Below are 66,277 nucleotides of genomic sequence, written 5' to 3' on the forward strand. Positions count from 1 at the left end.
GGGGAAACCTGCTCGTCTACCTGCAGGTTTCAAACAGGATGCAGGTCAGAGCCAATATTAAAGTCATCAAAACCAAATTCACCAAAGTGATTCAGGCAGCGGCAGCGCAAACTAAAGGTACTGTGTCATGTCAGAGATTCATGACGGCAATACAAATTCACCAGGAGGAGGGAGGGAGGGAGGGAGGGAGGGAGGGAAGCGTGACGGAGCCAGGAAAGATGAATAGTGATGAAGGGAAGGATTAAAGAAGGTAAGGACGAGGAAATAGAGATGAAAATGGAAGAAAGAGCAATGTGGATCAAAGAAAGGACGGAGGAAAGACAGGAAAAGGGGACAAAGAAAAGGTGGAAAGAAATGACAAACAAGGAAATAAGAAAAATGGATGGAGGGAAAGTGGAAAAAATTAAAAAAAAGGGGAGAAAAAGGGATGGAAGAGAAAAAGTGGCAGACAGAAAAAAGGAGGAAAAAAATTTGTCAAAGAAAGGAAAGAAAAAGAATGAGACCAACAAAGACAGGATGGAGAGACAGAGGATAAACAAGGAGAGAACAAGGATAAAGGACAGGAACAGAAAAGGAAAGAAGGTGAGGATGGGCAGAAAGAACAAAGGATGGAAAGGGAGGGGAGGTAAATGTAAGTAAAGAGACAGGAAAGGAGGGAGGAATGAGAGGGACGGATGGGACTGATCTCAGGTTTACGACAGATCCGATCATTAATGGACAGAACGCTGCTTTGAGACAGAGGACAGATGTCACCTCATCGTCCTAACTGATGTCTGCTTTTAGCTCTGACCAGTCACACGCTGCTCAGACGCTGATCAGACAGTCGCCGTCTGATTCTGGATGGTTCGATTGATGCTGAGGAACATGCTTTCTCTTAACTTTGGTGAGGACGTGTCAGTGTGTAGCTGGACACTGTTTACCGATTATCGGGGGGAGTCTGGTGCGACGAGCCTCTCTCTGAGCCGTCGGAGGTCTCTGAGAGTTGGACCGTGGGGTCGTGCGTTGCAGCGGCGGACGGTTATCGATGGCGAATGGAGAGGAAGTTGGACAGATGCAAATGAGCGCTCGGGTTTAAATGGGACTGTTTTTTTATTCATGAAGGATTGATCGAGTCGTGGTGCGGAGGAGATGAATGAAATATGCATGGAGCGGCCGTACTGTACCCGCCCGCCGGACCCATGATTCATTTCAGCTCAGTCCTGTGTGGGCTCCACGCCGCCCTGCTGCGCCGAGCGAGTCGTGACCGAGCGAAACGGATCTGACGCCGTTTGACTGACACTGAGACACACTGACAGATCCACGTCCTCCCTCCTCCACTGGACCCCACGCTGAGAAACCAGCTGTGTCACACGTGTCTGTTTTCAGCAGTTTGTGCCTGTTTTCAGCAGTTTGTGTCTGTTTTCAGCAGTTTGTGTCTCTTTATGGTCTTTCAGTGGCTCGTAACTGAGCTCTGTGAAGATTAAGTCACGTCATACAAAGCCTCTGGCCCAGGGGCCCCTGACAGCTCGGGCCCCTGGGGCCTGTGCCCACTTAGTTATCCATTTGTGCTTGTAGACAAACTTTTTTCAGCTTCAGAAAAAATGGCTTTTGAAATATTAACAACAAATGAATAACTAATATTCCACTGCACATTAGTCAGAGGAGTGTGTTCAGACATCAGGACAGTGTGCTCCACCTCACCTGTGCTGCAGCTCTACATCCGCATCACAGCAGCCGCTGTCCTCAGATCAGTCTCTGAACAGACACACCGACGTTACACCCCGATGCTGACCTGAGTCCCGTGATCACCTGAGCTAACTTACCTGTTATGGCCCCCTCTGTTTGTCTTAGCTGAGCTGTATTTGACAGAGAGCTAAAAACTAAAGAGTTCATTTCATAATTTTGGGGGGAAATTTGGTCTTTCCCATGATTCCACTGTTTCCTTCACTCCAGTAAATGACGTTAATACTTTATTCCACCTCTGCTCCTGTTTTCTCTGCGTTTCTTTAACAGAAGAAAACTCAAAGCTCTCTCATCTGTAGCTCCTTCATCTTATCGTTGTCGAACACGTTGTTGCCCGAGGCACAAGTTTCCCACTCCGCCTGTTTCTGTTGGAAGACAAGGCGAGGCAGGATCACAGTTTCTGATGTGACGACTCAGATCGGCCAGAAGCCGGCAGAGACTCGGCTTCACCTGCAGGAGGTTCTCATGTTTGCTTCATGGCCAGTGTCCCGTATCGACCAACCGGCTGCCGGGCAAACATCATCAGTGTTTCAGGCACGCGTTGATCGATTGATCACAACACGCGTCCTGACATCAGCAGAATACAATTTCAGCATGTTGATCATTCCGAGTGTAAAAGCCCTGAAGCCTGAGACAGGAGGACGAGTCTGTCTCGCTCTTCATTCTTTGCACCGTCTCACGGTGAGAGAATCAGATCAAGGCTGTGTCTGTGTCTGTGAGAAGAGTTGAACACGATCCTCGTCCCATCTGTTCTCTGGGAAACATACAAACTAATTAACTTATTACCCTGTGCTAAAAGAAACTTTTCAAAATAAATGACATAATACTGCTCCATCCGTGCAGGAAAATAACCGTCCCACAGTGGAACAGCTGACCCCTGCTGCTCCACCTGCAGGTGTAACACAGGTACGGAACAGATCTCAGTCCAGGCTGACCAATCACAGGGATTCCTCACAGCCAGGCTCAGAACTGATCTACAAACAGTTAATAATTCCATCAATACAGATTATATGTTCTTTATAGAGGAAATTAGAAACAGAGGTAAAGGAGTGAGGGGAGCTGTGTAGTCGTGTTTTCCGCCCCACCCTGCACTTACAGAGCCACTTCTGCTTGAGTAAAGTTTGATGGCTGGAGTCAAATATTTCAGCGGCGCGTCCTGTTATCCGCCCACTCATCCAGCTCTCAGGATGACATTTTCATCGCCTCGCAAATGTCAGATGGATCTGTGCCAGCTGGGACTTTAAGTGTGTTTCTTCCCTTTCTGTGCGCTTTCTCACACAGCAATCATCCTTCTGTCCGACGCCAACTCGGCTGCACTCTGCTCCTCCATCACCGCCTCTCTGCCTTCATTCCGGGCTTCTCTGTCCATCACCGAGCACCTGACCACCACCACAGAAGCTATTTGGCAAAGAGTCGCTGCATCTGTCCACCAGAGAGAGAAAAACATAGCAGATACAACGAGCGGCACCGTGAGGAGAGTCCGGGGTGAAGGGTTAGTGAAACGAGAAGGCGATTTGAAGTTTGAGCGTTTGTTCAGGAGTCAGTGGTGGCAGAATTAATTTTGAGAAACTTAACAGTTCTGTTTTACGGATGATATCAGCCAACGCTGCTTCATCTTTCCAACTTTAGTGTCAGTCATTTCAGTGGATCCATGTTTTCATAGAGCTAACAGAAACGTTAGCTTCGTTAACTATGATCACCTGCACTTCAACCAGGCTGTTTAGGTTTTGTGTTTTTTTCCCATTCACAGCAGAGGATGTGTTAACACAACAAGCAGAGAAACGTGGCTGTTTTCAGATTTAAAGAGAAAAGAAATCAGTACACAGATCTACGTGGATCCTAAACGTCTTTGGTCTTTATTTGCAGGAGCCTGTTTGCTTTTATACTTTTGTGGCAGAAAAGGAAATTACAGATACAGTAATTTGTCTCATCATGTTTCATGATGTTTATTTCTCAAAGAAAAATCCAGACTCAGAACACCCAGGAACCAAAGTGAACAAAGCTGCTGCACGTCTGTGGAAACCAGGTGAATCACAAACTGCAGTCCTTCCTGCTCCGACCTGTCGCTTGTATCTCAGTCAGAGGTTTATAAGGGAGAGAATTATGGGAAATGATCTGTGTTTCCTGGTCATTAAACGTACATCTGTCTCTGATAGGAGGTGATCCCGTCGCTCATGTCGGTCTGTAGGTAAAATAAACCACAGATAAGCAGAGAGTGATACGCTGCAGCTGTTTGATCCTATCACTGCAGGCCTGTATGCTAAACCACAGCTTTCATTTCCATGCAGGCCGTGCTGTGTTTTAGCAATAAATTCAGGGCGGCGAGCGGCCTCGCTTAGCCCGATCACATCAGGTTAGTGATCCCACAGGAGGGCGAGGGGAAAGCCAATGAGCTGCCCCAACCAAACCCAAATATAACCACGACAACAGCAGCAGCAGCACCGCAGTGAGACACACTCTGACTCCAGATCATCCATCACTGTTCAGCACAGGCAGACAGAGGGACAGACAGGCAGAGGGACAGACAGACAGAGGGACCAGGGTGTTTACTGAACACATGTAGAAATAGAAATATAGAAACGAAGATGTGGTTTGAGAGTGAGTTACCTGTGGAATTTAAAACAGTGATGGAAACACAGGCAGTGCAGCTGCACTACAGCCCATGTTCTGACATTACAACACCCCCACACTGTACGCTGCTCCTGATCATCCTGTACCGAGAGGAAGGACAGAGGAAGCAGAGGTGGTGCTGGAAGTCCTGACCTCCAGGCTGGTCTCTGTGACTCAGTACAATCTCTCATTTAGCATCAACTTTAATTACTTTCAGAGCAAAACTACAAGTCCCATAAAAACCTACCAGCTCTGCACCGTGGGTACTCACGTCATCGTACCTTCTTATCGTCCACATTCATAAACTTGACCAACAGTCTGGTCCTAAGTCATTTCTTCAACTTTCCCATGCTCTTAAAAAACTTACAGACATTCATCCTGCAAACCTCTAGGGCTTATGGGAAATGGTGTTTGTTAAAGCAAAGACTGAACAAGCAACAGCAGTCTTTCAGAAAACCACCTTCTGTATCTGAGCACACGAAGCGAGTGGACGCAGCGCGGAGGAGGCCTCTGCTGAGAGGCTGCGTTTCTGTGGTGCTTGTGCTGTGTGATTGTTGCTGGGATTTCTAATGAGGTTTTCTTCCATCTGGCACAGGTCCTGGTTTCAGTTTGGCTCTCTATAAGTAAAACCTTGCTATCTCTAGAACAGTGCTGCTAGCATGTCTAAAAACAGCCCAAAGCTGCCAACGGCACGAGGAGCTAGCATCTCATTGGCGCCGTGTGTGGTAGCTTACAGTGGCTAGATGTCGTTCCAAGTGCTGAGAGCTCTGAGAGGCCTCGTTGCTCCCTTTGTTTGGTCTGATATCTGCATCGTGGTAGCACCCAAAGATGGGTTTCTCACACCAAACGCAAGAGATCTGGCAACACACTGAGGTTGCCAGGTTTGAACTGTCAACCAAACCCAAAGATGCAACACGTAAAATCGACAGTTTTGCAGTTTGATGAAGAACTTTTGATGGAGGCTTCCAGTGCCCATGCTAAGCGAGGCTAATCCAGCCAGAAAGTCCATTTAAGCAGGTTTTAAACAGCCTTCGGGCCGGCTGGACCGCACTGGGGCTGGATCTGGCAGACCCGGCGTGTGCTCTGTCCCATCCGTGTGGCTTCATCACATCCCAGCAGCTCTGTTTGTGTCGTCGTCAAAAAATGGAGCAGATCGATAATCTGCCATCAGCACTTCTGCTGCTCCTTCCAGAGCCCGGTTTATGCCTCATAAATCCTCTTTCTCTCTTTTGCAGAACTGAGACTCAGAGTCTTATTATTCACAGCAGTATAATCACATTTACTGTCGGACTCTTCACACCACTCTGAGTGTTTGTGTGCAGGTAGGCCTCTAATCATGTTTTAAGCCTGTGTTGTGTTTATATTTTAGCTCCTTTGTCTGAATTAACACGTTTATTTTCATGGCGGCGGCGCTGTGCAGTGGAAGCCGTTTTTATCACAGCTTGAAAGCACGAATTTCACTTTTGCGTGTTTTCTGTTTCTGCTCCAGTTTTTTCTGTCAGGGTCTGATGCAACAGCTTTTCAGTTCATTTAAAATACAGGGAGGAAAAACGTGGAGAGGCCAGACTTGCATCTATCAGAGCTCCGTCTGAGACCAAGCTGATAAAACTGCACTGGAAATGACTGAGAGAGTTTTTAACACAGTTATTGTAACTGTTTGCAAAACAACTATTTAAGGCAAGAAAATGAAAATACAGGTGGTCTCACCTGGAAACTTCCCAGGATGAGTACATACGTTAAGTTCATTATTTTTTTGTATTACAAGATTTCAGAAAGTGTGTAAATATGCAAATGATGCATGATCGAATTAAAATGCACTAATTTGCATAAATGTGCAGAACAGAAATCTGAAAACGATAAATTCAGACTGAAAATTGTTCTTTAATTTTGTTGACACATTGGAACCAAAGATTTTTCAGAGAGGATTTAGGCTTTTTTTTTTTAACCATTCCATAAATCAGAAAATACTGTGAACAGCCATTTAAAAAAAATAGATCTTCGTCATGTTTTTAGGAATAAATTATTACAGAAATCAGGTTGTAAATGGTTTGGTATAAATTGCTGTATTTGAAGTTTTTAGAACAACCATTGTGTGTGTGTGTGTGTCTCCACCTGTCAAACTTTCTAGTTTGACATTTTCCTTCAGGACACAAGCGTCACAGCAGGAGGACAGAAACTTATCGCCTGCTCCTGTGAGGACGTCAGTGCACACACTGATTCCATGATGAGACGCTTCTGTGTTCACGTTTCTTTTTTACATAACGTACAGTAAGCTGCTGTTTGGGAAAGGACAGTGGAGCAGGACACAAAGGAAAACTCTGGCAGGGACTCATTGGACTCATAGTGATAAACTACGTGACGCCAGAATTTCAGAGCGGAACAGAAATAAGACTGAACATGTTTTTTTGTCCCTGATGCTTTGACATGTGTCAAAGACAAACTATTTAAACTATCAGTCTGTTGTCCATGTTTTGTCCTGAACTGACGCACGTCCTGTGGTCGTGGTCCTGCTGCGTTAGGACCTGAACTTACAGTGAGGTCGTGTAGGTTACTGATCACAAGCATCTACAGCAGTCAGGTCTCTTACGCACTGTAAATCATTCATTAGTATGAGTAACTGTGTAATTCATTAAGTTCTTTGGTATATCTGAGTTCCTTTGTGTTAATTAGCAGGAGAATGTGACACCGTGTGTGTGTAACATCAGAATTACAGTTGTTTAATTGCACAAGTGATGAATCAGTTATTGAGATGATGTTTTGCAGCATGAAAGATGAGCCAAGTTGTGAAGGCAGATGCGAATGTTTTGCACTGCACACAGTATTTACATGTGAGGCCATGAATAAGAGAAGCAGAGCAGGCTCTTCTTCAGCCGAACTCATGATGTAACGGCGTGAAAGCGTTAAGCCGAGCTGAGACGGCGTGTGATTTGCATGTGGGATAATCGGCGAGTTGCGTTTCCTCTCTCGCCGTTATGGCGAGATCAAAGAACGCGTCACTGTCATCTGCGCATCAGCTGATCAGAGTCGACCTCCAGGCTTCTCAGGAAAAAAAAAAAAAGTTTCATGTTCACAAGTTCATCAAAGCAGCAGGGAAATCAGCCAAGCTAATTACAGCCCTGCAACACACGTTACTCCAATTAACCTTATTGAATTTTTCCCGTGGTTTCATGTTTGACAAAGGCAGCGGATGCCGTCGAGCTTCCTGGATCAGACTCACACGCGGTGTTTGTCTTTGTTTTTGTTGCTTCGGGCTCCCTGACACAGATACTGCACAGAAACACGTCATCCACGAATCATCCATCTTAAAAACGAACCCATCTCTTCACATAATTCAACTCGTTCTCGCTGCAGTTTCTCTTGTTTTGGGAATTTTCTGCAAATGAGACACTGCATCAAAATCACAACAACACAACACGTTGATTTACACTGGCAGAAAGTTAAATAAGCTGATGGCCTTTTCTCTCTGGCTCAGACTCTCGTTTGCGTTGAACGCTGACAGAGCTGCCGAGCTTTTATCCAGATTATTCCTGAAGATGAGATGTGAACAGAGCGAACGTGGAGCAGCAGCCGTCCTTGATCCCGCCGGCCTCTCTCTGTGAACAGCAGCTGGTCTGATGGTCTGATGTGAAGGACTCCCAACTGCAAAAAAGGCAGATTTAAAGCTTTCCGCCGGGTGACAGAGGCAGCAGACCTTGACTGTGTTGTGATCAGTGTGCTTCTCCTGGTCGCTGCACACAGATGAATAGAGTAAAAAATGCTCAGCGGAGTGGCAGAAAGAAAAACCCTCGCCGGCAGAACAGCTCACTTCAATTCAATTCAAACCTTCAGCGATGGTTCCTGCTGCTGCTGAGAACGTATGAAAGTCTCTGCAGTACGTCTGTTTTTGGTATTGGGCGTCTAAAAAGATTTCAGTAGGAGGCATCAGATCTGATCCGTTGCTGCTTTTTGTTCTGTATTTAACTTTGTGTGAGTTTCATTCCAGGACTTTCATCTGTGTGTTGATTCTTTAAAGTTCAGTTTCATTACAGCTCGGTGTTAAAGTTCTATCAGTACTAACCACTCTGCTGTCATCGGGTTAGTTAGTGGGAACAGAGTCCTCCAACATAAACACACAGCTCAGGTTCGCTAACAGAGCAGGTTGAAATTTGCTTTTGATTGGTCAGTGAGCCCAGAGTCCTGGTACACGAGCAGCCAGTAAACAGGCAGGCAGGGCCAGTCCTCCGTTTGTCCCGGTTTGCCTGATGACCAGTCCGACTCACAGCAGACGAACTGGGGTCAATCTGTCTGACCTCTGAACTCCAGAAACCCTGTGTCCAAACGCTGAGAAACTTCATCATAAAATTAACGTTAAATCGTTACAGCAGCAGTAAAAAAGAGAATCTGCTTCCTGTAAGTTTCCCACACAGAAGAGATCAACGTGTCAGTGTCAAACAAACACAGGTATTCTGTCACCTGGAACTGAAAGGGTTTTTAGCTTTATAAGTAAAAGTCATGTATTCCAGATTTTACAGTACAAGTACGAAAGTATTAGAGTATTCAATACACAACTCCTCCCTGAAGTTTAAGTAGTAGTATTATGTATTATAATATATGTATATAATACAGTTGAAGTATAAAGTAGCATCGTGTGGAAGGTACGTGTTCTTTAAAACCATACTTAGGTACAGCACTTGTGTAAATGTACTTGGGTGTTTATCGTCTTTATGTGCAGCAGACAGAAGGTGAGAAGTGGCAGCTGTATTAAAATGATGTCCCCTGACGTCTCTGCAGGAGTTTCATACCAAATCACCTTTTTTCCGTGCACCTGGGTTTGCCGTCCTGTATTTAGCGCCGGGTGTAGAGCACAGATAGTATGTTCGGTCTCACCCGTGAAGGCGTCGCAGGCCAAACTGACAGCGCCGCCGTTTAATTCTCTGCTCCGTCTCCCTCTCCCCTCTCCTCCCAGCTGCTGCTCCGGGCGCACTGAGAGAAAACAGCGAGCCGAGACCCGAATTTAATTAGTTCCTCTTCCTCTGCAAACCCGCCGCCGCCACTGTCAGGTTTCCCCGAGCAGGAAGGTTGTTGTTGTCAGGCAGCCCGTTCAGCCGCTGAGGCCACTGATTCACCACACCGTGATCACACACTCTCCCCATTAATTAAAGTTTCATATGAAGTGTCTGCAGGGAATCGCTGTTTCGCAGCCAAACTCCCGTCCAGATGGTTGCTGATATGAAGCCTCAGAGGACGGCTCTTTTGTCTCTCTCCGCCACGGAGACAAATTTTAAATTTCTGTAGAGTTAAATGAACTTCCTCTTAATTGTTGGATATTAAACAGAGCAACTTCTGATCACGCCTGAAACTTTGGCGATGTTGTCGGCGGCTGTGCTGAAGCTGGGACGACGTCAGCAGGCTGATGTGCAGATGAAGGGAATCCCAGCAGTCTGCTCGCCTGATGTTGAAGCTGAAACCAGCTGAATTTCATTGCATATTTTCCATTATAGTTTAGTTGTGATGCATTTAAACTCCACTGCTTACAGAACATTGAGAAATGAAAACAGAATAGAGGCAATGGAGTAAAATCTAATGTTCTGAATGACTGAAATTCAATAATGAAATAACATTTCCTCAGAGCAGTGACTTCTCTGGGATCAGATAATCAACCTGAAGCGAGAGTAACGTAACCTTTCCTCCGGCTAAGGTTTCGTTAGCTGTTAGCGACGCTGACGTGCTGCCTGCAGGTTTTCAGTGGGACAGTAAGTGAGCGAGGCCCATCGACCGGCTGCAGTGCTGATGCTGTTTTTAGTCTTGGTGATTTTGCAGCAGTGATGGAACTGAACATTGCAATGAGAGTTCATTAGTGACATGCTGTAATATTTACCCAGAGGAAGTGATGGACGTGCAGCCTGTGGACGCTGCCTTCACTTGTAGTTTGACCACAGTTTTTAGCTGACAGTGCTGCTAACCTCTGGCTGTTATCAGAGGGAATATCACACTGAACCTCATCATCTCTTTACTGCTTCCATTTATCACAGGCAGCTTGTTAACCTTTTACTGCCGAGGAGAAAAGACTTTACAAACCAGTGGACTCCTTTCAGTCCACGTCGTAAAGAAACCCAGGCCGTACTGGTGTGTGTGTGTGTGTGTGTGAGCACAAAGATCAGGGCAGCTTATTTTCTAACACTCATAACTCACTATACTTTTCATCGTGCTGTTATCAAAAATAAATTAAAGGCCTATTTGTTCAGGAGCCGTTTTATGCTGCGACCTCATGTAGCCACTGAGTCACTGCCGAGCATCTGAAATTCACGAGAGACGCTGTCGCATGAGGAGGAAATTCACCAAAATGAAGTAAGGGAGAACATGCAGGAGAGCACAGGAGAGCCCAGACCGCTGCACCACCTACCACACCGAACATACTGAGCTCAGCTCCACCTCCAAGTCTCAGCTTTAATCTGAGTAGGTTTCTGGTTTTCTCTCCAACAGCACGAGGCTCAATGCTATAAAGCCACAGACCGTTTAAAGACCAAAGCAGCTCACCAGGATTTAACAGACCACAGCTCTCTCCCCGTCTCTCCCAGAACATGCTCCAGTCCTGATCCAAGTCCGGAGCATTTTCTAATGTAACCTGTCAACACACAAAATGTTGTACTTCATATATGATGTGCTGAAGTTACATTCAAGTCACATCATAGTAACTTTAAGTTCCCCGTTTGTAAATAGTATCTACAACAGTTGAATTTTTTTTAAACCATCAGACTTGGCTCTAAAAAAGTCTGTTGTTAAAGGTAATCAAACACTGATATTCAACAAATAGTGTTTCACTGAGGCAACTGGACTCGTCGGAGGTTTTTCTTTTTCTTGAGGATTTAATAACTTTTTCCTGCTTATACCCGACCGAGCCTGAACCTTGGTAACAACAGAAAATGCTTTTCCTTTCATTTGGAAGATTTCTAAGCTTCTTCTCGAGTCACGACCTCGTGTTCCTCTTGTTGTTACGTTCATCGTGGATGAAAGAGTTGGTTGACGAGCATTAATCCTTCTGTCAGAGCCGTTTGTGGTGAAGACGGTCCACCTGTTCTGCTGCTGCTGGTTTTCACGTTTAACAACCACAGACTTTGTCCTGAAGCTTCTTCCCTTTCTGCTGAGCCAAACACCTTGTTTTTTTTCTGTTTTTATAAACCACATCTCTGCGGAAATTTTCCATATGAGGACGTGAGAGCTCATCAGGCGGTGCTGAGGATATGAAGACGCAGCAACAGTCGCCATCTGACTCCTGACGGCCGCATGGAAAAAAAATATCTATCAGCCTCCACCAGCAGCTCGCTGTAAATCAGCATGTGGCAGAAACATATTTCCTGCCTTCTCCGCCGCCTATGGCAGCCTGCGAGGGGAAAAGCACAAAGCTATAATGTATGAGTGTTTGTGTGGCGGAGATTTGAAAACAACTCCAAACTGTCAAATGACCCGCATCAGTAAAAAAAATGAAAACAAACGACGAGGTAAATAAGCTGAAAATATGAAATCCAGGGCTCATAGATCTTCAGCAGAGAGAGACACACTGCTCAGGTGTGACATCCTGCCGATGACACACATGAAAAATGACCCGACATGGGGGAGGAGGGGGGAGGAAGAGGGGAGGAAGAGGAGTGAAAGAGGTAAGCGTAAGGAGAGGGGGAGCATAGGTAAATAGAGGACGAGAAAGAGGAGATACAGATGGATCATGGGAAGGGGGAAAAGGAAGAGAAGGAAATATGAGTGAGGAAGGAAGAAATAAGTAGAAGAGAAGGTAAAGAAAGGATGGAAGAAAAAGATGGAGTGAAGAGAACGAGAGGAGGAGGACGGAGGAGGTGTGGTCACAAATACTGATGTCGATTATGGCACAGATGTTAGTAAGAGTTATTTTAACATTTGCTAATTAGCACCAAACACAAAGTGCAGCTGAGGCTGATGGGAGCGTCATTAACTCTGCAGGTATTTGGTCATGAAACCAAAACACTGACCTGATGGTGGCGCTAAAGGAGACGTGTGGTTAGTGTAAAACGGGTGAGGCGAGCAGTTAAGGCCGCGGCGTTTGAACCGTTTATGGTTAAAGCTCGTGTTGACAGATGCAGGTTTTAAATCTCCTGAGCTCAGTGTTGATTTTCAGGTCAGAGCAGGACTCAGAGCTCACTGAGCGACTGACTGAAGAAACTGACCTGTGCTGACAGTTAAACTCTGCCGCTTCATCTGTCATTAACTTTAATAATCACACCATATCTGTGAATCTGTTTTCCTGCAGCGTGTGAAGCGTTTCTCTGCTGCCTGTTAAAAGGCGATTAGTGAGCGAGTCCACGCTTTACCGCCCAGAACGTTCAGCAAAATGTTCAGCAAACACTTTTTAAAAAAACCTGTGAAAGCCACTGAGTGATGAAGATGCTCAGGCTGAATCGCTGAGGGGGAAATTAAAATGCAGAGTGAGTGAAAAGGTCCACGTGGTCGTTTCTGTCCTCGTCCTGTAGCTTCTCTCTTCCTCCTCCTCCTGTTAAACACTCAGCTCAGTCGGCTTGATTTCGGTGGCTGCAGATTAAATTGCTCTCATCTCGGTGACGTGATGGCGGCGCCTTGGTACAGTCAGCAAGGACACTGCAATGCTACTGTGTGTGTGTGTGTCTGTGTGAGATGTAAACCTGTTGGCCAGGCGTGTTAAGATTACCTGCTTACCTCAGAGCCGGGGTTCCATCAGGTGCACTGCTAATAACGGACGTTATGATCCTGTGATTCCAGCTCGTGGATGAGATATAAGCGTCTGGATAACTGCACTGTTTCCTGTGGACGGTGTAACTAACAGAGCACGTTGACTTGCTGTGGGATTAATGGCGTCTGGTCCTCAGAGAGCAGCAAACAGTGGCTCAACATTTAGAGAAGATGAGCTGTGCTCTGAGCTGCCTGTTCTCTAATTAAAATCCCATAACTGTGTTGTTCAGTTTCCAATAAACATGATAAACTCTGACAGTCACTGACTCTGTTGATTACACTGTTTGCTGGTTTATTTTTAATTGCACATTAAGCTATTTAACTTGACTCTTTGCATATGTGAGTGTATTTAAGCGAATGCACAGTGTGTGACTGTCTGCTGCCGGGGATGCTGGGATGCTGGGTGGGGATGCTGGGCGGGGATGCTGGGTGGGGATGCTGGGTGGGGATGCTGGGTTGGGGTGGTGGGGGGATACAAATAAGGAAACCTCTTTCAAAATCACACTGACAGTTTTAATAAGTCAGACAACTGAAAATCTAAGCTGGGAACATGATGCATGTTCCGGTTCTCTGTTCGGCGACATTTTAAAATAAGGAAAACATCAGTGTTTATTATCCTTTATTATTTGTTTTTACCAGCTTTCACCAAACACCATTTCCCACAAGCCCACAGTGTTAAAGTTAAATAAACACAAACCAAATACCATAATGGCTCCAACATTAGCTCCTGTTAAAACCACAGCGGGCCTTATGATAGTCCGTACCTGTCTGAACTTCTTTTTTCTGAGGTGTGGCTACATCAGTGTCACAGGTGTGTCAGTAAAAACCTGTCCTCACCGGGGACGATGATGGTGGATGTTGGACGTTGACTCATCTGGGGACCTGGTGTCCTTTTCACACGACTGAGGTGATGAGAACAGTAGTTTTTATGCTGCTGCTGCTGGCTGAAGTGAAATCTGTGTTTTTGTTTACAGGTCGATCTGTTGACTTCCTGAGCTGTTGTGTTTTTCTTCTACCTGTAATGCTGCATTGTCTTCTCCACCTGCCTCCTCCTGGACCCTCTGTACGTACGACCCCCCGCAGTGTTTAACCCCCCGCCGCTCCGATTCAACCTCAATAAAAAGTTCAGTTTAACAAGCTGAGTGTGGGATTTCGAGCAGCATTGTCTGGGCTTTTGTTCTCATTAAGCATGTGGGAGAAGATGATTTCTTTTCTTTTTTTCTCTGCGGCACGCTGAAGTGGAATTACACCCCTCTGCTGCTTTTCTTCTGGGTGCTCTCATGGATCTCAGCTTCTCCTGCAGCGGGGCGGCAGATTATTAATCAGATTCATAAATAATAAAAGATGGCAGCGCGGCCCCTGGGCGCCGGGGCCACTGCTTCTTCCACAGCGAGGAGAAATGATGGAGGATAAGTCAGAGAGAACAATATTAACACAAAGCCAGCTGGATTTATCAGAAGTCTGCTTACAGTCCACCTGAGGAGGAGGCTGCTCGGCGTCTTTCTAAAAGCTGAGCTGGTTAATATTCTGCCTGCGGCTCAGCACTGCAGAGGAAATTAGCATGAGGCTAATCACCCTAATTCTGTGTGTGTTTAAGCTAACGGCTAACCTGCTACCTCTCTGGATGTTTCTGTGGCTGGTGACCTGTGCAGAGCAGAGTTACTCAGGAATCTGAGTTCATGGCTGAAATAAATTTAAATGAAACTTTGTCCTTTGTTAAAGCACGTTAGCTTGGACAAAATTAAACTTTGTCCAAGCTAACGTGTTAAAGCACGTTAGCTTGATTCAGCCTGTTCACATGAAGCTTGTACGGAAACACGGAAAGGCCAAAAAACTTTAAATCTTATAAGCAAGTGTGTACTTACGGTCAGAGCTCGACATATCTGAAGAAACTCATTTGTGCCCATCTGATCTCACTTCACTGATTTAAGGTGGAATATAATTTAAAGTGGAAGAATATGTTCATTCAACTTTTTGGCAATAACATAAAATCAAAAGGTGGAGCAGGAGGACCGTGGCCCTCATCATCAGCGGGGACGAGGCGGTGTCTGTCACAGTCTTCAGCGTCAGAGACGTTCTGTCCTGTGTTTGCTTCATGTTGGTGATCTGAAAGTTAGAAAGTCATCTTCAAACTTCAAAAACGGTCTCATTGTGTGAATCGTAATTCAGACGCCGTCTTCCACCGAATTTCAAAACGCAGCACTGGATCATCGGTCATCAGTTTCTTTCCTCCCCCCACTGAAACACCTCCTCCCTCCTCCCCTTCTGAAGCTGCTCCTCTCTCTCCTTTACACTCTGGCTCTGCTTCACTTCCCTTCAGTCGACTGGAGCTGATGAAACAAACAGCGGACGCCGTCTAACCCGGCGTCTGACCTCGGTTCATCACAGGCCGGCTCAGGTGCAGCATACAGCACATTCTTCACGCATGTTTGCATTTCTGTACATGATGATGTTACATGGATAATAATATCACAAACATGGCGGGGCCGGCGAGCGGCGAGGGGGGACCAGATGGACAGATGACAGGCAGAGACAGGGAGGGGGGATTAATGAGTGGACATAATTGTTGAAGACGCCTGGATGAATAAAAATCACGAGAGCTGAACTAATGTCTGATGTTAAGATGCAGCGAGGGGAGTCAGGTGTGAAACGTGACAACACACACACACAGACACACACACAGACACACACAGACACACACACACACACACAGACACACACAGACACACACAGAGGTCGCGGGGGAGACGGACTGGCAGAGGAAATGAACAGGTTTACGTGTGCACTTCTCTCTCGGCCAGAGTTTGGGAATCGTTGGGTTCAGTTGATCCTTGAAATCATCACTATAGTTTTCATTTGCTCCGTGTGAAACACTTCGTGACCCTGGTTTTGAAAATGGCTTCAGTTTGGTCGAGAGCGAAACTCCATGTTTCCAGATCTCAGTCAGTCGGTGACGCTCATTTCAGTGCTTTAAGCTCCGTGATTAGATGCTTCTTGTCGAAATGCACCCTGGGAGTTGTAGTAAACTTCTGCTTTGACGTTTTCGTGTCTTACTTTTAGAACCAGGACGTGAAGAGAGAAGCAATTTCTGCTTCAGTTTTATCTCTCACTTGTTTTCTGATCTTATAATATTATTTATATATATATATATATATATATATATATTTTTTTTTTTTTTTTTTTTTACAGGCCTGAGTTCAGTTCAACTTTTCTAAACAATAGTGTGCCTCATGTCGTAAAAACTGTAGCAATAAAATACAAAATAAAGCACTGATGAATGAAGACAGGCTCAGCACTGGTTAGAGTTCTTCAGTAATAATCTTCTCAGTGGATTTTAGCCTCTTTGTCTTTTTTATGTTTTAAAGCTGTTCAGGACTAAATCTTCTGTCCTTCACTGTGCTGACAATAAAGTTGAGTCTTGAATGTTAAAAGACCCCAGATGTTTTAAAGTGGGTTCTTTGGTCTCCAGTCTCCGGTCTGACCTTCTGCCGTGAATCATTTCAAAATGAATCTGAACTTTATTTAAACAGAACGTGAGTGAAGTTCCACCATCAGACCAATTAAAAGCACATTATGTATTTTTCTGGTCCTTCCAGTAATTTGGGTTCAGTGGATGATGAACACAGAACAAATGCCACGTCTGAGGTCAGGGCGACTTATCGGTCTGTGACCTCTGACCTCTGGCGGCTGAACGTGGAGGAATAAATGAGCAGGTATTAGAGGGCCAAACACAGCGCGCCCTGCAGTAAGTGGCAGTTTATGGAAATGAGAGTTGATCTCTGCACCTGGGCGCGATAACCCCGGCGTTAATCCTCGCTCCCCGACCTCCCGCTGCCCTCCTGTTCAACACTTTCATTAGAGTTTAATCGCTGCCCGAAAAAGACAGAAAGCAGAGTGAAGTAAAGAAGTGAAGACCTGCAGCAGCAGCTCGGCTGAACAGACGTCTGAGACCTAACTCTGTCTTTAACTCCACAAACTGTCTCTAACCACAGTTTACTGTGTCCCACGCTGCTGAGCTCTGCCACAGTTCATGTTGTTTTATCCTGAGGACAGTTTGTCCCAGCTTCCTTTTTTTTTACCTCCACCTCCTCCTTTCCTACTCTACCTTCTTATTTCCTCTTTCCTTTCCTATTATCCTCTGTATCGCCTCGTTTCCGTCCCTACTTCCTCTTATTTCCCTTTGTGTCTTTCATTCACTTGCCTCCTTACTTCCTTTCCTCCATCTTATCTCATTTCCATTTTTATCTCCACCTGTTTACCACCCTAGCTCTCTTCCTTTTGTTTTCCTACCTCCTTCTCTCCATTCCTTTCCTGCCTCCTCCCTCCTCTCTCTCGTTTACATACTGACTCTGACCCGCGCTTCACTTCCCTTCAGTCGCTGATGAAATACAAACGCAGACGCCTTCTAACCCGGCGTCTGCCCCCGGTTCATCAGAGGCCGGCTCAGGTGCGGCGAACAGCTGATCCCTCACGCATGTTTGCATTTCTGTACATGATGATGTTACATGGATGTAACATGACAAACGTGGAGGGCAGCAGGAGCAGGCCAGAGGACGAACGGAGGGATTAATGAGTGGAGATAAGTGTTGACGATGGAAGGATGGAGAAAAAGCACGAGAGCTGAACTAATGTCTGAGGTTAAGATGCAGCGAAGAGAGTCAGGTGTGAAATGTGACACACACACACACACACAGATCCTTGCTCACCTACTTTTGTACATTCTCCCTTTGTTTCTTCTCTTCACTTTTTCACTACCTTACCTACTGTCCTTCCTGAATTCCTTGTTTCATCTCCTTCTTTCTTCTCCTACTTCCTAATTAATTTCCTTTCCTTCACTTTTCTTTTTTAACTCCTTTCCTTCTCTCTCCTTCTTTCTTTCTAGTACTACTTGCTTGTTCCATTCCTACCTCATCCTTTCCTTTCCTACCTTATTCTTCCTTTCCACAAAGAAAAAGGTTCCTGAAGTTGACGTACTTTTCCTTTAGGACTCGCTTCTTTGCTCTCAGCTTCACCTCCTTTGCTGAAAGTGAAAATGAAATCATTAAAGCAGATCACAGTCTCTTTGTTCACCTCGCCACGCTCTTCCAGCTCCGTGGGTTTCGCTGCTTTTTCCTCAAACTGCCATTTTCTCCGTCGTCCTTTTTCCCGCCTTTGTTTAATTTCTTCTGTAAACACATGGAGATTAATTGGGCCTTTCTTTCAACTTTTCCTGGCACCTTTCCTCTCGCCCGCTTTCTCCCTCTCCCAGGAATGCCTCTCATCATCTTTTCATTAGTGCTACCTCTGCCCTTATACATTATTCAGCCCGAGTCTCTGTGCAGAGCTTGTCCTTTATTAGACTGTTGCCAGAGTGCATTCCACAAACTCATTAAAAAACTATTAAAGGCTGATGATTTCCTCTGATAAAACCGAGCGGGCTTCAGGTTCGGTTTTCTGACTGATCTTCTGACAGGATCAGACGATGTTACAGCTCGTGTCAAGAGGAACATCTGCACATCGGCTGAGGCTCACGCTTCTGTTTAACCTTTAGAGCAGACACTTTAATCTGGGATGAATCAGTGAAAGCAGCCACGTACATACCACCGCCTCCCAGCTTATATTTACTGTTGCCCTCAGAACCGTTATTACTGCAGGAACCTGCGAGAACGTGGAGCCATCGTCACAGGTTCTGCTCGTGTTTCCACTGTTCTCCACCTGCTTTAGGAACAATGCTGAAAGTAAATTTGGGCCGTGAGAAATTAGGACGTGGACATTTTTCTTGTATGTTTGACAGATGCTCGTTCTCTTTAGAATTAAAGACGTGAGGTGGATTAGTAGGATGCAGGATGAGGTGCGGGCAGCTACGCAGATGCTAGCGTGTGGACAAGCAGCTGGTTCAGATGACATACCTGTGGAGGTGTGGAGAAGTTTCCTGAGGGATGGAGAACAAAGTGCACTGGTACCAGTCTTCAGGGAAGAGGCTGATGTGCAGAGCTGTTGTAAATACAGAGGTGTGAAGCTGATCAGCTGCAGCAGGGAGTTATGGGAAAACAGTGGAAGAGAAGAAACGATTCTAACAGTTTGGCTTCGTGTCAGGATAGAGAGCTACAGATGAGATGAAGCAGGAGAAGGTCAGAGGGAGATGCACTGTGGACTCAGGGATGTACAGGAAACATATGACTGGGAGAAGAGGAGTGGGACTGTGTGAGGAAGGCCAGTGTCAGAGGGGTTTGTAAGAGTGGTGCAGGATGTGAATGAGAGAAGTGTGACGGGGGTGAGGTGAGGAGGTGGGAGTGATGGATGGGTTCAAGGTGGAGGTGGGATTACATCAAGGATCAGCTCTGAGCCCTCTGTTGTTTGGAATTCTTGATGGACAGGTGGACTGACGCGGTAAGACAGGAGTCTCCGTGGACTATGATGTTCACAGATGACAGTGTGATCTGTGGTGAGAGCGAGGGGGAGACTGCAGAGAGTCAGGAGGGGTGGAGGGGGAGGTGGAGAGGAGTGAAAGGAGAAAGACGGAGCACAGATGGATGGTGAGGATGCCAACGAAGGAAGAAGTTCAAATATGTGGGGTCAACTGTTCAGTGATGGGGAGCATGGAGGAGAGGTGGAGGGTAGGCGGGGTGGAGGAGGTGGAGAGGGGAGGGTGGGCAGGGTGGAGAGGTGGAGAGGGGAGGGTAGGCAGGGTGGAGAGGTGGAGAGGGGAGGGTAGGCAGGGTGGAGAGGTGGAGAGGGGAGGGTAGGCAGGGTGGACAGGGTGCAGCAGAGAGTCAGGACGGATTTGTGACAGAAGCAGAGGTTTACGAGATGGAAGTGAGACACTGATGAAAGGACTGGAAGTGGAGCTAAAGATCGTCCTGAATGTCCACGTTGTGATTTGACAGCAGGTCTGTCCAGTCCGTCCTGGACCAGAACCAGAACAGACTCTGTGTGTCTGTAGTCTCTCTCTCAGCTGAATGAAGCCTTTCAGTAAGGTGCAGGGCGTAGATACTCGGTGATGAACTTCCTTCTCTCCAGTGGAAACAGGAAGTGCGGTAACTTTTCGTAACCACGGTTTTTAACGTGTCGTCATACACAGAACTGTGAGGTGGCTCAGACCGTGAATGTAATGGAGGCCAGGATCAGAACTGTGATGAAACAACAGTAACTGTGGAAAAGCACTGAAACTTTTTCATGTTTGTCTTTTAAAGGTTGTTTTCCAGCATCAGACTCTAATATCTTCAGACTGCGTGATGAATGATACCTGTTCACACCGAACCTTCTGCATTTTACAGAAAATCCAATGAGAGACTTCACTGGGTTTTTTTTTTTTTTGCTTCCACTGGGGATATTGGAGTATTTTGGAGAACAGTTCCTCTGCCTCCTCTGACATGTTAATTGATGCTTTTCATTTTTTTGTGCTTCTGTTCTCCGCTCTCTCTGGGGAGTTGCTTCCTCTCTGTGGTTTGCCGTGGGAGTTTAACAGCGGCTGTGATCAGACGAGCACAGATAAGACGAGAACACATAACAACAGTCAGACTCGCGCGAGTCTTTTTTTTTCTCCAGGTAAAGACTCGCTGTGTCAGGTGCAGGTTCTCAGCAGAGAGGTAATCTGCAGCAGAGGATAAAGAAGAAGCTCTCGTTTAAAGATCGCCCAGGTGGAGAGACGATCATCTTCGTCTTCCTCACTACAAACTAAAACATCTTTCATCCCTTAAACGTTCTTAATTCATCCACAGAAACAATTTCTGGCTGTGCCAAACAGCAGAGTTGGGCTCGAGCTGTGGAAGGGATTTTTTTTTCATGAAAATTCAAATATAGAGCGAAAACAAAGTCATTCATGAAGCCAAAATGTCAAACGCTCTCCAGTTTCAGCTTCTGCAGCGTCTCAGCTTTTCTCTTTTATCTCACTCATCTGAACATCTTTGGCTTCTGGACTGAAGAATGATTTATTGTGAAAAATTAAATCTTGAATCTTAAAAAAAAAAAAAAGCATATTTTCTTAATCCGCTTTTTTCCCATGTGCGATGAAGCATTTGCTGCATTTGCATTTGTTTTCACAGGTTTTTACAGTTTATCACACAGGAGAGATTTAATGTATTGTACTGCTTTAACAGTGTCTTAGAAAATAACTGGTGCTTAATGACAAGCTCTTTATAAGCTAAATATTTGAAATGTTGGTTTTTCCTTGATTTAAATCTGTTCTGATAAATCTGTAAAGTAATATTTAAGTCTTCTCCTCCTCTGTTAATGACTCCTTTCACTTATTTAATGGATGTTTGGTGCAGATTAGGGACAGATTCCTGGAAGTGTGGACCGATTTTAAAGGTTGTGTGTTAGTAAAGGTGTCTGGTGGCTGTTTTGTGTTGCTGCTGGAAACGTTTTTCTCCACTCAGCCTCATATTCTGCAGAAAAGCAACAGAAGGAAACTGGTCCTGACATGAAATTTGGAACGGTTGGCTGCAGAAAGAGCTGCGAGTAATGAGCGTCTGTTTGAGGTGTCAAATAAGAGGATTACCTTGTTTTTGGGCTTTCAAAAGATAAGTGGATATCTGAGCGCTCATCCGGCCGCGCCGTCTGAACCCCGACCCCTCACAGATGGAGGGGGGCCGGCCCTCGGACTGAATCTTCGCCCCCTCCTCATCCTCGGAGATGATCTGTCCGTCAGGGGAGCTGACATTTCCACCGGTCACTGTCTGAGGAAAACAAACCTCAGTCTCATTCATATGGAAAATCTGATTCTAACCTTTCCCCTCAGCACTAATCAGGACGAGTCCAGATTATCTTTTTGTAATCACCTCACCGGGTCCGGTCTCTTCAATAGAGGCAGAAGTGTGGATCCATCTAATCTGTCAGAATTAAATGAGATCCATCACAGATCTGGATAATGGCCCCTGCAGATTGTGTGCAAAAATCTTCATTAATAATTCAGCTCGGCTTTTTATTATTCATGGGTTGGAGAGTGAGAGGAGAGCAGGGCAAGCGAGCTCTGAGGCCTGGATGTGGAGTCAACTGCTGCTTTAAAGGAGCAGGCCGCCATTTTTTTTTCTGTTTCAGAGCAGCTGAACCTGAACTCATGGGACAGATGTGGAAAAGGACGGGATCAGAACCAGGATGTGCAACAGCAAATTATTTCATTCCAGATTAATAACGTATCCATGTTTATAAAGAAAGTGAATCAGTCTCAGTGTCTATCAAACAGGGAGAAATTTAAAATGGTGGCAGTTTGGATTCAGAAATTTAAACCTGTTAAATCAGAAGCAGATCTGAAGCTGTACAAGTTAAATTCAGTGGATTAAAGTATTTTCTCTTATTTTTATTTTTCTGAATTTTAATTTTAGCTAATGAAGTAACATTTTGCTCAGTTGTTGCTCAACATCTGAAACTGATCCAACAGTCCAACTGAAAAACAAGGCTGACAGAGTATAATGAATTCATTTTGAACTGAAAATGGAGCATGAGTCTGTTTACCTGTTCACTTATTGACCTGTTTACTTGTTCCCCTATTCCCCTGTTCACCTGTTTACCTGTTCACCTGTTTACCTGTTCACCTGTTGGTGGGTTGAAGGAACAGTTGGACATTTTTGGGAAATACACTCGTTCAGAGAGTTTCAGCCAAGTTCCCGAGTCTGTTTTATTCAGAGCAGTTTGCGTCTCTGAAGCATGAATGAATAAAAATGTCTTTTCTGTCTGTTGACATAAACATAATTTTTAATGATGCATTTCATTTGCTTCTGATTCCAGTTTTTAGCTTTAGCTCTTTTCTGCTCCTGTGCTCTCTGATGGTTGTTCTCATTTACACATTTTTGTGTCTCCGTTGCCGTGACAACTGAACAAGTGTGAAATTTGATTACAGCCCATAGACACCATGTTAACCAGCAGTCATTACCAAGCAGTTTGAAAGGCTGGTTGTGATAAAAGGTTGTCGCACCGAGCAACGAAATAAGCAGCAAAACACCTGGAAAACACAAACCAGACGCTGAAACTGTCACAGAGCTGGAGGTTTTCTATTCTCTGTTAGATGTTCAGACTGATACCACTCTCACACCTGTTCAATAAAAATCTGGCTGCAGCCAACGGTCGATTAGCTTAGCTTAGCATAAAGACTGGAAACAAGGGGAAACAGCTAGCCTCTAAATACCTCTAAAGCTGATTGATTAGCATGTAGCATCTGTTTTGTTTAATCCGGAGAGTGTGTTTATGAGCCAGGTGATCCCCTGAATGATCAGTGATTTATAAGTCACATGACTCATTGACAAATCTTCTCCAAAGCTCACACTGGGCTGCACCTCGCCGTGTGCTCAGCAGTTAGTATCCCTGAAGAAGACTCTTCTTCTTCTTCTTTTAGGTTTCCATACCGGGGAGCTGCACAGATCAACGTGTTGATGAGTTTTTGGAACGCGGGAGTCAGTGTTTAGCATCCTCCATCTTCTTCTCTCCTTCATGTCTTTGTCTCTTTGCCTCTTCACTTCATTGTCTCCTCGTCTCTTCTTTTCTAGTCGGCGTCGGGGCTTGTGGTCTGAGTTGTTGCTTTTCTGGAATTTGCACTCGTTTTACTTAACGAGAGGCCGAAGATGAACACACACTCATTAGGGCGCTGACGACGGTCGTTCTGCTGTTGTTTGAAAAATCCCCTGCAGACGGTTTCTTTGCCACCGCTTCCGCTTTGTGGGTCAGCACAGACATGAGAGGAATTACACCCGGTCTAATGAGCTGCCCGATTTCACCACAAACACTCGGCACAGAGCAGAGATGGAGGTGAGAGCTGACTTGATGTGCAAATAGACTGTTGGTCTGATGATGTTTGTGGAAGCTGCACGTCTTCCTCTCTCCTGTCCAGCGGTGGTGGTGGTAATAATCATTGTGTGGTCAGACCACATCAGACCGGTTCTGCTCTGAGACTCATTTGGTGATTTATGAAGGCAGGGCCTCTTTGAAGGCTGCAGCCTTTGAGTAACGCCGCTTTTTATCTTATTGTCTCTGGGCAAAGTTTGATCTCTTCCTGTTTCCTTTGTGAGGAACATTAGAAGTTTTGGCCTGATTAAAACTTTCTCTCTGCTGTACTTTCTGACTACAGGTGCATGGATGTTTAAAGACTGCCGAGTGGAACTAACAAAGGCAGAGCTATCTGGTAATCCGGCCCTCGGATTAAAACCATCACACCTGAGCACAGAGACAGAGTCGGTGTTAACTCGGTTTTAATGCTTTCTGTTTAATCTGGGTGGCAGCAGCCTCTCACCTTCATCTGTCTCCTGTGAAGTTTCTCTTTAAAATATTCAGAAAGTGAAGCGAGGCAGGCACACGTCTGTGTTTAAACTTTAAAACCGGAGACTCTCAGCGAGATGTCAGCAAAACTCAAGTGAAAGGAGCCGCTGCTTTGAGGCTCAGGCTCATTGAGCTGCATTTGAATTTTCTGATTTAATGTTAAAAGAGAAGTGCTGTGATGGAAAATGTCATTTATTGACAGAGACTCGTGTGAGTGTGTGTGTGTGTTCTCTGGGAAACATGCTTCTGAGAGGAGGCCCGGAGACGCCGTCTTTCACGGATGAACCTCACCTGTGCTGAATTAAAGGACCGTGCTGCTGTTTTCTCATGTTGTGCCCCATTAACTGTGATTTCCTTCCTTCCAAGCAGCTGCTGGGACCACTGTCAGATCACAGTCCACATATCGTGACCTTTATTTCTTTTGTCAAAGTCTCCGTGATGGTGCATTGAAGGACGTTTCATGCCTTGAAAGAGAACATGAGATCGGTTGTTTCTTTCCTTGCCTTTTCCTGTTTAAGACTTTAACGATACAAGGTTCAGTCCTGATCACCAAACTAGAGCTTTAAGATAAGATAAGATAAGATACACCTTTATTTGTCCCACAATGGGGAAATTGCATCCGTCACAGCAGCAAAGAGGCAGATACTTTAACTATTAGACGTACTTCATTTCTTTTCACCATAAAAAACTAAAGTATAAAATAAGTCACAGATCGATTAAACTGTCTCTCTTGTCAAGTCTCCTACGTGTTGTGTTCAAGGACACTACTAAAACTGACACATAATTTTGTCAGAAAATCAAATTCAGAAGAGAAGCAATGAGCAAAATCTGACAGTGAAAAAAAGTGGTATTGGTGTGTTCTCGCTGAAATGAGACGCCACGGTGTCCTTGAATGCAACAACACAGACGAATCTCTCTGGAAACACTGATTTTTTTTTGGTTGTTTACTTTGTTGAAAACACATCAAATGAATTCCTTAAAGTTTTTAAAATGTCAAACATTTAAACTTGAAGCTCTGCCCACCAAACTGCAGCATCAATTTTACCTGATTTTAGATTGAATTCATTTTAGTTTACGATAAAATTTTAATTTTCAGAGACACAAAATGTGGCACAGATCAATAATCCATCACAGATGGATTTGATTTAAGTTTGAATTTGAGTTTGATATCAGTTGTTTCTCCGTTGTCTCTTGCATTGAACGGGTTGCTCTTCTGCAGGTGTTTTCAAACCATCTCTCGTTTTCATTTCTGTAAATCTTTAAAAAGTCAGACATTTAAAGGGACAGCTCGTGATCCAAACGTGAAACTAGATGTAGCCTCATGCTCAGCTCTGATTGGCTCTGTTGTTTTTTAACAACCAGAGAAAGAGCCATTATTGAACAAAACACCAGAGAGATACGACCTATTTAGGTTTCAAACCTGCTTACGAATTAACTTTCCACCACAAAAATAAAGTTCTTTGAATTGAACTGAGTAGATCAGCAGGGGAAGGTTGACCATGAGCTTTGAGCTGATTTATGAATAAGCAATAAGTCCTCACACAGTGTCCAGTAAATACTGTATATGTATATAGAGTTTAGTTGTTAATCACAGTCTCAAACTGGAGAAACTGTTGGAAACCATTTCCTTATTTTCAGTTTTTATTGGACTCGTCCACAGAACGCCTACCTGTCCACGGCAGCACAGACTCTGAGCTCGATGCTGAGATCCCCAGAGAGATCTGTCCATCAGCCCGAGAAAGTATGACTGCTGTGTGGAGAAAATATAAATAAAATTTGTGAGCGATTGAGAGGCTCGGTCCACATGTGAGTGACAGAGGAGGCGGTGTGGATCGACAGAAGCAGCTGAGGCTCCGTGGGGAGAACGCTGCTGAGTAAACCAGGTGGAAAAAAAGCTTTTCAGAACTCCCTCTGCTCTCTTCTCCTCATGTCTTCCTCTTCATTCTTCTTCTACTCTTCCTCTACTCTCCCTCTTTCTTCTTCACCTGCAGCCTCAGAGAATGCCATGAGATTTTATCAGTGAGGAGGAGGAGGAGTTCTGCTTTGACTCTCAAGTCACTTTTGTAAGAAATAAAACTAAAATAACGTCCCGTAATAAGATCTGCTGTGGATCTGAGTCATGCAAAACTCTGAGCTCAGCAAATTACACGATTGTAACTGTGTCAGAGGAAAACAGTTTCACTGTTTCTGCTTTAACTTTGTTATTTTACTTGTGAATTAGAAGAAGGCTGCATAAAGAATCAAACAGCTCTTCAAACACAACAACTTCAGTCTTGTTGGTCTCAAATTGAATTGAATTAATTTGTTGGTCTAAACTTGGACTTAATTTTGGACTTGTTGATCATGACTTGGTATTAATGTATTCATTTAATTTAGGAATTTTATTTTGAATGATAATATCAGCTTAATGTAACCCAGCAGAAACAGAATTTTCCTATTTCGTTAAATATTTGACATTCGGTCATACTTTTGTTTTCTTGCTATTTTCTGGTCCACAAAACTATGATTACTTTAAGTTATTTGGTTGATTTATGTGTCCGTCAAGTTTATTTTATTGTTACTGGTCCAATCACACAATAGAGAAATGCTATAGGAGGGAGGAAGCAAGTCCCGCCCCCTTTCAGGTAGCAGTTGCGTCAGTTCGCACACCGACGCAGCGAGAGAAACACATGCTAGCCAGTGAGGAATGAGAAGTAAACTCTTGTCGGTTATTGCACATAAGTTAGTTTCAACCATTTAAACGTATTCGGAAGGGAGACCAGAGGTGACTGGGCCGACCCGAAGCCTGTCGATGTGGGTTTACTGTGACTGGACTGTCTCGGTGAGTCGTTTTCAGCTAAGCTAATGTAGCTAATGGCGGTAGCCTGTTTCGCTTCGTCACGCTGCGGTGCAGGTGTGTGTCTGTTTGCTAGCTAATGTGCTACATGCTAAATGCGATAGTTATAGTTAGGTATAGTAACATGTTAAAAGCTCATAACGCGGCGCATAGTTCTCTGATAACATGAAGAAAATGTGAGCTGTAGCTTTATTGCTCATTTTTGTAGTTAGTTTTATATGTTTGAGTAATTAATATGATTAGTATCCTGTAAAACAACGTTGGTCAAAAAATATCTAGTGTTCAGAAAGAGTGCAAGAAAAGGTTTAAGATGTGTGAGAATAAAAATGATGGGTTTGATCAAGATTATAAGGTGTAAAGAGATTTCATATTGTATTTCAGTTCATGATGTAAGTACAAGCATGTAAAACTAATGGTAAAGATATGTAACTGTAGCTGATGGCTTCTTCACCACAGAGGGATCTCAGCTGTTCCTTCCTCCTTGCACAAGTTCACTGGTGTTGTAAGATTCGTAAAGACTCCGTTCTAATGTTAACTTATACAAATAATAGGGTTCACCCAGAAGAAGGAAAACACTTACAGAAGTTTGAACAAAGTCTTTTACTAGGACGACGAACACTAACGACTTTTTGACCTGGTAAAACTAAACAACCTGACTGAAATTAAACCTCAGAACTATGAGCTGCTTTAAATATTCGAACAAGAGAATCTGAACTGAGCTTTGAGCTCAAACTCTGATCTGAAACTCTTTTGATATCATGGACTGAGTTGATGCTCATATTATTGGTTTGGTTTGTCCCACTTTTGCTTTAATGACAATATGAACACACGCTGCATGTATGGGTTTGTGCTGAACCTGATGATCCACCTGATCCCGGCATGATCTGAGTTGTCAAGCTTCTTGTGGTGTCACAGGATGCGTGGCCTCCTTTAGTATCAGTGCGGCTGAGGTCAGATGACTGTGGAGGAAAGTCCACGACAGTCAGGACTCACTGGTCCTCTTTGGTCTTCCAGTGGTTCTTGCAGAGCTCTGAGTTGTGGGTGTCTAACTCCAGAGGAAGAAAACACCCCCAGACCTGAATATTCCATTCCCCGTGTTTCAGTGTGATTCACTGTGGTATCATTTTCCTGTTGGTCTCCTTCTGTTGCTGCCATGAATCTCAGACTGTGATTCATTTGTAAACATCCAAATGCTGTTTTTTTTTTGTGCTCACCCCAAGTGTTTGTCCTTGTTTCTCCTCCTGAGAAGTGGTTTAGAAACTGCTCCTCATTCTCTGAGACCACAGCAACACAAACTTCTTTTGACAGTGCTTTAGCTGAGTCTTGGATTCTGTACTGAACTGATTCTGTATCTGTGATCAAGTTGCTTTTCTATCTCTCACTGAACTAAACTTGATGCATTGATCCTCTGGTGATGTGGCCACTTTCCTCTGCCTGATCCAGCTCTCTGCAAACAGTTTTAGAGTCAGTGCTCTGCCCTCTCAGAGACCTTCAGCCCTGATGTGATGCTGAGAAAGCTCCTCTTTGCTTAGAATAACTCTCGGACTTCTGATCCCACCAGATTTGCCTACATGTGATTGCTGAACCAGATGAATTGTTATGGGTTAAACTACCCATGGTATATGTAAATACTGCTGTTTTAATCGAAGGACCGAGTGACCGACGGTTTAAGGCTCGTTCTTGTTGGATGAATTTGTTGTTCTCAGCCCAGACTTTCACACTCGCAGCGCCGTATGCTTCCTCGCTCTTTAGTATTCCTCTGACTCACTGATTCTGGATCAAAGAGAAAGAATCAGAATCACACATGCAGCTCCTCAAAGCTCCGAAATTCTTTTTTCTTTTGTCTTTAATTTCTACAGTGGTGAAACTGGATGACCTGAATATTAATGTCAGTGCTGTGTTTTTGGCTGATGCTCATGTTCCTGTGTGGTCTGGTGTGTGTGGATACAGAGAACAGGGAGATTCTAAACAGGCTGAAGTATGAAAAACTATTGGGCCTATAGGTTGAGTTAACTGACAGTCGGGTGTCTTCTTCCAGCTCTCTGCGTCCAGAACGAGCCACATTTTTACTGACATTACCCACAGTCGTCTGATTAAATGTTAATATCAAGACGATGTTTCATGGAGCTTTGTTGTGATTTAATGATCTAAAAATCTTTTGAACTGTGATTCAGCTTTTCGGGGGACCAACAGTCCCAGGCGGTTTCCTCACAGACACTGCGTGACTGACAGTTCTGTCTCTTTACGTCTTGGGTGGACACAAGGCTCTCGTGGTCGAATCATCAGAACAAAGGATGAGCAGCTGTGTTAGAAAATGTGTGGGTCTTTAATAAAAAGGTAAACTACGAGTCAGCTACGAGTCCCAGGTGAGAAACATCCAATCACAGAGCTTCAGATTAGCTGGTAGAAAATTCAGTAGAGCCTCTTGTTTTTAGAAATACTGATTTTTAGGAATCGTTACTGGGTTTTTCTTTTGTCAGGACCGTTCCACTGATTATCCTCACACTCCTGTAACATGAGGCCAGGTCAGACTCACGATGGGCGTTTCAGAAAAGAAAGATCAGAATTAATAACACACAACCAGAGATTGTGTCTTTTTTTTATTTCACATTCTCTTCTTTGTTGTTAAAACTTAAAAACCCACGTTACACACAGTGCAGCTCAGCTGCCGCCGACAGTTCAGGTGTGTTGTGTCGGTAGATGCAGGTGTTGATAGGTCTGTGTTTTGACTCTGGACTGAGACTGTGCTCAGCAGTACTGTAGGATTTCTCTCTTTTACTGGCCTTTCCACATCTCTATATGATCTAAATCAACCTCTGACAACCCAGATATGAGTCTCTCAGACTAATCACAGTCGGTCTTTGTTTCAGGTTAATTTTCTGGGATTAAGACGTTCCTGGCTTTGAACGTACCTGAAGAGTTCACATGTTTCTGACAGAGTTCCTGTTTTTCTGACGGTCTCTCCTTCTCTCCGTTTATCCTCCCTCCTCGTCCCATCCTGCAGTGTGTTTTATTTTAATCCTTCTCTCTGAAAAGACCATTAGCAGCTGCTCTTTGTTGGAGCTGAAATGAAGCCGAATGTGTCAGACTGAGAGGAACATGAATTAAACATCGGCGAGAGACGGAGAATTATGAGCAGTGTCCGGTCTAATAAGGCTGAGCATTAAGAGCACGGTATCTCCACGCTGAGGCGTCCATCTCTCTCTCTGAGGTTCAGGCGGAGGTTTAAACTCCCCCTCAGAGAGAAGGGAATGAATCAAGTGTTCATGAATGAAACAAAAGTGGAAAACGAGAAATAAAAAAGCATTCCTCCGTCTGTCGCTGCTGGTGTTTTATTATGCTTCGGTCTGTGTGGTGGAGCGGAGGCGTCAAATGGAAGGTGCAACAACACACGGCTGCTGTGTGTACACACCACAGATATAAAACAAGCACCTTCCTGCAGGTGATCACACTTCATTCATGTCACAGTCCAACAGGTGATGTCTGCGTATTTAAAACCAACCCTGCCTCTCACCCCTCCGTCCAGCTGCCTCTGACTTTACACGTGATGCTTCCAGCAGTGTTGCTGAAAAGCAGTTTGTTAATGTGCAGGGTTTTGTGGCTAAATGCTTGAACCACTTTGGACTCGTTTGTCTCCCTGGACTTCCGTCCCGTGCCTGGAAGCCTGTTGTTTGCTCGTCGTCGTGTTGTTTTGGTCCTCGTCCCTTTATTTGCCATAAACTCAACCTTCCCTCGACCTAAACCGCACCATAGCTGCTGTGCACAGATGCTGCAGAGAAACGGACCATTTTTACTGCTGCCAACTGTAATGACAACATTTCTACTTGGGTTTTGCAGAATATTCCTGTATCAACAGTCCTGTCAGGCGATGGGTTTGCTTTTTGTAGCATCGGGAGAAATATTATCGACAGCTTCATCCCCTTTAGCAATTCATCTGTGAGCCGAATGTTTTGTTTGCTGTAGTTTGCAAAAACTAAAACTAAGGTGTTAAAGTTAAATCGCTGCCAGGAGACAGAACGGAAGGACCAATGAAGGAACCTGAGAACACAATTTAGTTTTTTCAGGGCACAAATTATTCATTTGAGCTAATAAATGAAGTAATTTCAGGACATAAATAACTAAATGAAGGGAACAAATAGCATATTGACGGCAACAATTAGCCATCTGAAGGAGCGTGTTGTAATTTGTCTGAACTGTTCAGCCCTGATATTTACCAACCTTCAGAGATTTGTGTTGATACAAAACATTCCTGGTGTTTTTATTCAGTTTGTATGAGCGTGTTTTAAATGTGGATAAAACCTCTGAGGCAGCTCAGGCAGCTTTTCGTGTCCGGGAATATCTGAGGGAATGCAAGGTCAGAGGAAGATTCCTTCATTGTGACGCTTTAATGGACTCCATATTTCTTTTCTCACAGATGAAACGGAGGATATCTGCACATTGGAAACACATTCAGCAGAGCAGAGCTCGGTGAGATGACACGATGGACGAGGAAAAGAGTCCACAGGGTGAGACGATGTGCAGTTTCTCATATTTCCACATTGACTTATCACCGTCCATCGACTCTCAGTCCAGTGGTCCCTCTCTTTTAGCTCTGTGTTGGTCTCCACCAGCTCCTGAGGGAAAATACTTAGCTGCTAAATGCTGCGCTGTGTTCAGCAGCTGCTCTCTGACTGAGTCTGTCTGCTGCTGCTTATTGATTATAACTGATTTAACTATAAATATATTTAAACAGCAGCTGTCACATGGATCTTGGTCAGACCAGCATAATGTTCATAGTGGATGATTCTGCAGTTCCTGTCATTGTTCAGGACAAATGCAGGAAGTTGGATCCCTGACTCCAGCTGTTCTGTAGCTGCCATGTGCAGATCGCTGCGCTGAGAGGTGCTACTGGGATTGACTGATTGACTGATTGATTGACTGATTGATTGATTGATTGATTGATTGATTGATTAGTGTCAGTATTGTGTCCTGTGAGCTTACAAGACACCATCAGCCTAAAGCAGGCGGATCCTGCCTCCATGATTCACAGGATCACTGTTAAACAGAAAGAAGCTTAAAGCAGCTTAAAAACACTGGAATTAAAAAGCCATGTTTTCTTCATCTGTGCTTCAAAATATTTTATTTAATGTTGTTGTTCTTAAATTCTCATACCAGGGACGGTTCAGAAGAAAACAGGGTTGGTACTGTGGTGCTATTTCAAGATGGCCCTTCTTCAATGATGGAAACAAGTCCTCCCACAAACATGCTGTGCTCATCTTCCGTGGCAGTCTCTCTCATTCTAATTACTCTTTAGGCCAGTGAATGGCATATTCTGTTTAGTTATTTTCTTGTGAAGTCTAATTAATATGAAAATAAAAATATATTTGAGCACAACAACAGTGTCCTGTAACCATACAGAGCAGAATAACTTTCCATTCTGAGCACATGAAGAATAAAAACCAGCACAGTGCTGCAGTGTTACATGCAGCACATTAGGTCCTGCATACAAACATACAGGGAAAACACACAAACCCGAGGCTAGCATCACCTTTTGCTTCCTTAAATTTAAAATACCAACACAGCACAGCAGTGTAAACAAACACAGAAGATGTTTGAGAGGTTCAGTCTCCATCAGGGAACTTTACATTTTCTGCCACAGGGTAGAACGTGGAACTTACAGAGGAGAACGTGGCATATTGTATGTTTGACTTCCAGCAGTGAAGGAAAATTATATTTTTACCGTTTTTATTTCAGAAACTATTCCTTGCACATATGATGGTCCCGCTTATTCCATGGAAAACCCTCCTGTGCCGTCCACCTCCTCACAGCCCCTCCCTCCACAGGTGACAGGTGAAATGATCTCTCCCTCATTAGCTCATTATTTTCTTTTCTCTATGATTCTTTATGAGACAGGTATGACAGTCAGGTTTTGTTTTCCTGTTTAAGTGAGTGACTGACAGGAAGCTCTCTCTCTCTCTCTCTCTCTCTCTCTCTCTCTCTCTCTCTCTCTCTCTCTCTCTCTCTCTCTGTTGGATCATATGGGCTTCATCATCATCATAACCCCTGTAAATGTGCATCTTCCTCCACTGTTTTCCTCAGACTGATCACAAACATTATGGATTCTGTCCTCCTCCCCTCCTCCTTCCCTTCCTCCTCCTCTTCCTCTTCTTTCACCACCTTCTGTGACAGATCCAGTTATTTCTCTGTTTCCTCCCACAGTGGACTCACAGTGCTTCACTGCCACCAAGTGGCTGCAGATTATCTAGATAGATGGATCAGAGCGGGGGCCCCTGAGCCATCGCCTCTGAAAGGACTCTTTACATTTCTTTTCAGAAAGTTGATGACGCCACCACAGAGGGATGTGAACTAACCACAGAGGGACCACGAAGAGACATCGAACCACCGGACGGGTAAACAGCACCGACACAACCGACTGAAATCAGACAGAACAAACACAAACAGAAGCAAACTACATTCTGAGCCACGGTGAGTCTGGGGGCCCTGCTGCTCTGTAGGAGGGCTGGGGGCCTTTTATGTCCGTGCCCAGGGGCCTGTTGTCTCATAGACCGTCCCTGTGTCTCCACTGTAAAATAAAGTGGTGTTTGTCTCATGTTTGCTCTTCAGATCAGATGTGAATCTTCCAATGTGTTTATGCTTTGTTCAAACACGGAAAACTTTATTTTCAATTACAAATATTCCAAGGACTGAATGTTTATACTCCGTTATTCTGGAAACCTTTTGGAGCAGTGAGGTTTATAAATCCTCTGATTAAAGCGCGTCCCCTCTCACAGTTTGTACGGTCGCAGATGTCTGCTGCATGATTTCAGACACGTTTCCTCAGACTTCAGGCTGACACACTGAGCTCTGCATTAGAATTTAAAATAAAGTTCTGTGGGTTTGAATAAAGTTTGCAGGTTGTTTATTGTGTGTAGGGATCCAGAGGATGAAACAGGCTGCATGTTTAAACACCTCATCCACAGTCTGACGGTGGACACGCTGCGGTGAGGGTCCTATGTTGTTGGGTCCCTAATGTCCCCTGCTACAGGAGTCTTATCTCTCCATCATCCAGAAAATAAACTGCTCCAGAAATGATGAGCTGATGAGTCAGTCAGTCAGCTGGAAAGAAAGAATGGTGGTGCAGGTTTTCAGCCAGGCCGTGGCCCCGTCTGGCCCCGTCTGGCCCCGTCCATGATCCAGCCTTTGCTCAGGCCGCCACCTTAACATGCGAGATGTCAGCATCCTAAACAAATATTAGCATATTAGCATGCTAATGCTGAATATTTAGCTCTTCACCTTTCATCTCCTGCTCCCATCATCCCTCTCTGCCTCTCTGCTGTTGTTGACAGAGCATTAGAATATGATTTCAGGCTACTTCATTTGTTTTTTTATTTATTTTTTTTCTTCCTGCGCCGCTGTAAACATAAATCACAGCGAGCCGAGCCCAGAGCTCATATAAATGTCAGGATAGACAGCGGAGCTCATAAACCTCTAATTTGATCTTTATTCATCTGGGACAAGGCATGAATAAAAGCTCACCTAGTAAATCATCATTTTCTGCTTTGTGTCAACACAGCTGAGAGGAGAGAGAGCGGGAGGCGTCCATCCATCTGTCTCTGTAAGGCCCGCCTCCTCCTCCTCCTCCTCAGGCAGCTCTACTTCTGATTGGCTGCTTCGCCTCTCAGCCTCTTTCATTTTACAAACAATTTTGATGCATAATAATAACTAATGAGTCATTTGGTTCATTTAGAAGAAAATATTTATAGTGTGATTAATTTATCTTTAACTTCTGAGATTAGAACGTTATTAATGAGTGATGAATGATTAACTCTTGTTTTCCTGTTTATTAATGTGCTCTCCAGTCATAGTTAATGTCACCGATCGTTTTTCTTCTGCTCTAAGTTTTCACGATTTTGTCAACATTTAATCAGTAAGAAGCATCAGTATGGAGAGCTGTGATTGGTCGGATCTCTGAATGTCAGTTACTGTACCTGAAGGTGGAGTCAGTGATTCTAATCTAATGCTCTGCCTGTTCCAGCCAATCAGCAGCAGGGGGCGCTGGAACCAGCTGAACTCCCGTGACCTCTGCCTCTTCTTCTACTGCTCTCCATCTCTCTCTCCATCTTCCACATCCTGGCTCCTGCACGGAGCTGCACCGTAACGTAAACATCACAGATATTTTACTTCATCAGTTTGGTAGATCTCACTCAGACTTTCCACCGCAAAACATTTTCCTCTTCATGCTTCAGAGTTGTTCAGACGACTGAGGAAGAAAAAGTCCCAGCAGAACGCTGACGTCCCATTGGCAGTTTAACTGAGTGGTACCTGTTCACCTGGGATCTACATTCATCACTGGTTATACTGGTTAGTCGTGTTACTGTTCTGTAATGAATCCTTACATCTCACACCTTCGCAATTTGAATGAAAGTTTAATAAAAATATAAATTCTGCGAGAGTATATAATTTACCATAAATCCTGACTACTCACTGAAATCATTTTTTCATTTTCCTGGTTGCTCTGAGAAAGAATGTGCAGCACATCCACAGCTGGAGCTGATAAGAGACTTTGAGATGCAGAGGTTTCTGTCCTGGGCCTGAAAGGGTCACATCCACACTGTAGATCACAGCATTAGGTTTCACCTCAGGGCCCAGTGAACATCCACGGGTTGGTGCTTTACAGCGCTGAACCCTTCACCAAGGCAAAGCCTCACACCGAGGGCCTCACTGTTTATGCTTCCCAGAATCCCTGATGGTCTAATGACGAGTTCATTCAGTCCTCAGCAACCTGAATTCAGACAGTGATCACATGACTCGCTCTGCTTTACCCCGAGAACAGCTCTGCCTCCCTCTGAAGGGTTAACACCTGAGGCTGGTGGAGTTTTACTGGCATCTACTGGTTCACTCACAGAACTGCAGCTGTGCAGAAACTTTACATACACAGTAATATTAAATAAACAGTGATGTAACATCATTTAAAGACACAGCATGTAGAAACATGAAACCCTGGTGGGTGATGTGTTTTACAGGCAGGTGCAGATTAACTTGACAGAAAGCAAAGAAAAAACATTGAAGTTACAGTGAGATCATTTGCAGAGACTTAGAATAAAATGTTCTGATTGTCTGGAAATAGATTCAGTAACGTCGGATGTTATTGCTCCATAATTTTCCAATAATTTCCTTTTGATTTTCAGGAATTTTCCATGAAAGCAGTGTGTCATTTACTGGAATTACCGGGAAAACAGAAATATAACTGAAGGAAAAGCTCCGTGGAAGCTCAAGCACTCATTAAGTCACTGATAGTGATTCTTATAGTACACTTTACTCTCCGTATACGTTGAAATGTGTGCTCGACTAAATTTTATTACAAATTTTAGGCGGAATTTAATTTTAAAAAATGTGTGGATGGACAGACGGGAACCTGTTTGAGACCAAAATGTAAAACCGTTTCTCCTTTCTGGGAACAAAGTCTTTGAACAGGGATGATGTACATCTCATTAACAGAATTCAGGGTTAGGGTTAGAATAGGTTAAATAAAACGGTATAAAATAGATGTTTATTAAGCTACATTTGACTGAGATATTATCATATACTGATCATTACTGCAGTTTAGTTTTCTAGCAGGAGGTAAGCTGAAACTTTCAAGAAAGCTACAGGACGGACTGAAGAGTCTTTGAGTTTAAAGAAAATGTGTAAAAATATAAATGACCATGTGTCTGTTGTTGGTTTTTGTTCAACGTTTCTGTGAAGGCTTACGGCTGCGGGCGCTGGAGATGAGGCCGCAGTTATGAACAGAGGTCGGTGTTCAGCAAAGTGGCACAATTTAATTTGTGTGGCAGGAGCTGCGCGGCTGCGATAGACTCGGTAATGAAACCTCTCAGCTTTAAGTTCTGTCTACTTTATATTCACAAAGGGAAACGAGTGAGGCAGCCATCGTGGAAACATGCAAATACACTGATCTCTTTAATACGAGCTTCACCCAATCGGACGGCGGCTTTGACAAGCAGAACAAATGCCCTGCGAGCACAAACGTGCGGGTCAGGAGGAGCGGCGCCGATGGTCGAGCCACAATTCAACTTTCTTTATCCTCTTTTCAACGCCGGCAGTCACATTCTGCCTGTTCGCTTACTGTTAAATTAGTCATCTCAGATTAGAGACGGCTTAGGGAAGAAAACTTTTCCTTAAAAAGTTGACAAAGCTCTGAAACTATATGTATTTTGAATATATGCAAAAGCAAAGTGCGGGGAAATAAGTGTGTTTTGGAAAGTTTCAAGAGTTTCTGTGCACTTTTCACAGTCAGAGTCATGTCTTCCATTTTAAATCCAAATGGCACAAAATAGCATTTTAAACACCTACTGTGTATCACTGCTGTTTGATTTCAGCTTTGATTAGAACACAGTGATACACAGCAGCATTAAATTAGCATCGAAACTCAGGAAACTCCCACAAGATCACAACAGAAACCCCACTTTGTTTTTAAAGAAACGGTTCTGGCCTCTGGGAAAAGCTTTAGCTCCTTCTGACCTCTGAATACACCAGGGCTAGCTTTAGCTGCGAAACTCTGGACACGGCTAACATGAAGCTACAGTGCCAGTAATATTAGCTGCTAACTTTTGTCTTCATACATTTAATGGTAAGATATAGATGAAAACACGTCAGTAGCATTTTGCTGCTAACGCAGGTAATACAACATGAAGGTAAAGCAGTTTCACGGACATAAATACTGTGTGGCTAGCACTAGCTGTGAGAACTACAACACCCAGCGGCCCCTGGCTCCGCGCAGACTCAGTAGCGGCCTGAAGATGGCGTCTGTCAGGACGCAGCCGTGCGTTTGGACAGTTTTACTTGTGTTTTCTTTCTGTAGTTTCGTCTCGTCTCTGTACTTTCGCGTCGGAGACAGCGAGGAGAAATGTTTCACAGAGGAAATCCCGGACGAGACGATGCTTATCGGTGAGTTTGTGACGGAAACCCGCCTCCTGACGGTCCAGTTCCCTCAGCTGACCGACTGCACTTCAGTTCCGTTTTATGACACGATGATCATTCACGTTAGATTCATATCTGACCTCTCAAATCAAATTATACTGTGTCACGTCTGAAGCTGGACAGGCTGAGGGACGGTCTCCTCTGTCCTCGCTCCTCCTGAGACGTCTGTCATAAAGGTGGGCGGATACCAGGTTCACCTGAGGAGCAAACGAGGAGTCCACCTGATGGATAGATCTCATTAAAACTGTTGGATGGTTTTTCTCAACAGTTAAAACATTTTGTTTTGTTTTGTTTTGTTTTGTTTTGTTTTGTTTGTTTGTCTCTCTCTGCAGGAAGCTATCGGATTCAGCTCTCAGATCAGCAGAGGGACGAGGACCTCCCGGTCTCTCAGGACCTCAGGATGCACATCGTTGCCAAAGGGCCCGATGACGAGGTTCGTCCTGGAGCTGAGTGTCAGTCCAGTTATTTTCACAACAAGCGGATGATTGTTTCATCAGGATGTTGGTGGATGTCGGTGTGTTAAGCTGTGTGCCTGCAGCCTTCTCACTGTTAACCAGTGTGTCTGTTTCCTTCAGCTGATTCTGTCTCGGCAGCACGACTCAGAGGGAAAGTTCACATTCACTTCACATAAACCAGGAAGATACCAGATCTGCCTGCGGCCCAAATCCTCAAACCCCGGCCTGTCTGCTGGAGGCGTGCTGGTGAGAACGTAAACAAATAATAATAATTAAAAATGAATAACTCAAAATGCAATAAAGGTAAAAAAGATAAAACATTTTTGAAACTAAAGTGATGCAAACAATGACACAAACTGAATTTCAGCAAAAGAAAACAGGATTTATCCCACGTGTACAATCACTGCTGTTACAGATATTAGGAGTTGATTATATTATTATAATAACTGCTTCACACAAAGGGACGACAGCCTAAAAAGCTGTACTGCGTTAACATAAAGTTCCTTCCTCATGAACTTCCTGCTGTGTTCCAGACGGTTCACCTGGATATAAAAGTGGGCGAACGCACCAACAACTACACTGAGATCGCTGCCAAAGAGAAGCTGACGATGCTGCAGCTGAGAGTCCGGCAGCTGGCTGAGCAGGTGGACCAGATCCAGAAGGAGCAGAACTACCAGAGGGTCAGTCTGTCTGTGTGGGTCAAGACTTATTGACAAGATGGTGGCGGACTTTAGATTACAAGGCTCGGAGGAAGTAGGTGATGGCGGCGCAGGCAGTGCACGTCACGCTCACGGCAGCGTTCTTCCTCTCAGTCAAAGTACAGTCGTGAGATTTTTGTGAATCTAATGCTGAAGTCCAGAAGTTGGACTGTGTCATTGGACTGTGTCATTATGTGTCCACATGTGGGAGCAGCCAGTGATCGTGTTCCAGTTCTGTCTGAGGAGCTGAACTCCACGTGTTGTTTGCTGATTGACAGGTCAGGGAGAAGCATTTCCAGGAAGTCAGCCACAGCACCAACATGTGGATCTTCTGGTGGCCCGTCGCCCGCTCCCTCTACGTGGTGGCCGTCATCACCTGGCACACCAACTCCTGGTAAAACAGCATGTCCTGTTGTTTTGGTGACCTTTAGTTACTGACGGTGTTTCTCTGTCAGCAGCAGAAGAAGAACTCAGACACTAAGTATTCCCAGCACATTATACTTCAGGTATTCAAAGCAGGGGTTAAACTGGAATTCGACGGAACATTCTGGGATCTGTGTCCTCCTGTTTGTAGTTGCTGACTGAGACAGTCTGATGTCTCTGGACTGCAGAGCCTCAGACGGGTTTTTCAGCTCCTGTAGTAGATCCAGGTTTGCTGCTGGCCCCTCAGACACACGTCTGTCACTTGACTGTAGCGTGAAGCGTCCGTCTTCCTGTTCTGAAAGATGAAGCGAAGCACCTTTTCCCTCAGACTCAAACACACAGCATCTTCAGAGACTACAGCACGGAGCTGTCTGACGTCCTTCAGTGACTGATTATACACACAGTGTAACGTGTAAAGGAAAGTTGTGAAGTTGTTGAGGGAGGTCGACAGCTGAGGTCCATGATAAGACGAGACGTTTTTCTTTCATCCATCGTACCCGTGAGCCTGTGACAGGTCACTCTCACACCTACCAGTCGTTCTCGCTTCATCTCTTTTGATATAAATGGACAGTGTCTGTACATGTGACCTCAGTGACCCTGCTGCTCTGCATCCTAATTACTGCATTTACCAAGTGAAGCATGAAACAGATGTGAAATTAAGTTTTGTATGTTTGAGGTTAAAGGTGTGAACACACAATCATCTGGAATGAAGCAGAATTTATTTACAAAAATGTCCTGATCTCAGGTCGATGCATTCGTTACAAACAGTTTGTATAAAAACAACAGTAGAAACTATTTAGTGTCAAACTTCAGACAAAGTTTTATATTTACAGAGCTGTTTTTTAAGGAGTTCACTGTTGATCCGTCCTCGTGTTCTGTGTTTCAGGTGAACTCAGTAAACTTTGGACCTGCAGAAGAAAACATTAAATCACAAACAATGTACGAACTCGAGTATTTCCAGATGCAGAAGAATAAATAAATATTTTGCCTGAACTGAGAAGCCCCACATCAGGAGATCAGGACTGAACCCGGAGGATTTGGTCACCTGGAGAAGGCGGATACAGAGAGGAGTCCAAGCAGGAACTCCAGGCCGTAGAAGCAGAGCAGGACGGTGCTGAGGATGAACTCCAGCCGCAGGACGAAGGTCTGCAGCAGCAGGTAGTAAACAGCCAGCGCGGCGCAGGGAACCAGGATGAAGAGCGACACGCACAAGGCCAGAGAGCGCTCGCACAGGTTCCCCTTCACACCTGGATCGAGACACCGCACAGAACCTGGTTTCCTTTCTCTGTTATATGAACTGTTTGCTGCCACAGCGTGAAGCCATGTTCGTCCACAGAGAGAACACAGTCACACTGATCTGGTGAAATTTCTTCACCAGAGAAGAAGAAGACCAGCGTCTTCACACCAACCATTTTAACACGTACCAACCCTAACCCTCATTTTTCCTGCGTTCACCAGCAGCTGTCAGCCGTCCACCTTAAACTAAGTGTAGATTTCATTACAGGTCTTTTATATTTCACTGCTGGAGCTGGAGTAAAAAAAAGCAGCCAAGACTAGAAAACAGTGAAAACTCTGGATGTTTAAAATGAACCAGCAGCTGTTTTCCCCCGGGTGGAACCAAAGAACCCAAAGAACCGAACAGGAACTGGCCTCTGACTTCAAATCAAACACCAAGATTTGAAAAGACCGTCTCACATTAAACACTGTTCAGTTACTGATTAGACAGAAAAGAGGCGAGTGTGTGTGTTTAATACCTGTCAGAAGCCTGTTTGGTGTCTCACTCACCATAAAAGATCCTGAGGGTCTCCAGTCCGAGGAAGATCACCAGCAGCATCACATCCAGGACCAGATTATCTGACGGGTACGGGAGTAAAATCCCTGCACACACACGAAAAACACACAAACGGAGAACACGATGAATCTGGGTGTTAATACACAGAAAGGTTTTATGCTTAATATTAGTTTGAATAATAAGAAGGCTGTGGACGGTTGAGTAACAAAGTTTTCATTTCATTCTCACTTAAAATTGAGTTTTGAAACGATTTAATTCGTCTCGTAATTTTCTCCCTCTCTACTCATTAGGACACTAAAACTGTGACCTTTGACCTCTTCAGCTGCCCGTACTGGTTTTTCAGGGAATAAAATGTTCGTAAATTCTTTTGCTGCTGTAAACAGCTTCGTCACTAAACCCTGGTCAGTATTTCGTCCTGTTCTGTTTCTTTTTTAAATGAAGAGATGTTCAGTTATGTAACACCTGAGGGCTGCTGGGTATTTTTTTCATTATATAATGTTTGTACTTTTTTGTCTGTAATTTGAGACAAATTACAGACAAAAAAGATTTGTATTAATGTACTCTCAGTACATGATATTCGCTTTGCTTTTACACGTGTGCCTCTTGTTGATTTACTTTAATGAATAAAAACTAAAAATCTTTATGCTTGAAAGTGTTACAGGCATCAGTGCTTACACAGTCTACGTCAGCTTTGAACATATTTCTGGATAAACATATTTCAGTCAGTCATGTTTTACATCATGACCCAGAAACTGAAGTAAAATCTCCTGTAGCTCTCAGAGTGTTAAATAAAGTTGAATTCGGGAAACCCTCCAAACAAAATAAGGCACAGGAGAAATCTGATTCAGACCTGCTGCATAACAGTCGTGTATGGATGGAAGGAAGCACAGCAGCTTACAGACCTTTGTAGATGAACATGAGAATCTCTGCCAGGTAGAAGGCTGCAAAATACCAGCTGTTCAGGTACAGGAGAACCTGCAGAGGGGTGGACGAAAGCTGAGGAGACAAGGTCAAGGAGAAAAGACAGACAAGGACACAGGAACCAGATGTGAGCTGCAGCTCTTCACCAGTTTGATGTGAAGGATACGATAGGCTGGCTTCCTGCAGAGAGAAAGAGAGAGTGCAGCTGTCAGAGGCTGACTGATGCACAGCTGATTTTACCTGGATTCGTTTTATTTTGTTTATATTTCTTTCTCGTCTAATTTGAATTCTTGGTCTTTGAGCATGTGTAGTTCTTTAAAACATGACTTTTCAGAAGTTAGTGTCAGCAGTAGCAGTAACAGTATTATCAGTAGTACAGTGGCTCAGGTGGTCGCAGGAGCAATGATATTAATCGTAGTGATCCGAGCGCTGTTAGTAGCATCCAGGTTTTAGCTTCAGTGATGATATAGATGCAGTTTCAGAGGCTTTAATGAGCTGTGATAATGAACTGCATTGGCTTTATGTTAATCTATTAATCTATCAATATATTAATATTTACCGAACTGTTAGTAAAGTTATTAGCTACCGTCGAACTTAACGAGGGGCCGGCTGTGGTTATTTTCCGCTTAGTTCTGTTACGCGGATAAACTTCATATTGTTAAATGTTCGTTACGTTTAAAATCCAAGTTAAATTAACGGTAACGTTTTGTACCGACGGGTTTGTTTGTTTATTTGTTAAGCACAGAACGTAACTCACCAGGCGCCATGTCCGATTGCCATGGAAACAGCGTACAGGAAGCGCTTCTTCTTCACTGTTGGAATAAACCACAGTGGTGTTGACTTGCTGCCCTCTAGAGCTTGTATGTGATAACACATCATCTGCCACTACTACTGTTACTGTTACTGCTACTACTGCTACCTTCACCTCAACCAGACGCCGCAGTAAAATACAGTGTGGGTTTTGTACTTTATCTTACGTTAAGGATTTGAATACTTCCTCAGCCATAGTTTAAATGTAATACAACATACCTCACTACATTACCCAGCTTTCCCCTGCGGCGCGCTGATTGGCCACACTTGAATGATGGTTTACGTGGCATTGCTGTGTCCGCGCATGCTCAGTCGGGCTCTCTCCCGGTGTTAAAATGGTGTCTGTCAGGATGCAGCCGTGCGTGTTGTCAGTTTTACTTCTGAACGTTTTTTATAGCTTCGTCTCCTCTTTGTATTTTCACATCGGAGAGACGGAGAAGAAATGTTTCATAGAGGAAATCCCGGACGAGACGATGATTATCGGTGAGTGTCAGCGGTAAAAGAAGGTCTCCGGCTAATGCTAGCTGCTAGCTCACCAACTTTAGCTAGTTAGCTAATCGGCTAACTGAGCTAAAGTCAGTTTGTGTCCTCAGAAAGTGTCAAACAGGGACGTGTCCTGCTTTTATTTATTTTCACTGTTCAATGCAGTGACAAACAAACACACAAACAGAGTGAGCAGTCACAAACTGTGTAAACACGTTATATTTGTGTAGTTTTGCATCGATGTTAATATTGCGGCCGCATTAGTCTGATTTATGCACCTGTATATGTCACACTGCTAAAAAATCATATCGTTCACTCTTTCAAATCTCTCTCTGTAGTTGTACTTCACTTGAATATCTCTGTTTGCTTTAACTTTTAGAACTGTAAAGATTGGTGGTCCTCACTTTAACAGCTCATCCGCTTGTGTAAACATTGAATTACCTGTATGAATCAGAGGAGGTTAGTGCGTGGCATGCCCTGCTTCATTCAGCACAGACAGGAAGTGGTTCCCCGACACCTGTTAGTAAACCACTTAACCTGTAGATGATTCTCTCGATCAGTCGGTTAGTTGACCGTACTCCAGTGTGTCACCTTCAGACGTCAGTCCAAACCCAAAGACATTCAGTTTGTAGTAACATCATCATCCTCACTATAATTTAACATCTGGCCAAAGGACAGCAGCTGTAAATGAGCCTTTTAGCAAACAAGATCCTCACATGAGAGGAGCAGGAACAAATAACTACTGACACGAGGAATTCATTGGTTGATTTACAGAAAAGGAATCAACAGCTATGCTTCATCCAGCTTCTCCACTGTGAGCGTTTCCTGTGGGTTTTCTGTTTATATCATTAGAAACGTCTGCTTTTAAGTTTTGAACTGAACAAATCAAGAAGATCAGTTACTTCAGAAAATAACTGATAAAGAAATGAGTCACTATGTTAACTGCTCTTTCTTTTCACTTTGTTCTGTATGTGTGACAAAATGATCTCAGTTCAAACATCCACTTCACTTTTTCTGTCCACATCTCACAGACCTGATCAGAGAAGGAAGTTAGTCACTGTACAACCTGCAAAGACCATGTGATGAATACTGATTAGGGCACTTAGAAATGAAAAGGCTACAACACCTCTCACTGTTTCTGTCTGTGCAGGTAACTACCGGACTCAGCTGTATGATAAACAGAGGGAGGAGTACCTGCCAGCCACTCAGGGTCTGGGCATGTTTGTTGAAGTCAAAGATCCAGATGACAAGGTGAAACATTCGAAACACTCAACGAGGACATCGGGACATCAGGACCACATTATCAGCATCAGCTGTTTGTTTCAGCAGGATTTAACTGGTTTGTGTGTTTCCTGCAGGTGATTCTGTCTCGTCAGTACGGCTCGGAGGGAAGATTCACCTTCACGTCACACACACCCGGAGAACATCAGATCTGTCTGCACTCCAACTCCTCCAAGTTCTCCCTGTTTGCTGGAGGCATGCTGGTGAGGAGACAGGCACTGTCTGTTTGTGGTTAACGTAAACCTTTAAAGCTTTTCAAGGTGCATCCGTATGTTTTCAAATGAGAAATAGAGACAGTGCTGTTTATATCCATGTAGCTTGATGTTGTGTTACATAACCTATTTCACCCCCAGCTAGATAAACAGGGTTTAGGTAAATCTTTAGGTAAACTGAGGGGGGCAGTAGTTTGTTGAGCTGCAGCTCGTTCTTCCTGAAGCCCATTTACATTTTTCCATTGACTTTGACTTTAAATGTTATTGTGAGCATTTGACTGTTGGGTGTCGGTGCAGTCCTGTAACATTAGATTAATATGCTGGAGCTGTTGTGTTGCAGAGGGTTCACCTGGACATCCAGGTTGGAGAACACGCCAACAACTACGCTGAGATCGCTGCCAAGGACAAACTGACGGAGCTGCAGCTGAGAGTCCGACAGCTGGTGGAGCAGGTGGACCAGATCCAGAAGGAGCAGAACTACCAGAGGGTCAGTCACTGCCTGTGTTTTCATGTTGTTGTCTGTTGTGTTGTGTTTGTTTTGACATGGTAGCTGTGTGTAAGTTGGGTCCGATGAGCAGAGCAGAGTGAGTCAGAGTAAATCTGAGCGTCCTCTGCAGATTGTTTGCTGTCCGACAGCGTGCTTCGGACAGTGGCCGTCAGCAGTGTAAAGTCAGTTGTTGACGTTGCTGTCTGTGTGTCCTCTCTCAGTACCGGGAGGAGCGTTTCCGTCAGACCAGTGAGAGCACCAACCAGCGGGTCCTCTGGTGGTCCATCGTCCAGACCCTCATCCTGGTGGCCATTGGCATCTGGCAGATGAGACACCTCAAGAGCTTCTTCGAGGCCAAGAAGCTGGTGTAACTGTCCTCCTGGAGGAGTGTGTGTGTGTGTGTGTGTGTGTGTGTGTGTGTGTGTGTGTGTGTGTGTGTGTGTGTGTGTGTGTTGGTCTCCACTGATTGATGCAGTACTGAGCGGCCGCGGCGGTCGCTGTGGTTGGAGGAAGAACTCCTGAGGAGTCGGGACGCAGAGAAATCCAGCTGCACGATTTGGCTTGAAAACATCTTCATTTTTATTTTGACTGCTCTGATTGTTTTCCTCACACACCCTGTTTGTAATGAGCCCCTCACATCTGCAGTAGACTATCAGGGAAAACGTGACTGTGTATCACATGTTTGTTTGGGAGCAGGAAAACGGTTTCACCTTTTTGACTGGGACTGGGTTTTGTCTCCTGGGTTTTGTCTCCTGTTCTCATGTCAGCCATGTTTGTTGTGTCCTGTTGACTCCACAGAATCAAAGAAAGTTGAGCAGCATCGGGACAAACGAACTAAACCAGCCGACGGCTCCCAGACAGAGTCACGTGTTCACAGGTTTCTCTTTGTTGTTGTTAATTTGCCCTTTTTCTTTCTCGTTACTCGCTGTGAGAACTTGACATGTTACTGGCCACTAGAGATGTTGTTCAGTCGCGCGCACGGAAACAGAAGTCAGGTTTACACGTAACGTCAGTTTGAAGCTGGTAGTTTGCTCCGTGTCCTCTGAGAGACGGCAGACATCTTAACTCTCTCACACTCTCTGCATCTTCCATCATCCGCAACTACACTGAATAAAACGGGTTGAAACGCCATCAGTGATGTAATCAGTTGTTACTGCCCAATCCTCGGTATTTTCCAGAGTTAGATGTGAAACATACTCAGTTTTAAAAAGGCAGACTCACAGAAACAAGGCTTCAGTGTGACAGATCATTTTTTATACTTGTCTATGGAGAATAATTTTTTCAAGCACAAATGCCGAACACTTGATGGTAAAAGCTCGTGAGATGTGAGGATTTGATGCGTTCGTGTTCTCATGTCATACAAAGCAAACGGTGACCTGACGTTCTGCTGTCGGACGTCGTGATGGACGTTCACTTGTTTCTGAAATGCAGCAGTTAATTGTTAAATCAAAGAAATGAGCGGATGAATGGATAACGAAGCCCCGGCTTCCATCGTTCCTCCGCTGCTGTCGGTGTTTGCTCAGTCTGCTGCTGGAGGTCACTGCCTCCACCCGCCATGGGATTCATGTGGGCTGAATTTCTGAGGACATGCACAACAAACTCGTCCTCAGAAAGGACGAGAGGTGCAGCCTTCGCATGATGTATAGCTAAAGAAAGTTTGTCAGCGTCCCGACTAACGAGCTCTGTTCAGATCTTGGCTTTGTTTCATCACGTTGTCAGAATTTTGGCTTCAGTGCCAACGTTAGTTTAATGAGCTGATACTGGAAGGATTGAACAGCGACCTGTCAGGTCGTCACTCACACTGTTTCCTTCTGATGCTCAGATTTCACCGTATCTGGGGTCGAAGCAAACGTTTTGGTAACTGTGACGCGGCTGCTCTCAGCTCTTTGGGACCAGCCTGTTTGGGTTGTCGTCTCTCAGCCTGGTTCAGTGAACTCAGACCAGAAGAGACCGTTTCCTGTTGGTTACTGTGCATTTGAGCGAGTCTGAGTCCAGACTCAGTGTATGTTTCTGTCCATCTGACTGTGGCTCGGTGTTGGTCTGCAGGTGGAGGTGGAGGAAGCTTATCCACCGTGAGGCGTCCTTTCATCCATTCATCCATTCATCCTTTTCCCATTAATATTAATGATTAACACATCTGGTGAAGAGTAATTTGAAAACGTCCCAGACAGACGCCTCAGCTCTGCTTCACCTCCAGCTCCTGAAACTTGCCGATGATCTTTACCTCGAGATTTTTTTGCCACTGCAGGTGTAGACGAACAAAAACACAAATCACAAACTGTCGTTATAAAGCTGACTTCATGTTCCCAGAGCTGAACTGCTGAATACTCAGCTTCCACCACCAGTTTGTTCAGAGAGAGCAGAGCAGTGAAGTGTTTTCTGTGGAATGAGTCTGGATCTGGAGTGAAAACACCGTCAGTCGGGCAGTTTGTTCTTACTCTTCAGTTTTTAAGGTTTTGTTGCGCTTTTTATTTCCTGGTGGTTTGTGTTGATCGGCTGATGTTGCTGGTAGGTTTCAGTTTTCAGAAATGTTTCCGGGCTTAGATTTTGAATCGCTGGTGAAGGTTTTAGGCTGGAAGAGGGGCATGAATTTATTTTATTTTTAGAGAGACTCTATGTGAAATCTGTCTAAAATTGCACTCGGAATAAAGTTTTGTCACATTTGGTTTAATGGATGCAGTTTTTTTTATTCTTGTTAAATTCTCCTCTAACACTTTCAGACTTTTAACGTTCAGTAACTTAAAATATTGTATTTTAAAGAAAATCAATCTTTGAAATGAATTAGAGAGAAACATTAAAGCAAAATGTAGTAAAATTAAAACTAATACAAAAATAATTTTGTGTAGCTTTAACACGTCTAATTTAACTAATGAAATGTCCGTATTAAAGAACCAGCTGTAACAAAGGTCAGTCAAAGCTTTTCAGTTGGATTCAGGTCAAACTTTTCCAACACGTGCTGTCGGGTGATTTAACCTTTGACAGTAACTCATATTTTATAAGGTCTGCATATGTTTTGTGTGTAGAGAGTAACTTTATCTGTCAGATAAATGTAGTGCAGCAAAAAGTACATTTCCATCTGAAATGTTGGAGAAAGTATCACCAAATAAAAATACTCAGGTAAAGAAAAGTACATCAAGTTTGAGTAAATGTAGAATATAGAATTTATTTATTACGATGTACAATCACATCAAATACTCAGCACGTTACCAGAGGTACTTTTCACTGCCGGTGTCCTGTTCCTTTAAAAAAAAAAAAAAAAAAACAGTAGGAACCTTTACTACTACGAGCTGCAGTTCCGCTCCGGACTCTTATCCAGGTCGGACCGCATTACAGTCGGTTTGTGTTTGATTCTTTTCCAACGTGAAATAACCGTTAAATGTTTTGGCGCGCGGCTCCGGCTCCGGTTCTGTTCACTGTAAGTTTCCAGCGAGTTCGGACGTTAACGGACGGCCGGTGTCGGACGGTGACGACCGCGGATGAAAACCGAAGATGTGCGAGTGTGAACCCGGAGCGGCGGCGTGTGTGAACCGCTACATGCTACGTGGACGGTAACGGTTAACGTGAAGGCGGCTGTTAGGTAACGGAGAAGGAGAGAGAGAGAGAGAGAGAGAGAGAGAGAGAGAGAGAGAGAGAGAGAGAGAGAGAGACATGGGTTCAGATCAAACCGGATTTTAACTTGGCGTTTTACCGAGCAGATGTTCAGAAGCTGTGGAACCGAACCGCCGGAGGTTTGTGTGCTGAACGTTAGCGGAGCGTTAGCGTTAGCCGGAGGACGGACTCGCTCTCCGTCAGCTCTTGGACGTGAGAGACGATGGAGGAGTGAGAGACGCTGGAAACGACGCGACGCTGCTGCTCCCGTGTTCGCCTGAGGGCTCCGAGTCCGCCGCTGTCTCCGTCGCTAATAACCGGACTGAAAACCGGCAGCTGAAGTCGGTGAAGATGATGTATTCATCGAGGAGGAAGCCGGTCCTGTACTTCAAGGAGGAGAGGAGGTAAGAGCTCACCTGAGCCCCGTGAAACAGGCTCAGGTGTACTACACACAGTCTCTGACATGTCAGCAACAACAAACTTTATTCATACAGCACAGTGTTACAAAGGGAACAACAACAAAACAAAGTGCAGCTAAGATTTTAAACCTGTAAAAAAAAAAAAAGTGTCAGGTCCTTCAGTCCTGAACCAGGTCTTAGGGAAAGCCAGGAGGGCCCTGCCCTGAGACCTGAGGACACCAGTGAGACCACAGCGATGTGGTCTGTGGTCTCACTGTGTTTCAGGAACTGAAAACCTTATTCTGAAACGAGATCGTTACTGAAAACGTCGTGGTGAAATTTATTGCACTGAAATATTTGACGTTGAGAAGCATCTTTGTGAGTTTACCTGTTTTCACTTCTTTAAATTCTCAGTAGTTGATTTAAAGTTGTGCAAAATGTCTGTTTCCATTTTATTCATGGTTCAAAAATTCCTGTTTTAAATTCAGAAGCAAAATTCAGGTTCTTCTGTTTCAGTTTGCTCAGATGCACTTTGTGGATTCACTCGCACGAATATAAACATTAAAATAACATCTGTCAAAACCCCGGAGCGGTTCTTAAATGTTTGATGTTTATATATATATATCCAGATTTTTCAGAGGGTTCAGTCAACACCCCAGTAAAAAAATGTAATCTGAGCCACAGCTTCAGCATCAGATTGGAAACTGAAGTGAGAGAAAGAACCAAACTAACACCATTTCTTGGCCTTTTAAAGAAACGAGATCTCAAAAGTTCCCCATCAACAACCGAGGAAGTGAGTACAAACTGTGGTTCCCAAACTGTGGTCCAGGGGACGTCCAGAGGTCATTACAGTTATTCATGTAAATCGTATCAAGCAGTGGCCTGGCCGTGGGGTTTTCTGAGTTTATTTAAATTCTAATAAAGAATCAATGATCCGTGTGACGCAGAAAAAAATTCTGAGCTTTAATGTTTTTATTAAATATGAGGTCTGCAGCGCAGTCTGAACTGACCTTAATTTTCTTTATTGATTAACCTGCAAATCAACTGCTCGGTCGATAAAACATCATCCGCTGTGATTCTGTCAAACGTTGTTTGGTCCAAAACCAAAAATATTCTGTTCATTAAAATGTTAAGACAAAGAAAAGCAGCAGATATTCTGTGAATTTCTTTTTACCTCGTTCGTGTATATCGTGTATATCATGTATATCCCAGCACGCTGTATTGGTCAGAGCAAAGTTTACGAAGCTGAAACCGTTTTCAGATTGAAACGGTCCTGAAAGAAACCGATCGATTATCAAAGCAGCTGATTCATTTTCTTTTGATGAGTTAATCTTCAGTGAGTGATTTTAGCTGTTGTGTGTTTATAAGACTGTTGCTGTTGCTGAGTCTCGGACACAGTTTGGGAACCTGTGTTGTCGACTGCTTGTTGTTCAGTTTGTTGCTTTGTTTGACGTGTGGAACCGCGGCAGGTTGAATGGAGTTTATGGACTAAATGAAAGTGTAACACAAAGCAGGTGTGATGGTTTGGTTGGGGTGTTGTCTGGATGCATGTCAGTCTGAATGAGTCTCTACAACCTGTAACGAGTAAAGTTAGATTCAGTGGATCATTGTGCTGATTTTAGTTTCTCTGTGCATGATAAAATGATTGCTCTAACAAAGCAGGATAAAGCTCGGTTACCACGTGTGTGTGTGTGTGTGTGTGTGTGTGTGTGTGTGTGTGTGTGTGTGTGTGTGTGTGCGTGCGTGCGTGCAGGTTCAGAGTTGTGGTGCATGTGTGAACGTGATGATGAAAGTCAGCTCTTCTCTGCTGAACAGATCCTGACATCCTGGAGCCTGTGTTGTCGCTGGGTCGTCACCTGTGTTTTACCTGTGTGTGTTTGCTGGATTGCCTCTGCTGAGGAGGGACAGTCACCGCTGTGTTTTAACACGCGTCTCTGTGGTCGTGGCTGTTTCCAGGTTCCTGACGGGTAAATGTACGATCTACAAGCTGTTCGGCCTCTGCATGGTGCTGGTGCTGGTCTCTCTGCTCTGGCTGCAGCTCAGCTGTTCAGGTGAGATGTCCTCCTCCATGCATGAAGACGGACGCCTCCCCCAGCAGCAGCAGCAGCAGCCCTGCCCCGTCGACAGCCAGGCGTCTGCAGCGGACAACCCTTCCTGGGGTCCTCACAAACTGGCCCTCATCATCCCCTTCAGAGAGCGCTTCGAGGAGCTGCTGGTGTTCGTTCCCTTCATGCACACGTTCCTCAACAAGAAGAAGATCCGCCACAAGATCCTCATCGTCAACCAGGTGGATCACTACAGGTGAGGACGTCACCGTCAACCACAGAAGAAGAGATGAATTTCAGCCTCTGAGGGCGTTTTCTCAGTGTTCTTAGTTTTAATTGTTTATTTAGGAGTAACAGTCAGATAACACACACACACACACACTCTGACTGGATCCTGAATCACAGCATGTGACAGAGATCCAAGCTGAAAAGAGGTTACCGAGGTTTTTGTCTCCTGTTTCAGGTTTAATCGAGCGTCTCTTATCAACGTGGGTTACCTGGAGAGCGGGAACGACACAGACTACCTGGCAATGCACGACGTGGACCTGCTGCCCATGAATGAGGCTCTGGACTACGGTTTCCCCGAGGACGGACCTTTCCATGTGGCCTCGCCTGAGCTGCACCCGCTCTACCACTACAAGACCTACGTCGGAGGAATCCTGCTGCTCACCAAGAAACATTACCACATGGTATGAGCTGCTTCACTCTGGGTTTACTGTCTTTTTGGGGACAAGACTGGGGGACTGTCAGTCATTATTAGTTAAAGAGCAGCGAGCTGATACATCTTTTATAAACCCAGGACATAAACGTCCTGTCAGGACGTAAAGTCTGAGAGTTCAGGTCATGGATGTACAGGTTTCATGTTGCTCCCGGTCCTGTCCAATGCCATCTCAGTCTTCTTCAGATACAGTAATGATGGATGGATGAATGAATGAATGAATGTAATGATTTGATTTGTCCACCAGGTGAAGCTGTTTAACCTGATGTGATTGTTCGCTGTGTTTAACTCCGGCTGCAGTTTAACAGCCTCAGTGTGAGTACTGCCGATGTGCAGCTTGTGTTTTTTTTAATGCCCCTGTGTTGTTGTTTTTGTTTGTTTTGCAGTGTAATGGGATGTCAAACCGGTTCTGGGGCTGGGGCAGAGAGGACGACGAGTTCTACCGAAGACTGAGAAAAGCTGAACTACAGGTAACATGTCTCATGAGAGGACTGAGGCTGCAGTGAGACACTGACACTGAAGTCTGTCAACCTGTTCTCAGTAGGAAGGGGACAGCTGGTCTTTGTCTCTTTGACCCAGAGACTCATGTCTCTTTAACCAGCAGCCAAACAGATGTAATCAGGATCACATCACCTAAACATAGAACAGCTGCTCATGTCTGAGTCTGAAGTTATTACACAGTAAACAGATGTTTCATTAAAGACATGAATTATTAGTAATTCTCTGTCTGATCAAATCGTTCTTATCATGTTTATAAAGTTAAATCCTAAAACAGATAAAGGTTAAAGAAGTCGTCTGTCGGGGCTCTGAGCTGCTCAGCTCGGTTCATCTCAGCTGAGTCGGTGTCAGGCAGGTAAACGATGTGATCGGTGTCTTCGCTGTGGTTTTTCTCTGCAGCTGTTCAGACCGAATGACATCACCACAGGATATAAAACCTTCCTCCACATCCACGACCCGGCCTGGAGGAAGAGAGACCAGAAGAGAGTCGCAGCTCAGAAACAGGTACAAATACTCATCTGTTACAGTGTAGGATTCAGAACAGAGGAGGAACTTCAGCACCATGTGACTGCAGTGTGTTAAAACGTGCAGGAACCTAAAGGTAGGTGCGTTCTTTACTGAACCTCTGGCTGCCTCGGCCTTTCATACAGACACGGCCTCAGGTCCTGAGTGTTGACCTGACTGCACACAGTGTGCACTCAGTTCAAAATCTGTGAACCTACACAGGCCGATCACCAAGTGTCTAAATCAGACCTGCGTCACGTTCATGGCTGCATCGGCAGCTGTTACACTCAGCACAGTAAAGACTGTCACACACTTTCATACAACTCTGACATACTAACACTGATGAGGGGCCTTCAGACCTCTGTGTGTGGTTGGCAGTGTTGTGTGTTTTACCTTTGTAGAGGAATCGTTGTTAAAATCTAACAAATCCATCAGAAAATGAGAATAAACAGCTGAAAGCTGTGGAGGACGAAACATGGCGCTGCTGTAAAGGCGTGAGGGAAACGGGCAGCTCTTTATCTCCAATCTCCAAAAACTGAGGAGCAAAAGAAAAATATCTTCGTGTGATTTCAAAACAAAGCAAACAAACTCTGAACCAGAATTCAAGCCTCTAACTCGTTTCTTTACTGAAGCTTGTTTTAAACCTTTAACGTTCAGTGTATGGTTAGGCAGTGGGTGCTTATTAATGTGAACACTTATTTCTGAATAATTATCTGCAGTTCCCTTTAAAACCGTTCAGATTCATTTATGGCAAATCACCTTTTCCCAGGAAACAGTCATGTTTTCCCAGGAAGTGATTTTCTGTCCTAAATTATCCAAAACAACAAACTTCCAACGTCAGTGTTTCAAATGGAGATATTCCTACCCTCCCCCCTCCCTCCCTCCCTCCTCCCTACCTCCTCCCTACCTCCTCCCTACCTCCTCCCTTCCTCCCCCTTCATCCCTCCTCCCTGTAGGAGCAGTTTAAGGTGGATCCTGAGGGGGGCCTGACTAACCTCCGTTACCAGGTGGAGTCCAGACAGGAACTGACCATCAGCGGGGCTCCCTGCACCGTCATCAACACCAAACTGGAGTGCGACCAGAGCCAGACGCCCTGGTGTCTTCTGGCATAGACTACTGGGCTCAGGACCCGTGTCAGTTTGAGTCTGACCGGAGTCCAAGTCCTGTTTGTTCTCCCGGAGCCGTTTCAGGTTTTTAAGTAGCGGTGCGACACAGATCTTTGTGGGAGGCACTGGTCATGGTTCTAATGGTACTGATGGATCTGCAGCTGGAAAATCCCTCAGTGAAACCAAACGTCAGCAGATGCTCGACTGGTACAAACAGACTCGTTGAACATTGACTCAGAATATAACCAGCCTGGAATCTAACGTCCCCGAGGATTAAACAAAAAAACATTTCCATTTTATCAGGTTCATCTCAACAACACAGCTTCTGCTGGAAGTGTTCTCTCACCAGGAACAGCTCCTGTGTCACTGAGCTGACCTGAGACCTGTTTGGTGTCTGACCTCAAAGGTCGGTACGGTGGATGGAGATGGACCGTTACACGGCTGAGCCAAACCACACAGAGCTGACTTCAAACAGGCGAGCGTGACCAAACCTGAGCTCTCTGAGTCCTTTTCTCTTGCCTTGGTTCTGGTACCTGCTGGCATCGTGTGAATGCAAACTTTAAGTCTATGTTTTTTACTCTGGGCTTGTGCAAATGGAGCAGAGATGGCGGAGGGGACGGCTGCCAACAACGCATGTTTCACCAGATATCACATACATCTGCCCAGTATGCATCATCAGAACATCAGAGGGTTTCTTTTAGGTTTTTATCCATGTTGAAGGAAAAAAAGATCAAATATAAAATTAGTCAGTGCTTGAGCTTGGGTTTCCTCAAAAACAAATCTGACTGCTAACCTCAGAAGTATCTCACTGTTTTTGATTTTCCACACTTTAAACAAAGAGTGGCGTCTGAAGTTTGGCTCAAACTTTTCTAATCTGACGGGGAAAGCAGGAAGCGTTTGGATTTTTTTATTTTTTCCAGTATATTCCTTTTTAATGGAGGCTCACTGAATTTGCAAAAGAAAAAAACAGTGACTATATTTTTAAACTTAATGTGTCTCACAATCACAACTTGGTCTCTAATAATTAAAACTCCATGGTGAGATTTGGATTTCGTAGTCATGAGAGAGACAAAGAGAAAATATCTCCTAGTTTCTTTTCAGGATGCATCGAGTTGCTTCAAAGTAAACTGAGCCAAACTAGGCTGAACTGAACTGTGGCGGCAGCAGGAAGTTCACACACACACACACACAGTACCATTAACACGAACATTAACGATTTAGTTTAGTCTCACCAGAGTTTTCAAAATAAAATAAATTCTCAGATGTATTTTTATAGGCGAGGTGAGTAAATGATTCCAGAAACGCAGGCCAGGTTTATTAGAGTTAGACATAGAATTGGCTTTGCATCAAAGTATTGATCCAAAGATCCAGAAAATGTTTTTAAAATTTAAATATTTCATTTTCCCTTTTCTGACTTTGTCTCTGTTTAATCACAAAAACCTAATGAAAAATTAAGGCAAAAATTTGAGGTCACTTTGATATTAACTATCATGATAATGTCATTGCAGTTTTTTTTAAAGATTGATTCCCATGTGAAAGCTTCCTGAAGGGAAAAAGGTTAAAAAGGACTTTGTTACCGTGAACGTCCTTTGTTAATGGGAAGCTGATGAGGGATCTCCAGACAAAAACACAGTGAAATAAACCTCGAGTGCAGAAACCTGTCAGTTTGTCTGAACTTTGAATATGAATGGTTCTCTGTTACAGTCTGTTACTTTAATAATCAGAGGCTGCTAACGCTTGTTTTCTGTTGTAATGTACTGCTCGGCCTCAAGGGAGTGCTGCAGCGTTTTAAAGGCAGTGGGTTTAGATGAATAGTCTCTACATGCACAGACCGTGATGTCATACTGGTTTTATTTTCCAGAGACAGTTGTGCCATGTATTTGTACGACATTCAGTATTTATATAAATCTGACTTCAAAAACACGGTGAGGCTGCTTCTTCTTTCTTTGCTTGTTTTTGGAAAAGTTCACTCAGGAAAAGTTTCCAGAGCAAAACCACAGGGGGCAGTAGCGAGCCCCCCTCAGCTGCACAACCAAAATCTGTTTCTGCTTTAAAAAGAAAGGAAAGAAGAAAGGAGTGAGGACCAAGGGGGGCAGTTGTAGGTTTCAGCAGTGAGGATCACTTCCGCGTTCAAAAAGCTGCAGTTCCTCGGCTGCCGCTGGGGGCTGGCTCCAGAAGTGAGCAATTCTCCATTGACCCCCATGTTAAAATAGCCAACTTTACAGCCTAAAAAACATATTTACAGCCTGGTACATTTTTTGTTTTTGGTCTCTATTGATAGTTTCTACCTCCGTGAACACTGTGAGGGGGGTGAATTTTTTTGTACCACAACCGTCTTAGTGTTATTTAAGCTTAAAATTCTTACATAAATTAGGGCGTGGTTACGTTGAGTGACAGCCCCATAGACAGGCACTGGCAGTTAGCTCTTTGCTAAAGCATCGGCTGGGCTAGGCGGCAACATCCAAAGGCCTCCGGTTACCTCCAGCGGTTGACGGGCTCTAGTGTCCGTGTTTGTTTGCCAATGTTCGGATAGGTTTCTGTGAAAGTATGGCTTGTTGTAGTGTGGACTGTACTAACCGACCGTCGAAGGAGTCTGTGCTGCAGTTTTTTCGGTAAGTAAATTTCTCACTATTTTACCTGGATGTTTGCGCTAATTAGCATGTATTAGCATATTTTGCCGCTAGCTTATGACTTAATTGCCGATTTCTGGTCGCTGCTGATACAGATAGAGGAGCAGCTAATGTTAGGAACGCTGTTGCGGTGTGTTCTGTGCTCTCAGAGTCCGTTTATTGCGGGAATACTAGGCTACAATTTTATTTCGTCTCATTTTTCTGTGTAAAATGTCAGTAAGCGGCTGTTGTTTGTGTGCTACTGTAACTGTAAGTGGATAGTGGATGGAGGCAGCGGTGAAAGCCGGTAAATATTAAATAGCTCCGAGCCAAGTGGCCGGGTTCTCGGCCCGTAGAGTAACCGCCTTTCCGCCATATTTGGAAACTACTCTACCACTAAAAAAATCCAAGATGGCGCAGCTCAAACGCCCATGGTTTGGTCACAAACCGACTCCCCGAAACCAGTGGGTGACGTCATGGGTGCTACGTCCATATACGTCTTATACAGTCTACGGTCCTGGACCGTGTGTGTCCCTCACAGTGTGTCATCAGTCTGTGTTGGTCGTGTAGTGTACAATTTTCACATTAGCAATAAATGATGGTTGTCGTGTTGTCGTGTTGACTGACTTTAGAGCGATAACGGCGGCAGAGCGTCGAAATTCACGTCATTGTTTTCCACAGTGCGTCTTTGACTTTAGCCACAAAGAGACAAAGCAGCTTCATTTCAGCCTGAACTCGATTTACTCTGTCACCTGTTCACATCAGACTGACGGCCGCACGCCAACGCACACGTCAAACACAATAATTACACAACCGACAACAGGTGGGATTGTGGTATTTCAGTAACAAAGACAGACACACAACAGCCACACACAGAGAGGACATGCTGGTTAATGTTGTTTGTTGTCCTTTTTATTCAGGGTGTTGTGGTTGTTTTTTAACTGTGTGTGAGGCGACTCTTACAGCTCATGGCCCCTGCTGCGTTTGTGATGGTGGTTTGTGGCGGTGGTTTGTGTGATGGTGGTTTGTGTGGCGGTGGTTTGTGTGATGGTGGTTTGTGTGGCGGTGGTTTGTGTGGCGGTGGTTTGTGTGATGGTGGTTTGTGTGGCGGTGGTTTGTGTGATGGTGGTTTGTGTGATGGTGGTTTGTGTGGCGGTGGTTTGTGTGATGGTGGTTTGTGTGGCGGTGGTTTGTGTGATGGTGGTTTGTGTGGCGGTGGTTTGTGTGGCGGTGGTCCTGGCTCTTGTCCCCTCTGTTGGTTGCCTGTAGAGGTTGGCGTTGCTGTGAGTTGCTTCCCAGTTCTCATGCTGTGCGACATGGGCTGTGGTTGGTTACCCTGTGTGAGCTTTTCCTGTCACGTTCACAGGCCACACAGAGTCTTACTGAGGGCCATCGTTGGTCTGCAGGCCGTGCTTTGAGAACCCTTCACACACTGAACTTGTACCGACATGTTCAAAGTAAATTAAACAAGAAATACACAAACATCACACAAAGGATGAAGTCACAGGCTTAAGTTACATTTTCTTACATGTTGGTGTGTGTGTGTGTTACACAATTACATATACTGCCTCTACCTGTCACCTCCTCTTTTCTCCTCATTTGCGTGTTGAGTTGTTGCCGGTGTAACTTTTAACACACAGGTCGGAGCCCTCAGCAGGAGGCAGGTAAACACAGGTGAATGCAGATCAGTGCAGGTTTGCAGTTACCTGAGTGATGGATCAGAGGTTAGCAGAGCCATTAGCAGGTTAAAACAGCAGGCGTTTACAGTCGTTAGCCTGTCATCCTGCTCCTCCTAATGAGCTGCTGTGGATCCACTAATGAAAGCTCTCAGCCTTCATTACCCATACTCACACACTGCACTCAGGAAGAGGAAGAGTTGACCTGACTCTTCATTCACACTCAGTATTTTCCGGCTGCTAAGAATTAGGTTCAGTAGCATTTGAATCTGAATCCTTTTTGAATTCAGATTGAATCTGAATTTGAATCTGAATCCTTTTGAAGCGGCTGGTTTGTTGGAATAAAAACATCTCAGTAAAAGAACAGTTTCTTTCCGCTTTCTCATGAGGCACCGTTTACGAAGAGTTTATAAGCTGTAATTCATAGATTTATTAATGTTAATACATCCTTTACTAATGAATTTACTAAGTCAGACTGTTAATAAATGGGTTGGAGGGTGATTGAAATCGTTAAGAACATATTGATCAGATATCAGCGGATGATTTTCAGACACATTTATTCTTTTCTCACTACCCAACATTTTGTTTCCTCTTTTCCTGTTTTCTGGAGTTTTCTGCTTCTACTGCAGTTTAAACACATGTTCATCAGGTCGATTATCATAGCCTCAGCAGCTTATTTTTCCCTAGTGGCCCTTGGGGGGGTGGGGGGGCAGCAGTCTAGAGAGCCTGTCCCTGTCATCTCCAGCAGCAGAAACCAGCTCTGATGGCACAGTTGTGGAATCATGATCCTGGATTCAGCACCGTGGTTCTGTCACCATCCATCAGCCAAACCCTGCGAGCTGTAGATGGCGACAGAGACAAAGAGAGGATGGGGTGAATCTACACCTTTCCCCCTCAAAGCTGTTCCCCCCTGGGTGCAATTTTCACCTTTTGTTGGAGGTGACTGCGATAGGAAAAAAAACACCTCTCTTCTAACCACAAATAGGCGACAGCAGCTCCTGCTCCGCAGCTTTGTGATAATTTTTTAATTCCCCACTCGGTAATTATAATTCTTTATCTCTGCAGTAATATAAGATAATGGAAATTATACAGTAATAACTATGAGAGCCGGGCTGCGTGGTTCACACGTATTTATAGATGCTGAGGGCTCAGGAGCAGATGTGGTGCCAACACTTAATTTTCAGCCTTTGTTAATGAATGTGGGGGATTATGTTTCTATTATGGAGCAATTAGCAAAAAATAAAAGATAAACTGAAGGGATGAGAGCAAGTGATCACATTCACTACTGGTTAATACAACACAGAGGGGCCCGACGGAGTCAGAACACAAGCACATGTCATCAAGTGGTTTCTGATGTTGGAATAAATCAGATTTTAGATTTAAAGCTGCAGGTTGTTGATTTTCCTGAGTTCTGTAGAATCTTCATTGTGTTTGTGCAGTAACAGTTCAGTCAGTGAGGAAATCTGCCTCTGGACAGATGTTTGCACCTGCTGCACATGGTGATGATTGTTTTTTGCATTTTTGGTCTCAAATGTCATTAAATCCTGTGGAAGTGGTTCAGATGTAATGCAGGTCCTGAGACCAGCAGTTTATTACTGTCCAAACATTCTGATGTCCTCCTGAAGACGCTGAATCACAGTGTTTCTGTCCTCTCAGTGTTTCTCTTCAGTCCAGAATTTAAATCCACACTCTTTAAAAAACGAACATCAGTGGTCAGAATATTTACGTCCGTGTGATGTTTCAGTTTCTCCTCGTTAACGTGCATGTTTAAAATTCTGTTTTCAGTCTGTGAATACTTTCTAAACTCACTGCACATCGAAATCTGGTCTAAAACCGTCTCTGTGATAAAAAAGTTTAAATTTAGTGCCAAGAAACCGAAACTTAAAACTGGTCAAAGTAAAAGTACATCCACTGTGGAGTTTCTGGCCAAAGCAGAAATGTTTCGATGAGCTCTCCCTGTGCACAGGAACACACATGAATTCTGCCAAGAAGTGTAGAAAAGAACCGGCAAAGGCAGGAAGGGAAGAAGGAGACTGATTTAAACAATGATATAAACAGGAAAACACCACAGGGCTGAAGGAGGACAGACAGTGAACAGGCTGAGGAGCGTGGACGTTACAGAAACACGACCAGTCACCACTTACTTCCTTATTTTTACAATCTGCATCTTATTTATGTGTGTGTGTGTGTGTGTGTGTGTGTGTGTGTGTGTGTGTGTGTGTGTGTGTGTGTGTGTGTGTGTGTGTGTGGGGCTGCGTCGGCATCAGTCCACCTACAGATGGTCGGACTCTCACTCGTCTGTCACACTCTGATTGGCTGCTTCACTGCTGCTGCTGGAAGCTTCTGAACCAAGCCTGACAGACATTTCACAGGACGACACACACACACACACACAGACGCACACACACAGACTGTATGGTATATATAGGAGGAACAGTATAGCAATAACAACATAAAATACCAGAGAAGATGAGGTGTGGTCATAAACGGCTCTCAGTTCATCTGAGGAAGATTTGTTGACTTTAGAGTGACTTCAGAGCTTTAACCTCGTCGTCCTGCTCGTGGCTTCGTCTCAACTGACGCTTGATTTTTTTGCCAGATTTTGTTCAAACTCAGAAAGTGAGTATTGGCTGATAATAATAAAGTGTACACACCTCTGTAACACACTCAGACACTGACCCTTTCATTGTCCTAAAGCTGGACGTGCCAAACCTGAAGACTTTGCTGGCATGTGCTTATCCACAGGACAAAGTGTCCTCAGAGTATTAGAGTTAGAGGACAGGGGGCTCTTTGTTACAGGTCATCGTCCTGCGACCTGCTAACACTGACGCTTTGCTCGTTGTGATGAGTTTAATCTGTGCCGGTGGGTTTACAGCTGAACTGATCTCCAGGCTCTGCTGAGTGTGATTCAGTGTCTGACCACTGGAGAGCGCTGTGCTGTTTGATATGAGCTGAGAACCAGGAGGAGGGTTCACTTCAGTTCGCTCACACACTCACACACATCCACAGGTTTGACTCTGTGCAGTTCAAACTCACCTCTGATGTTAGCACACACAGGTGGAGGCAAAGAATAATCAATCATCAGTAGCACCGATCAGGCAGAATCTCTGATTTCTGATTTACTGTTTGATTCCAGTTACAGTGTCTGAGGCAGAACACCCAGTAAATACACAGGGATTTACCCTCAGCAGCACTGAGTCTGAATCAGTGGGAAAACTTTATTAAGCACAGGTCAGACTGAATGTGTTGTGGGACGTTTGCCTGTAATTTGCACAGAACTAACTGATTGAAAACTCCACCTTTACTAACTGCATCATTGAAGTGATGAACACATGAATTAATCATTATAATCCAGGTATATAATACTCATTACTCTGAACTGAGCCAGTCTGCGTTATGATGCTTCTTCAGACTCTTTAAAGTGAATGTTTAAATGTAGAGAAATTACAGGGCATCCTGTGTAACCTGAGGCTTCAGGGCTCCTTAGCTTTGTGTTTGAATCCAGATCCTGGACCAGCGAGGGGAGGACAGTCTGTCTGAAATGTAACTGGGTGGGACGTCTCTGTGTCTTCAGTACTGATCTGTGTTTGACATGTGGAGCAGCAGGGGCCAGTGTAGGTGGACCTGTGTACAGCTTATAACACACTGTAGAAATGAGGATTAAAACCTGAAAAGTTGTATGTTCCAGGATTGTAATGGAGGACACGGGGGCTAAGAACCACCTGACGTGAAGTCCCCCGTCCCTCCCTGTCCCCCCGCGTCCATCCGTCCCCGGCTTTCCTTTCAGATCGATAGCCCTCAGACGTAGTGATGCCAGAGAGCAGGTAGTGACCAGGTCATGAAGACCTTCATCGCCTGTGATCATGTGATGCATCTGCCTCCTCAGAAGTGAGTGTGTGTGTTTGTGTGTGTGTTTGTGTATTTTGTCCTGTTTGCTTGCATTGATGAGTGTTTATGAGTGTGTGAGAACTTGAGTAGTGTATATATTATCTCTGACAGTGTGCTGTGTCAGTAACCCCCCCCTTATAAAAGCCAGTGTCTCTGGCCGCCGGCGGCCCCGCGCTGAGTTATGACATTTTTGGCATAGCTGTGCTGCAGGTGAAAACACGTCGCTGTGAAATGCAGTTTAACTAATGGTGCACCTCCTGCAGCAATTTGTCCTCCACAACAACACATAAATTACCGTTTAGGAGACGACTGCAGGCCCGCGGTGCTCCGACGCGCTGACTGACAGCTTGGACGAGTACAGCAGCAGCTCTCAGACCGAGGCCCTAAGACCCCCAGGGCTCCTGGAGGGGTTTCCAGGGAGTCCCCTTTTAAAATTCAGCTTTGATTTACAAGAACTTCCCCGATCACAGTCTCACAGTCTGTCAGGCAGCCGTCTCATCACGTCTGTAAATGTTTTCACTCTGTGACAACTGACCCACAGAAAATCAACACGTCCCCTCACACCCTCCTCAGTTCAGTTTGATAAACTTTATCGATCAGTTGACAGAGGCACAAACATTTGGAGGACGTCTCCAACGACGCGAATGACACTGACAGAGTCAAAGAGACCAGGCCCGGCATGATGTCTTTACGTGTGTGTGTGTGTGTCTGTGTCTGTGTGTCTGTGTGTGTGTGTGTCTGTGTGTTCTTTCAAAGGGAATGTCGTCTGACCACGTCCGTCTGTGTGTGGAAGGAAAAGCGTGTGAGGTGATGACAGTAATTACAGTAACAGGTGTCAGTGATAATAAAAACGAATTATATACAAACTTTTTCAAATATAATAATCAGAGCTGATTTTAGCCTCCAGCTCTGAATCAGGCTACAGACGGACACTGGACGGGGACACTGTCCAGACCTGCTGTGGACCGACCGTGTCTGACGAACCGGGTGTCACGCATCTGGGTGCAGATCAGGTTAAGACTCACAACTGGGACGTGGGTTCTGTCCTGAACTAGAGTCATGTGGTCAACACATGGTGTTCTGAGCTGATCCACAGGCTCGAGACCAGCACCGGTCCACTGGCACCGGTCCACTGGCACCAGTCCACAGTTAGAACTGGGGTCACTGTGTTGTTGGTCATTTTCAGTTTGTGTGTGTCTGTCAGTGATGTTCAGCAGGTGAACCACACACTGTCTCTGCAGTCCCAGTCCCAGTCAGACCAGATCTACACAGACAGACCACGTCCACACGGACAGACCAGGTCCCTCTTTGATTCATTTCATCCTTCCCTCTCTCCTTCCTTCCTTTCCTCTGTACTTTCTTCTTCTCGCCTTTCTTTCCTGTTCATCTTTCTTTCGTTCCTTCTTTTTTCTTTCAGTTGTTGATCAGAAATCATTGATATTTATTTTGTGTGGATTTGAACTTTGACCCTTCGAACACTCGTTTCCTTCTGTTCGAGTGTTGAAAGCAAGACTTTCACTCTTCCACTTGTCTTTTGCTGCTGTGAAGAAGTTGTCCCTCTGCTGTGTGTCCTCTGTGGGAGGTTGTGCAGAGACAGACAGGTTTGATCTCCTCCTCAGGACTGACTGACTGTAACATCAGAATATGACTCGATTATAAAGTGACACCTCATATATTCATGTGAAACATGCATCGTCCGAGGCTCAGCGGGTGTTTACGGCCACACTGATGGACGATGCGTCTCTACACGACCTCGCCCGTCACCCGGCTCTCTGTGCAAATGGCCTCACCATCTTGGCCTAAAGATGAAGATTTGAATGTGTAGCTGGCGTCGTGGTGGACATGTCCACAGACGTCTGAACGCACATCAGTGTTTGCTGGTGTCAAAGTCCCAAATGAGAAGCGGTGAAATGACCCGAGAGCGTTTCTGCTCTGCTGCACTTTCCTTTGTTCTCTTCAGTCCTGCAGCCGGAAGCTTCTCTTCTTCTTCTTTTATTAGAATCACTTTTATTGTTCGTCAGTTTCATTTGTTCGTTTTCATCTTGTCCGTTTACATGGCGTGTTAAACAGAGTGAGGAGCTGATGACAGTTAATCCATGTCCACGGTTTGTTGGATTCATTGACTGGTCACCGAGCATCACTCAGCAGCTGAGTCTTAAACTCTTTCACTTCAGTGAGAATCAGAATCTCAGACTTTATTCAAAGTGCGATTGTGGTTGTGACAAATGAGCTGTGATGGTGAACGCCGATGGTCGGTGGTTAAGGGTCACGTTAGGCGGCTAAAACGTTTGGTTAACTTTAGGCAAAGATTGTGGCGACAGCTGGAAGGAAAACGTGGAAACTGCAACTGACCAGAAGGTTAAAATCTACTTCCTGTATCTGCACTAAACTTTAACATTAGCCATCAAAATCAGCATTGACTTCATTTGTTTGTGTGAAAGAAAAACATTTTAAACAGAATCCAAACAGAAAACAAAGAATCAGCGTGAACAGGGACAGAGCTGCAGTGATGAGACGCGTCTGTCTCTTCATCACATCAACAAACGTGTTTTTCTTTCTGCTTTTCTCCGACTCTCCGGACATACCTGTCGGCCCTACACCGCGCGGTTAAACACGTATGAACACAGAAAGCCAACACGCCGTGGACATGGCGGGCCAGGTAAACAAACAGCAGCAAGCGGGGAGGCGTTTAGCAGCTAATTGTCTTCACTGGGGAGCTGAGACGGCCTCACTTAGAGCCTGTAAAGTCCCCAGGCCTGGGGGGTGGAAACATACACTGCTACAGGAAGAGCCCGGGGGCACAGAGGAGGATTCATACACCCGACACACACACATAAACACACACCTGACTGAGAACACACACACACACACGCGATTGCACGATCAAACGCACACACTGAAGCAGAAATGAGAGGAAATGCATGAGTGTCCCTCAGCAACACACACACACCTGGAGACAAAGGGAATGTCTATCACCAAAACACACACACACACCTGAGCAGCCCCCCTCCTCATGACACCTGTCAACAGGTTAGGTGTGGAATAAACATGCTCTGAGCTCGTCCAGCAGGTCGATGAGCAGATCAAAGGGCAGCTCTCACATCAGCTCCTGATGGACAGGATCAGATCAGGACTCAGAGCGGATGAGACTGAGGCAAACAATGGGCCTGGACCAGGACTCAGGACTGAGGACTCAGGTTTCCTCTCACAGACGTTAACATTTGATAAGAAGGCAGAAAACTGTCAGAGCAGAATAAAGCCGAGCAGGTTCTGGATGAATTCAGCTGACAGAGCAGAAAACTGGTGAGGTGAGAGGTGAGAATCAGCAGCAGCCGTCGTTCTGGTCCAAACTAATCCAGTTTAGTAAATGTGGGCAGTTGTTTTTACTTCCTGCCGTCCTTCCTTTCTCTCTCCTATCATTCGTCATGTTGAACCTGATCACCTTCGCTGTCTGCTGCTCCTCCTCGTTAAATCTCCTCGTTTCACCGCTCCATAAATAAAAGGCGTTCCCTCCTGTCGTCTTCACTTCCTCCCTGCAGCTGTCTGACAGCTCTGCCCACCCCAGCACTAAACCTGAGGGGGGTTTACGGCTACTTAGGTGGTAATATATATCGCCCTGGATA

At 44.7% G+C, this 66,277-nt stretch overlaps 4 protein-coding genes and 1 long non-coding RNA gene across 7 annotated transcripts; 4 read left to right on the forward strand and 1 right to left on the reverse strand.

Moving 5' to 3' along the window:
• Window positions 1–26,922: 26,922 nt before the first annotated feature.
• On the forward strand, window positions 26,923–35,482 carry LOC121188084. 2 transcript variants are annotated; one of them, XR_005894681.1, is made up of 6 exons: window positions 26,923–27,091; window positions 31,521–31,611; window positions 32,840–32,935; window positions 33,419–33,571; window positions 34,659–34,700; window positions 35,121–35,482. It is a non-coding gene; the product is annotated as an uncharacterized LOC121188084 (long non-coding RNA). The 2 variants fall into 2 exon arrangements; XR_005894682.1 differs by lacking the exon at window positions 34,659–34,700.
• Window positions 35,483–37,878: 2,396 nt separating this feature from the next.
• On the forward strand, window positions 37,879–42,071 carry LOC121188083 (transmembrane emp24 domain-containing protein 9-like). The gene is made up of 6 exons (XM_041047649.1): window positions 37,879–38,029; window positions 38,395–38,495; window positions 38,638–38,763; window positions 39,051–39,197; window positions 39,494–39,609; window positions 40,525–42,071. The coding sequence occupies exons 1-6, from the start codon at window positions 37,882–37,884 to the stop codon at window positions 40,526–40,528; spliced, it is 642 nt and encodes a 213-aa protein (XP_040903583.1). The 5' UTR covers window positions 37,879–37,881; the 3' UTR covers window positions 40,529–42,071.
• On the reverse strand, window positions 40,339–43,135 carry tmem216 (transmembrane protein 216). The gene is made up of 6 exons (XM_041047647.1): window positions 43,109–43,135; window positions 42,518–42,531; window positions 42,333–42,426; window positions 41,424–41,516; window positions 40,684–40,885; window positions 40,339–40,546 (listed from the first exon to the last, which is right to left on the reverse strand). Exons 1-6 carry the CDS (start codon window positions 43,116–43,118, stop codon window positions 40,531–40,533), a joined length of 429 nt encoding a protein of 142 aa, XP_040903581.1. The 5' UTR covers window positions 43,119–43,135; the 3' UTR covers window positions 40,339–40,530.
• Window positions 43,136–43,463: 328 nt separating this feature from the next.
• On the forward strand, window positions 43,464–48,290 carry LOC121188082 (transmembrane emp24 domain-containing protein 9). The gene is made up of 5 exons (XM_041047648.1): window positions 43,464–43,644; window positions 44,795–44,895; window positions 45,003–45,128; window positions 45,478–45,624; window positions 45,846–48,290. Exons 1-5 carry the CDS (start codon window positions 43,497–43,499, stop codon window positions 45,993–45,995), a joined length of 672 nt encoding a protein of 223 aa, XP_040903582.1. The 5' UTR covers window positions 43,464–43,496; the 3' UTR covers window positions 45,996–48,290.
• Window positions 48,291–48,952: 662 nt separating this feature from the next.
• On the forward strand, window positions 48,953–56,395 carry b4galt7 (xylosylprotein beta 1,4-galactosyltransferase, polypeptide 7 (galactosyltransferase I)). Of its 2 annotated transcripts, XM_041048863.1 has the most exons (8): window positions 48,953–49,201; window positions 49,320–49,616; window positions 50,365–50,403; window positions 51,567–51,911; window positions 52,119–52,344; window positions 52,760–52,843; window positions 53,271–53,375; window positions 54,332–56,395. In XM_041048863.1, the coding sequence occupies exons 2-8, from the start codon at window positions 49,564–49,566 to the stop codon at window positions 54,485–54,487; spliced, it is 1,008 nt and encodes a 335-aa protein (XP_040904797.1). In that variant the 5' UTR covers window positions 48,953–49,201; window positions 49,320–49,563; the 3' UTR covers window positions 54,488–56,395. The 2 variants fall into 2 exon arrangements, with proteins under 2 accessions (XP_040904797.1, XP_040904799.1); XM_041048865.1 differs by lacking the exon at window positions 50,365–50,403 and having other exon boundaries at window positions 48,953–49,616.
• The last annotated feature ends 9,882 nt before the right edge of the window (window positions 56,396–66,277 follow it).

Source organism: Toxotes jaculatrix, chromosome 10 (assembly GCF_017976425.1).
Source record: "Toxotes jaculatrix isolate fToxJac2 chromosome 10, fToxJac2.pri, whole genome shotgun sequence".
NCBI lineage: Eukaryota > Metazoa > Chordata > Actinopteri > Toxotidae > Toxotes > Toxotes jaculatrix.

Coding starts and splice junctions, on each gene's coding strand:
- LOC121188083 (XM_041047649.1), top strand. CDS start 37,882: ATGGCGTCTGTCAGGACGCAGCCGTGCGTTTGGACAGTTTTACTTGTG. Junction 38,030..38,394: donor GGACGAGACGATGCTTATCG/GTGAGTTTGTGA, acceptor CTCTCTCTGCAG/GAAGCTATCGGATTCAGCTC. Junction 38,496..38,637: donor CCAAAGGGCCCGATGACGAG/GTTCGTCCTGGA, acceptor TGTTTCCTTCAG/CTGATTCTGTCTCGGCAGCA.
- tmem216 (XM_041047647.1), bottom strand. Junction 41,517..42,332: donor TCTCATGTTCATCTACAAAG/GTCTGTAAGCTG, acceptor GTGTGTGTGCAG/GGATTTTACTCCCGTACCCG. Junction 40,886..41,423: donor GACCCTCAGGATCTTTTATG/GTGAGTGAGACA, acceptor GTCTCGATCCAG/GTGTGAAGGGGAACCTGTGC.
- LOC121188082 (XM_041047648.1), top strand. CDS start 43,497: ATGGTGTCTGTCAGGATGCAGCCGTGCGTGTTGTCAGTTTTACTTCTG. Junction 43,645..44,794: donor GGACGAGACGATGATTATCG/GTGAGTGTCAGC, acceptor CTGTCTGTGCAG/GTAACTACCGGACTCAGCTG. Junction 44,896..45,002: donor TCAAAGATCCAGATGACAAG/GTGAAACATTCG, acceptor TGTTTCCTGCAG/GTGATTCTGTCTCGTCAGTA.
- b4galt7 (XM_041048863.1), top strand. CDS start 49,564: ATGATGTATTCATCGAGGAGGAAGCCGGTCCTGTACTTCAAGGAGGAG. Junction 49,617..50,364: donor TACTTCAAGGAGGAGAGGAG/GTAAGAGCTCAC, acceptor GGCCTTTTAAAG/AAACGAGATCTCAAAAGTTC. Junction 52,844..53,270: donor TGAGAAAAGCTGAACTACAG/GTAACATGTCTC, acceptor TTTTCTCTGCAG/CTGTTCAGACCGAATGACAT.